This window comes from Abrus precatorius, unplaced genomic scaffold (genome assembly GCF_003935025.1).
Source record: "Abrus precatorius isolate BTA unplaced genomic scaffold, Abrus_2018 Scaffold8, whole genome shotgun sequence".
Lineage (NCBI taxonomy): Eukaryota > Viridiplantae > Streptophyta > Magnoliopsida > Fabales > Fabaceae > Abrus > Abrus precatorius.
Genome location: NW_020874428.1, coordinates 1,316,552 through 1,388,640, shown reverse-complemented (window position 1 = coordinate 1,388,640; position 72,089 = coordinate 1,316,552). Strand labels below are relative to the sequence as shown.

General features: G+C 31.6%; 6 protein-coding genes across 11 annotated transcripts; 4 read left to right on the top strand and 2 right to left on the bottom strand.

The window, feature by feature from the left end:
• Window positions 1–6,553: 6,553 nt before the first annotated feature.
• LOC113848204 (flowering-promoting factor 1-like) lies at window positions 6,554–6,898 on the top strand. Its single transcript, XM_027477609.1, has one exon. The coding sequence runs from the start codon at window positions 6,554–6,556 to the stop codon at window positions 6,896–6,898; it is 345 nt and encodes a 114-aa protein (XP_027333410.1).
• Window positions 6,899–19,778: 12,880 nt separating this feature from the next.
• On the bottom strand, window positions 19,779–23,724 carry LOC113847129 (replication protein A 32 kDa subunit A). Of its 3 annotated transcripts, XM_027476017.1 has the most exons (10): window positions 23,445–23,724; window positions 23,015–23,125; window positions 22,733–22,830; window positions 22,571–22,612; window positions 22,414–22,491; window positions 20,877–20,952; window positions 20,542–20,637; window positions 20,381–20,460; window positions 20,171–20,239; window positions 19,779–20,090 (listed from the first exon to the last, which is right to left on the bottom strand). In XM_027476017.1, exons 1-10 carry the CDS (start codon window positions 23,547–23,549, stop codon window positions 20,015–20,017), a joined length of 831 nt encoding a protein of 276 aa, XP_027331818.1. In that variant the 5' UTR covers window positions 23,550–23,724; the 3' UTR covers window positions 19,779–20,014. The 3 variants fall into 3 exon arrangements, with proteins under 3 accessions (XP_027331818.1, XP_027331817.1, XP_027331819.1); XM_027476016.1 differs by having other exon boundaries at window positions 19,836–20,239; window positions 23,445–23,711; XM_027476018.1 differs by lacking the exon at window positions 22,414–22,491 and having other exon boundaries at window positions 19,836–20,090; window positions 23,445–23,711.
• Window positions 23,725–43,215: 19,491 nt separating this feature from the next.
• On the top strand, window positions 43,216–49,494 carry LOC113847758 (protein ACTIVITY OF BC1 COMPLEX KINASE 1, chloroplastic-like). Its single transcript, XM_027477025.1, has 12 exons — window positions 43,216–43,354; window positions 43,441–43,530; window positions 43,649–43,795; window positions 44,408–44,572; window positions 44,740–44,880; window positions 44,984–45,163; window positions 46,669–46,753; window positions 47,137–47,247; window positions 47,906–48,033; window positions 48,310–48,381; window positions 49,165–49,277; window positions 49,386–49,494. The coding sequence occupies exons 2-12, from the start codon at window positions 43,480–43,482 to the stop codon at window positions 49,492–49,494; spliced, it is 1,302 nt and encodes a 433-aa protein (XP_027332826.1). The 5' UTR covers window positions 43,216–43,354; window positions 43,441–43,479.
• LOC113847127 (protein DMP9-like) lies at window positions 46,439–50,953 on the bottom strand. Its single transcript, XM_027476014.1, has one exon. It carries the CDS (start codon window positions 50,767–50,769, stop codon window positions 50,116–50,118), a length of 654 nt encoding a protein of 217 aa, XP_027331815.1. The 5' UTR covers window positions 50,770–50,953; the 3' UTR covers window positions 46,439–50,115.
• A 565-nt stretch (window positions 50,954–51,518) lies between these two features.
• LOC113848274 (protein ACTIVITY OF BC1 COMPLEX KINASE 1, chloroplastic-like) lies at window positions 51,519–60,186 on the top strand. Of its 3 annotated transcripts, none has more exons than XR_003501811.1 (14): window positions 51,519–51,942; window positions 53,364–53,570; window positions 53,657–53,746; window positions 53,865–54,011; window positions 54,624–54,788; window positions 54,956–55,096; window positions 55,200–55,379; window positions 56,887–57,082; window positions 57,741–57,868; window positions 58,146–58,217; window positions 58,987–59,088; window positions 59,208–59,355; window positions 59,435–59,504; window positions 59,826–60,186. XR_003501811.1 is itself a non-coding variant. In XM_027477729.1 (14 exons), exons 1-14 carry the CDS (start codon window positions 51,676–51,678, stop codon window positions 59,888–59,890), a joined length of 1,977 nt encoding a protein of 658 aa, XP_027333530.1. In that variant the 5' UTR covers window positions 51,520–51,675; the 3' UTR covers window positions 59,891–60,184. The 3 variants fall into 3 exon arrangements, 2 of the variants coding, with proteins under 2 accessions (XP_027333530.1, XP_027333529.1); XM_027477729.1 differs by having other exon boundaries at window positions 51,520–51,942; window positions 58,987–59,099; window positions 59,220–59,355; window positions 59,826–60,184; XM_027477728.1 differs by having other exon boundaries at window positions 51,522–51,942; window positions 58,987–59,099; window positions 59,826–60,114.
• A 4,934-nt stretch (window positions 60,187–65,120) lies between these two features.
• LOC113846917 lies at window positions 65,121–68,858 on the top strand. Of its 2 annotated transcripts, XM_027475671.1 has the most exons (4): window positions 65,121–65,327; window positions 66,252–67,258; window positions 67,987–68,023; window positions 68,364–68,858. In XM_027475671.1, exons 2-3 carry the CDS (start codon window positions 66,384–66,386, stop codon window positions 68,021–68,023), a joined length of 912 nt encoding a protein of 303 aa, XP_027331472.1. In that variant the 5' UTR covers window positions 65,121–65,327; window positions 66,252–66,383; the 3' UTR covers window positions 68,364–68,858. The 2 variants fall into 2 exon arrangements, with proteins under 2 accessions (XP_027331472.1, XP_027331471.1); XM_027475670.1 differs by lacking the exons at window positions 67,987–68,023; window positions 68,364–68,858 and having other exon boundaries at window positions 66,252–67,646.
• Window positions 68,859–72,089: the final 3,231 nt, after the last annotated feature.

The window sequence follows — 72,089 nt, the reverse complement described above, 5'->3', positions numbered from 1 at the left end:
TAAGAGTTTTTAGACTTATGTAAGAAGATCCTTCCTCATATATATATATATATATATATATATTAGTTTTCTTTATTTTTTATAATAAAAGTAAAAATTGTTTCAAAGTATGAAATAAAATAATACAACTTTTTTCTAACAAAAAAGAAATAAACAAGCTCTCACTCTTTCTCCTTTATTTTCTTCCCCAAATAAAACAATTTTTTAGATTTTATTATTTTGACTGTATTTTTTTTTTCGTAATCTAAACAATATAAAATTTTATATCGTCAATTTTTAATTAATTACTTTTTACTTTTAAAATTTAGTAAATTTGGTCTTTTGTTATTTTTTCTACCCAAAAATTTCAAATTCTTATTTTCCACTCATAATCTTTACAAATTACTTAATCAAAATTATTTTATGCTCAAACTCATCAATTAAAATTATTAAATTTCAGACAAATAAAAATAGATCTCAAATTCTTCTTTTGAAATTCTGATATAATATTTTATAAAGTCTTTCAAATTTTATCAAGTTTTATTGAATTTCTTATTTTTTAACTCTTAATGTCAATTCATATTTCAATTTCATCCTAAACCCCTAATATTTAGAGAGATAATAATAATTTAAGAGTTTAAAGTAAAAAAAAGGTAAATGAGAGACTAAATTTATTTAATTCTAAAAAGTAACTTAATTAACTTACAAAAACTTAAAATAACAAAATTACATGTAATTTAAACTAAAAGAACAATAAATGAAATTAATTTGAACTTATTTTATACGTAACACTTTTAAGAAAATATAATATTCTATAAGTTTTGTGTACACTAAAATATCGTTCATTCTATAATTAAAAAAAAAAAGTTAGACGGATAAAAATCACCAAAATATGATTTATCTCTCCAAATATTTTTTTTTTCATATTTTTTAACTTGGTCACTTCTTCAACATTAATTAAATATTTTATATTTTTAATGTAATAATATTAATTAAAATTGAATAATTGTTAATTTAGCAATTTCTTAGATCGGGCTTTATTAATTGGGCAATGCAATTAAAAGAATCTAACTCCACCCGCACACATAATAATCCTACTAGTGAGAGTAAATATTTAAAATAATTCCTGAAATTATTAGACCCTATTTTATTCTAAAAGAATCATCAAATCATTTTAAAAAAATTTCTCTATAAAACATGTCAGTCCTTATATTAAAATACTTCCGTTTAATTTAACAAAATTGCTTATATGTCCAGTTAAGTAGTTGACATAAAATCAACAAATTTTATCTAGTAAAATAATTTTTGAAGTTTTTTTTTAACTCAAATTGATTTCTAAAAATGATATTTAGTATTCATGAATATATAAATTGATTCGAATAATTTTTTCTAAAGATCAATTTGTTTTGAAAAAATTACAAGATCATATTTTATAAGACAGATTTATAGGTACTATTTCGACTAGTTAATAAATAATGTAAGCCATTTTGTCGAGTTAAACAAAAATTTTATAATGAAAAGACTAAATTATCTCACAAAAAATAGTTAAAAGACTATTATTGACTTTTATTCTTTCAAGAACACTAAATTAGTTGGCATATTGTCAAATTCAAGCAAGGATTTAGATGCATCCAGCTGGTGTTGATATTTCTTGAAAGGGATGTTAATGAAAGTTTGAGAAGCCAAAATGTGTAGAGACCTGACTAGTTCAAGGGCTGCATATTAAGCGAAGTAGCTAGCTAGGCTTTCCTATGTGATACATAGCTTTCAAGCTTTTACAGTTTGTGGGTTAGAAAAGAAATGAGAATATATGTGCAACATTCTAGTGGAGGCTACTTTCCCTTTGATGATTCTCATTTTTTATAAAGTTTGTAGGTGCCTCAAGGAATTTAGGGATTGTCCCACCGTGTTTTCTTAATTAAATGAAAAGTTTCTTTCTCTAAAAAGTAATAAGAATTAGAATATAAAGCTTGCTGAGCTGGATTGTCCTCCAAAATTCAGACAACTGTACATATGAAATCATGCTTGGAGGCCCTATTTGGACACGTAACAAAATCAAGTTAGATCAACTCCTCATTGATTGGTTAATGTAGTAACATGAAATTTCTGACTTCTTTATATTTTGGCTGTTAATTAATTAAGAAAAAGTAGAGGGGATGTTAGTTTTTCTATTTCAATTCTGAAGTCACTTATACTATTTTTCTTTTCTAATTTGATCAAATTATTTGCCATATTCATCATTTTCTCTTTTTTTATTTCTATATTTTCTCATTTGGAATGTGTACATCCCAACAAATGTCAAATGATCATTATTCTTTATACTTAATAGACGTTTAGCTCAATTTATTTTAAAGAAATATTTTGTCATCCTTCTGAAAAATCCTTTTGAAAAATAATATTTTCACACACTAGTGCATTTTGAATTAGGGCAAAGGAGTAAGGACCAGTGTCATCTTCACTAAAATTTCCTTCATACACGATGGGGAATCGATGCTGTGCACGTGTCCACATGAGCATAGGTGTGCATTGTGTCTGCTGCATGCTATGAACATAAATAGGGATATATATAGAAGGTAGGTTTGGCACCACCTATAACTTGCCAATTTCATACTAGCCTCTCTTACTAGTCTTTATCAAAGGACTTTATTGCTTGTATAAAGAGGGGCATGCAGCAATGTACACTGACCCATTGGATGCCCAAAGGCATGCACAAGTTTTGCTTTGCCACTCCAATTCATCACTTCAAAGTTAAGGACCACCATTGACACAAGTCAAGTCTATCTATGATGTTGATTGAGCATACATGTGCATTAAACATTCATGTGGATAAACCCAACATCCCCACCTGACACTGCCACCCCCAGATTTTAATATTCAAACCATGACATAATGCATGAGGTTTGCGATTTGAGCAAGAATAATTTATATTACACTCTTGAATATATTTACTAAAAATGAGCATTCATGGAGGATGTGGAGCCATACTTATTTTGATGGATTGCTTAGGGTACATATATGTCTTCCTCTTTCATGTTTTCTTAATTCCTTGCCCTCTTTTAAAAATAATACTTTTAACCAAACAAAATTAACCTTTTTAATCAAGTATCACGTTTTAATTGGATAGTCTTGATAATAAATAAATATATAAAACAAGTGATTTCATTTCATATGTGTTGTCTTCTTTCCACTTTGCTTCTTGAGTTTAAGAATCAATTTTGTTTTTATTTTTGTCCTAAAATCTTGAACTTCTTAATTGTCTCAACCATAAGTTATTTGAGTCTAAATTAAACTTTATTCATAATCTTCAGTATAGCTTATTTGAATGTAAACACTTTTTAAATACATAAAAACGTTAATCCCATCAAAGATCTTTTAGTAAAAAAAATGATACTAAATCTCATCTTAACAAGTCCCTTCTCAAATCTTAATGCTTTTCAAAATACATGCTAACAATAACTAACATTACTAAATCATGGTGATTAGCACACTGTTGGCCCATAATTGATTAGCCTTCGAATAAAGATATTTGTAATGATATATATATACACACACACTAAAAATATATATTATCTGTATATTTCATTTGTCAAAGAATAAAAAAGCCATAGTCAAATATTTGTTTTGATTGTATATAACAACACGTTTTGTAACACTTTTACTTGGTGAATACTTTATATATTTATTAGAAAAATTGTAAAATATTTTATGTAGAACAAACATCCTAGGGCACTGTTTTAGTAGTGTTGTGTAAGTTGACAGATTTTTGAGTTTCAGTGGAGGACCATGAACCCTACAAGGCCCATGTGATGCCACATGGGTAACTAAGCAATTTTAAGCAACAAGAAAGAATTATGTTGCCTTTGGTAGCAAAATTGGGAGGTATAATTATAGGACAATGATAATGATAACTGAGACTCTTGTGGTCCTTAAAAAATTGAGGGGCTTTTTAAAGGCCCAATCATTTCTGAAGTGACTTTCAAATTCAAGGGCTATTTTATATGAAGTTAGAGTAGTGATTGAAAACACTATGGATAATGCAATCATCTACTAATTATGGCTAGCAAATCAGGGACCACACAAGGAAAACCAAAAGTAATAACAAGGTTTAACAAGAAAAAAATAATGAAGGAGAAAAAAAGTTGAAAAGAATTCATGTACATCTTCTTAGTGGCTGATCAATGCCTATGTAATGTTTTTAGCTAATTCTCATCATCTAGGTGAATATTTTTCAAAAAAGAAAAACGAAATACATGCTATTTTGAGTATTTTCTTATCTCTTCTTCGCACGGAATTGATAATTTTAAAATATATTAATCCGAATTCTGGTCACTAAACAAATTAACTAATAAATTAATTTTGACCTTTATTATGAGTGCCTTTTGGCTTTTGTAGTGCTAAAACGATAAAATAATAAAATAAAATAAAGAAGACGTGGAAAATGTTGCACATTAATATATGGTTTGGATGAAGAATCTGGACAGAGAATGTTAGGAAAGGAAACTCCAACCTTTGAAAGAATAATAAAGAGCAGGAACATAGCTAACTATTAGCTGTCATTCATAGATTCTTTACTTCATAGAACAAAAGATCTTCATTAATATTGGATGTGGAGATAAAAGAAGAGGAAAGAAGTATAACAAAAAAAAAAAGTGTAGAACGTGATAAGTTAGAATTTTTTTATTTTTTTTACAAATATTTTTTTAAATATCGTCTTTTCTTCTTCTTCTTTTTTTAAAAAAATTGTATTAAAATGGAAAAAATTAATTTTTTTTTCACAAATCATTCAAAATGAAATTAATGTCATATTTGTAGAATTATTTATAAAAATAAAAGATGTAAACAATCAAATTTTTTCCTTTATTATTTAGATGAGCAATAAAAGGAGATAGAACAAGCAGTCAATTTCATTTTCCCTTATTTGATTGGGAATGAAAAGTAGTGCGCAAGAAAAAAAAAAAGGTAATCATATTAGTTTTTTTTACATTTGTTAATGTAATGATTGATAGGTAGATAAGTGAATATGCCATTTCAACAAGTTTTCCCTTCTCTATATCATTCCTTTATCATCCTCCTAATGAGGGGGGGGGGGGGGAATATGTAAAACACTTTTTTACATTTTTTTCCCACTTTTTTACCTCAATAAACTATAAAGTATAAATGGTAACAAATAATTGATCCATTTTTATATGTTAAATAATAATAATTGACAGTAATAAAAATAATCATAAATTTATACATATGTATGTGTACGTATATAATCTTTACGTAGATTCCTATTGTTAATCTAATTAAGTTCTTTGCTTCAGAAAGAATAATTAATAAGACGTGATTATATATGTAATTGTCCTTGTCGGGCTTCATACGCATTCGTACACACAAAAAGATACATTTGTTCTTGTATTTGGGCATCAAATCGGCTTTACGCAAAGCTTAGGAGATAATTCAATAGCTCCCTACTTAACAATTCAAACTGTTTCATCTTTCTACATAAACTAGAGAATGTGTAAAGTTTATGACAAGGAAGATCCAATGAGTGATGTGCCCCAATTGATGCCCTTCATTTTTCCAAATCGATGCTCTACTAACCTACAGAATAATTGTTAATATATTCAATGTGACCTAACTCTGTATGTGTGTGTATACACACTCTATTTATAATGAGTTCAAATTTTTAATTAATCATACATATTGATTCTTATAATCAATCTATTTGAGTGATGGTGAAATCATTGAGAAAATTAGGCAAATGGAAAAGCATGCATCAATATGTATTAGGAGACAAATTAAAAATCTAACTATATATGTGGACAAGGATTTAGGATATTTAATTAATATATATTGAAAAATAGGTTTTTTCTAAGAGGCAAACCAAACCCAACATATTAGACTACACAAAAGTGCCTAAAATTGGCTTTAAGGAGTCCAATTATTCCCAATGATGAGTACCAAACATGAACAAGAACAGCTGCTCCTTTCAGCTAAACAGTCCCCAACAACATGTAAAGGAATCCTCACTACGTTCACGTGGACTCTCGTGATCTACGTGGGAGCAAATCTTTTCTTCAATTGACTTTGTAATTGTTATAGATACCGTTTCATCAATTTGTTAAATAAATTGGGAATTTCGAATAATAATAATAATAATAATAATAATAATAAAAGGGTATATATATATATTAAAAAAAATAAAACAAAGCATTCATCAAATTAAACCAAAGAGATTCTTCCAAACTGAAACCCCACGGCTAGTTCCTGTGCCCTAGGGTCACCCATATGCAATCACATTTTATTAAAACGTTAGGCCCCACAAATCTAGATTCTGTGCCAAAGCCGAACAAGCCTATATCATAACCCAACTTTTAACTCTTCCACTCCCAAGAGTATTTTCCTCTTGTTTTATTTGGCCTCATCATCTTTTGACACATATATATACCCTCACATCCTTGCATTCCTCAACAACACCAACCAAAGGCAAAAACCTCTTCCAAATCCCCTCTCTCTTGTTATACCTACCCAAAATTTCAAATTTGAACAACCTCAAAATTCTACAAACCCAAATTGAAAGAAAAAAAAAATGTCTGGGGTTTGGGTATTCAAGAATGGTGTGTTTCGATTGGTGGAAAACCCTCAAGCTGAGGCCTCAGATGGAAGGCAAGGAAAGGGAAGTAGCTCAAAGAAAAAGGTGTTGGTTCACTTGCCAACTGGGGAAGTTGTGTCTTCCTATGCTTTTCTTGAGCAAATCTTAACTGGATTAGGGTGGGAGAGGTACTATGATGGAGACCCTGACCTGTACCAATTCCACAAACACTCTTCAATTGACCTAATTTCCCTACCAAAAGATTTCTCCAAGTTCAACTCCATCAATATGTATGATATAGTCATCAAGAACCCCAATGTCTTCCATGTCCGGGATAAGTGAGTCTTCACATAATTTGTTGATGTGCTACTCACTGCCTAGTAGCTCCTCCATTCACCTTTCTTTTTTGTCGGTGTTGTTTTTATTTTATTTTTTTTAATCTCAAATTTTAGTCTATTTTCTTATGTTGGTGTGATCCTACATATATCTAGAGTTTATGGAAACTCTAGATTATATATAAAGTGAGTTTTTATTTTGCTTTCTGTTCATAAGAAATAAGTTAGATGATTGATGGTGTGGGTGCATGACTAGTACATGTGTGCTTGGGGTGCTTATGTAACATATTGGGTTTTGATTTCCAATAACATTTCTGCATTCCATGGATTTCCCATTTCTTAGTTTCCCCTCTATGTTTTGTCTACTATACATACGTACTTGGGAGTTTACTATTTTAAGTGGCTTATATTTATTTATTTTATGAAGTTTTGAGTGGCTTCTATTAATTTAAGTTTTAGAGAGAGAGAAAAAGGAGACTCATCTTATGTTTTTTAAACACTGTGTCACGTGTCATCATTCTAGTACAATATTCGTTCCCTAAGTGTGGAAAGGCCAATTCAGCACAAAGGTTAAGTGTGTGTGATACAAGACATGGTTTGATTGGTTCAGGGAAACAGAAAGAGGATGTGATTTTGATAAGCACTTCTTGTCTCTCTGCCTGTTCCCAACTTCCCATGGATTAACACATCTCAAAAGGTGAGGGACTTAATTCATCACGTGTCTATATATGTTTTCTCAGGAATCAGCACGTCCAAAAAATGTGAGCAATTTTAGGAATTAAATTTTAGAATAATTAATTATTAAGAAAATTATAAAATTAAGCAGCATACATATATATAATAATAATATTTTTTGGTCACTTTGAATATGTATAGGATTCATTACCATATAACAAACAATAAATATATTTTTAAACGTAATTGATGAACCTGTGTTCCATTCTAGCTTTATATATATAGGAAACATAAGCAGTTGCTCCCAAAATTTTCCGATTATAAGAAAAAAAATTAACATTAGATGAGAAAAATATGCTTAATTACTAAATTATTAATTATAAACACACCTCGATCGTTCTATATTCTTTGTCTATGCATGACTATATTGAATATAGGACATAATTTAGCTTACATTAATATGTTAAAACTAAAAAATAAATGCATAAACACATGTGAATTAAATAAGTAGATGTGTGGAAATAGCTTTAGAATTGAAGTTTAAAAAGTTTTCAAGTTGTGTATTTCCCCACTTACATCAAAGGTTGGAAATCTTGGAGGGGAATGAATATTTCTGGCAGAAGAATCTGTTACCCGTCGAATGCGAATGTAAGAAGCAAAAAAGACAAATAACACATTCAATAATTACATGTCTATGTGTAAGTGAAAGACAAGTTTGACTGAACGAAAGAGAATCCCGCAGCCAATGAATATGCCAACAGTTGTTGTACTTTTTTCGACTCAGATTGCATTTACTAGCTGTAAATTATATACTCAATATTTCAAATAAGATCAATTTTAAATCCAATATTTTTTTACTTATTCTAGAATTAGATTTTAGCTAATCAAGTGAAAATTTTATTTTAATAAAAAACACTTAAGATCTTGTATAAAAGTTTGTCCTTATAATAAGACAAGCAAAGTAATTTGTTTCTCATTACTCACCTTTTATTTTATTTTAGAAAAAAAAATAAGGGGAGAGATAAAAATTTAAATTTGAATTAAATAAAAAGTTAAAAAAATAAAGTTTTTCTTTATGTTGATCTCATTTAAACAAACCATTAATTTGATAATATCTTCCATAAGTTTAGCCACACATATATAATAGAACTTGCTAATATGTTTCTCAAGTTTACATGACATAACAAAAAGAGAGTAAATTTTGCATTGTTATTATTCGTATATTGACATAGTATTTAGTAATATTATATTTTTCTGCAAAAATAATATTAAAAATCGAAAAATGGACAGCACGTAATTGTTTTTATTGGGGCATGAATGAATATACGATGTTATGAGTGAGAAGCAAAGGCATGAAAGGAGAGATGGCCTTCACGTGAGGCTGATTGTGAAAGGAGTCACTGTCACAGTCTTCGTTGCCACGTGCTCCCTTCAGAATCTACATTTTATGAAAACGATATCTCACTCATCTTCTAATATCATTTTAATTTAAGGATAATTTCTTTCAATATTCTATTTATTATATAAGTATTTTTAATAAGAATTTTTTTTATTATATCCAGAAGTAAAGGAATATTTCTTATAAAGATAAAATTTGTCTTTCAGAATTCTATTTCTTATATATTATAATCCGACTGAGAATGTCTAAATTTATATAAAATATATATATATATATATATATATATTTTATTATTTTTCATGCCAGTCTTTTCTCCCTCATCATGAATATTAAAATTTCAATCCAAAGCTCTGCCAATTTTCTGTCCTTATGCTTTAAAAAATGAAATTTTACATATTGAGTGATATAGCATATCATTATATCAAAGAAAAAAACGACATAGCTCTTATCAAATAAAAAAATTATCATAATTATACGATTTATTAAGTATATATGATAAAAATTATATTTTTCCTATTCAACATATTTAATAATAAAAGAAAATATAATTTTTTTTTTAAAATTGTGGTCCAAGAAAAAAAAAACGCAGCCTTTATTTTCTTCTTATTCTTCTTTCATATAACTCACTCCCACACTCAGTTCGTTATTCTTGTTCTCTTTTATCACTTCCTCTCTTAAGTTCAAGACCACTTTCTGTTCTTCTTCTCTCTCTTTTTCATTTTTTATTTTATGTTTTGGCAACAAATGAAAGATGGCATGAAATTAAAGTTGCTGAAAACCCTTTTTCTTCCTTTGATTTCTCAATTATGGACGAATTGCAGGTTCTGAATAAGTTTATGTTTGGTGAGTTTTTAGCTCCTCTAACTCTCTCTCTATATACACATTTTTTTATTGAAATTTATAGTAATTTGCTAATTCTAAACTTTAGTTTTAAAAGAAAGTATTTAATAATAAGGATGTCTATTTTAACATTTTTCTTGGAGCATATGTGAGTTATTTCTGGAGTTGTATAAATATTGAGCTCTTTCACTATGCAAAAAGCGTAGCAGCAAATTTTCAAGTGTCTATCTTATTGCAATCAATTTGGTATTGAAATTAAGATGAGAAAGCACACAAATTGTTTTTCCTTTGATATTTGGTTTTTCATTCTCACAGGTTTTCATGTTGTCGCCATGGTTGCAGAATCTGTGTTATCAAGTGCTCTCTCTCTCTCTCTCTCTCTCTCTCTCTCTCTCTCTTTTGGAACTCTTCAAATGTTTTTTTTCCTTCTCAATATATTGATGAGTGTCCTTAGAAAATAGTTAAAAGATGTAACTTTTATTAGAAAAAAGTTAGCAATATACATTTATTATAAATTTTAAAAAAATACCAATTAGTGTTTTAAGAATTTAACGTATATTTTAATAAAATTTTACTTATTGGCAATATTCTAAATTTAAATATATGTTATCATGATCCCATTTCTCTTTGTTAAAATTTTGTTGTAAAATAACATTTTTGCTTATTAATTTCTCATAGTATGTTGTGGAAATTAACTTTGTCTGATAATTTTGCTTTCCATCTGATGTAAATTTCTCATAGTATTTATTTTTTATAATATGATTTGATTGTATCTTTTCTTGGGCTACCATTAATTACTCCATTCGTGTGTTGTTTCCCATGAAGCCATCCCAAAATGTGCCTCCGATTAACCATTTGAGCAGCAAAGATTATTCTTCAAGCATAACATATACGTACTCGTCCAAAACTTTCTTTCATACATGATTTTCTTTAAATTTAATGTGCCTTTTTTTTTTTGTTCATTTGCAATTTGTCTGCAAGGCTTCTTTTGACACATGCCACATATAAGTGGGCTATAAGACTTCTTCATATCTTAAAATTACAGGCATTAATTTCTTATAAAAAAATTAATTAAATTATGCAATTTTGTATATTTACATATCTGGCTATGTACTTTCTATCATTCTTCTTTTATGAAGAAATATTTTGTGTAGCATTCTTACTCCATTTGTTTAATTCATATCTATAAAAACAAAACTCAGGTATAATACTACAATTATTTTTAATATTTATTATATGATCAAAGTTTAATTTTACTTTTATAATATGCATAATAAAAATTTGTATTAAAAGTCAGTACATCAACATTAAAAAATTGTATATATTACTGAGATGAAACTTCAACTCTGATTGAAAAATATCATAACAATACTTGTATTATTGCATATAAGTTTTGTCCTATCTACGATTAGTAATTTCACTTTGCTTATGTGTATTTTACCAATTATATGTCTAATTGATTATTAAGTTCAATAAGCACTTGATTATTTAATCTTAGTTATCGTGACAGATCAAGCAAATATTAATTATACTTCTCTGAAAGTCCTCAATGAAAGTAGTATATGAGGTGATACAATGTAAGCATTATGTTACTTGAAGGCTAAATAAAATCAATTTGTTGTGATATATTATTTCACATAGGACCATGAATCAAAATGTAACTACATTTAACACCCAAGATTCAATTAGAATAATTTCGACCATCTATAATCGTTTATTTATGTTAAGGTAATGAATGATAAAATGCTTTAAAGATTTTCAAATTTTAATTTATAAAGTGTATCTCTTGTGAATCAAAAGCCAACTACAAGAAATCAGCATCCTTCATCTTTAAATTTTCTTCTTTATATAATTATATCCACTAAATGACACCATTGTTAACTTATGAGGTAGCAAGGGATTACATCCATAGGTTGATTAATAATAGATTGGTTATATTTATTTGTAATTCTTTTAACAAACTAATTTGATCAATAACAAGTTAGTTTGGTTTAATTATATATATATACAAATTTTCTCTTACTTGAACAGGGTCTAGTTCAATCTCATGAGTGGAATTTAGAATATATTTTCTGAATTAAGATACATGAAATACAGGATGCAAGTTTGAGATATTCGGAGGCCAAGCTATCTGATAAGTTATGGGACCAACTTTACTCAGTACTTCAAATGGCCCAATAAACTTCAAAAATATTTCAAAGCTCTTCCAACTCTAGTAGTGGGTGAAACTCTAAAAAAAGCACATGGTCACCAACTTGAAATTCTAGAGATTTTCTCCTCCGATCACAATAATACTTTTGTTTATCTTGTGCAACCTTTATTTTCTCTCTAATCAATCTAATTTGCTCATTTTGCTTTTGGACCATGTCTGGTGCATCCAGAACTACTTCATCAGTTTCATACCAACACAAGGGTGTTCTACACTTTCATCCACATAAAGCCTCATATGGTGTCATTCTAATGCTAGCAAGATAACTATCATTAGTAAAGGTAATATGAAATGCAAGTGATGAGAGAGATGCTATATGGGAGACTAAAAGTAAGATGAGAGAGTTGTATCATGATCTCTTTGTAACTTAATAAATTTTGGAGACAAAATTCTTTAAAGGAAGGGAGTTGTAACACCTATTATTTTTAAGTATTAATTAAAGAATTATGTAATATTAAGTGTGATTGGAATAGATTTAGATGGAGTTTGAAATTATTTTAAAAAAATGAACAGTGAAGTCGGTATGAACAGTAACTCTAGCTTGAACAGTAGGGCAGAGTGAACAGTATATATATATATATATATATATATATATATATATATATATATATATATAATACATGGATGTATATTATGTTGCTATATTTAGTTCTGCTATTTCTGTATAGTTTGGGTTGGTTTCGGAAACAATCTATCATGTATTTGATTAGGCTATCTTAGGCAAGTGCATATATGATGTTAGCGTGATACTAGGAAAATCATACAGGAAATTAGTTTCCTGATTGTATATATCTTTGCATATTGGTTCAATGAAAGGCACGACAGACATTCTGACATGGTATCAGAGCCATGGCCGGAAAAGAAACGAATGAAGAAACCGTGAGCACACAGAATAATGAGGGCAAGAAAACTACGTCCCCATATGAGTTACATCCAAAAGATAACCCTGGGAGTCTGATCACCCAGGTGCAATTGAGGGGAGAGAATTATGAAGAATGGACAAGAGCCATAAAAATATCGCTGCAAGCCCGGAGAAAGTGGGGTTTCATAGATGGAACTCATAAGCAACCTTGATGAGGGAGCACCTGAGTTGGAAGATTGGTGGACTGTGCAGTCCATGTTGGTGTCATGGATGTTGAATGCAATAGAACCCACCTTGCGTTCAACAATAACATACGCTGAAACTGCAAAAGAACTGTGGGAAGATATTAGAGATCGATTCTTGATTGTGAACGGACCAAGGATTCAACAACTGAAGGCAGAATTGGCAGATTGCAAGCAATAGGGAATAACCATGGTTCCCTACTATGGAAAACTGAAGACACTCTGGGATGAGCTAGCAAATTATGAGCAAATCCCAAGGTGTTCATGTGGAGGATGCAAATGTGACATTGCATCTAAACTTGAAAAACGTAGGGAGGAAGAAAGAGTCCACCAATTCCTGATGGGCTTGGATGATGTAAGCTACAGGACGGTGCACTCTATAATATTAGCTGGAGATCCTCTGCTTGCAAGGAATAAAGTGTATGCTACTTTAGTACAAGAGCAGAGGATGAAGACGATCAGCAAATCCAAGGAAGAAAAAGGGGGCAATCATGGGTCTTGCGGTGCAAATGGGGTACAAAGCCAGAGGGCGAGGAAACACGAAAGAAAGATCAGAGAATTGTTCTCACTATGGAAAGGTAGGACACGATGCTAAAAACTGCTTCCAAGTTATTAGATATCCTAAATGGTAGGGAGAACGCCCACGGAATGAGGGCAGAACTGGTGGAAGAATCCAACAACGAAATAGAATCTCCACAGGACGCGGTAGAGGAGGTGTGGCTCGTGCTAATGCAGCCCAGACTCTGGGAAACAGTACAGTCAGACATGAGGCAGATAGTGGCAAATGCGATCTTCCTAAACTTACTAGTGAACAATGGCAGATCCTAGTTGAAATGGTGAACAACCGTAAGACAGTTGAGAATGGGAAGATGACTAGTAAGATGAATAATTTGTGGATAATAGACACTGGTGCTTCTAATCATATGACAGGTGATTTAAAGAATCTGTGCCAGGAAAGAACGATCCGAGGATGTCCAATGGGATTGTCTGATGGAGAACGGGTGACTGTGACCAAAGAGGGAACTGTGCTTCTTGATGGGGGACTTAGGCTTGAAAATGTTCTATACGTGCCTAAATTAAATTGCAATCTGGTGTCACAATTGATTGATGAAGCAAATTATATTGTATAATTTACTAATACATTATGTGTGATGCAGGACCGCACTTCGAAGATGATGATTGGAGCGGGTGAGCAGAAAGATGGACTCTATATATATCATGGTATTCAAGCTGAACGGGCGTGTCAGGCTACTGCAGAAAATCAACTTGATATTTGGCACAAACGCATGAATCACCCATCCTTCAAGGTTGTTCAATTGATTCCTAATGCAAGTAGTAGTCGTAGAAATGAAAATTTGAATAAAGCCTGTGAAATATGTGAATGGGCAAAACAAACTAGAGAAAAATTTCCTTTGAGTAATGATTGTACCTCATCTATTTTTAACTTGATACATGGTGATTTATGGGGTCCCTACAGGACACCTCTGTCCTGTGGAGCTTCCTATTTTTTTAACGTTGATAGATGATTATTCAAGAGCTATGTGGATATATTTGTTGAATGAGAAAAGAGAAGTGTCACAAACCATGATCAATTTTTTTACCTTAGTTGAACGCCAATATGAAAAACGCGCTAAGATTGTTTGGAGTGACAATAGGACAAAGTTTACTTGTTTAAAACAATATTTTCTTAACCATGGCATCGTTCACCAGACATCGTGCACCGGTACACTGCAGCAAAATGAAAGGGTGGAACGCAAACATAGGCATATTTTAAATATAGCCAGAGCTTTGAGGTTTCAAGGAAAGCTTCCAATGAGTTTTTGGGGTGAACGTGTCCTAACCGCTAGGTACTTAATAAATTTAACTCCATCCTCGATTCTTAATGGAAAAACTCCATACAAATTAATTCATGGAAAAGCCCCTGCTTATGATCACTTAAAGGTGTTTAGGTCCCTTTGCTTCGCACACAATCGCAATAGCAAAGGAGATAAATTTGATAGTAGGAGTCGTAAGTGTGTGTTTGTTGGGTACCCTTATGGACAAAAAGGATGGAAATTGTTTGACTTGGACAAAAAGGTGTTTTTTGTTTCACGAGATGTCAGATTCGTTGAAACAGAATTTTTGTTTGACACAACCTGCACCAACTCCCCAACAAACCAATTATCTACTACCAATCTTGGCATAAATGAGGAGTATATTATTGAAGACAACTCCAGTAGTAGCGACAAAGGGGGGGTTGCTACTGCACATAATGAACCAAACGGTTCTGAACTTGTAACAGAAACTCGGAGTTGCTCTGATGTTGCTCCATACAGCGATCATGAGCACACAGAAACCAGCAGCGATATTACTCCACAGGTAGGACAGGGACATCGACTCAGGCAACCGTCTGTAGGTTGCATGATTATGTGACAAACACTATGAGAAAGTTAGGTCCTTCTTCCCATTCCTCCGCTACATCACATACTTCAGGTACGTGTTATCTTATAGCTCACAATGTCAATTGTGATAGATTTTCGTATCACCACCGTCAGTTCATTGCAGCAGTTAATGCAGAACAAGAACCTCTCCATTTTTTTGAAGCTGTTCGAGATGTCAGATGGCGGGAAGCCATGGCTAGTGAAATTCAGGCACTTCAAACTAATGGTACGTGGACCATGGCCACCTTGCCTCCGGGAAAGAAAGCTCTTGGTTGCAAATGGATATACAAAATCAAGTACTTGTCCGATGGGACCATCGAACGATTCAAAGCTCGACTGGTCATCTTGGGAAACCACCAAATTGAAGGAGTAGACTATACTGAGACCTTTGCTCCAGTGGCAAAGATGGTTACAGTCCGCACTGTGTTGGCTGTGGCTGCTACGAAAAATTGGGAGCTTCATCAAATGGACGTCCACAATGCTTTCTTACATGGTAATCTTTAATATGTGTACATGACGCCCCCTCCCAGTTTCAAGATGGAACAACAAGAACTGGTATGCAAATTACACAAGTCACTCTATGGCTTGAGGCAAGCACCCAGATGTTGGTTTGCCAAGCTCTCGGTTGCCTTGAAGAAATACGGGTTTCATCAATCCTGCTCTGACTACTCCTTATTCACCTTCTGAGATGCAAGTGTGCATATGGTGGTGTTAGTGTATGTGGATGACCTCATTATCTCTGGTAATGATTCTATAGATATTCACCGATTCAAACTTTATCTAAGCATATGTTTCCATATGAAAGATTTGGGAAGATTGAAGTATTTTCTAAGTGTGGAAGTTGCTCGTTCATCCAAAGGAATTTACTTGTGCTAGAGAAAATACGCCTTGGACATTATCCTTGAAGCGGGGCTGCTTGGGGCAAAACCAACATCAGTTCCACTTGCAGAAAACCATCAGTTGGCATCTGCAACAGGTCCTGTGCTCTCTGATCCTGCTGCCTATTGATGCCTCGTTGGACGACTCATCTACTTGTGCTTCACTAGACCTGAGCTCTCTTACAGTGTCCATACACTGTCACAATTTATGCAGCAACCTCGCAAGGAACATTGGCTAGCTGCTTTACGTGTGGTCCATTACTTGAAGGGGAACCCCGGTCAAGGTATCCTCCTGCACACTGACAGCGACCTGAATCTATATGCTTGGTGTGATTCTGACTAGGCGAGTTGTCCCCTTGATTGACGCTCTCTCACAGGTTGGTTTATCTTTCTTGGTCGATCACCAATTTCATGGATAACTAACAAGCAACACACAGTTTCGCGATCCTCGGCTGAAGCAGAATATCGCTCCATGGCTCACACTATATGTGAACTAAAATGGTTGAAGGACATATTGTCCAACCTTAGAATGGTTCATACTCAACCAATACCCCTTTATTGTGATAGTCAAGCCGTTATTCATATAGCCCAAAATCCGATTTTCCATGAACGAATGAAGCACATTGAAGTAGATTGCCATTTCATTCGAGATGAGGTTCTCAGACACACCAATCAACCTTCATATGTTCCTATCCATGTTCAAACTGCTGATATATTTACCAAGGCCCTAGGGACAAGACAATTCTTATTCTTATTTAGCAAGTTGGGCATCCAAAATTTGCATGCTCCAACTTGAGGGGGGTAATACAGGGATGTATATTATGTTGCTCTATTTAGCTCTGCTATTTCTGTATAGTTTGGATTGTCTCTGTCATGTATTTGATTAGGCTATCTTAGGCAATTGCATATATGGTGTTAGCATGATACTAGGAAAATCATATGGAAAATTAGTTTCCTGATTGTATATATCTTTGCATATTGGTTCAATGAAAGGCACGACAGACATTCTGACAATATATATATATATATATAAATTAGAAGTTTATGTTTGATTTAAGGTTATACTCTTATATTAAAACAAATAATGACTCAGACAAATTTAATAATTTATGCTAAAATATATTAGCCATAAAGACTATTAATTACTTGTCTGTGATAAAACATAATTCCTATCATTGTATTAAACTCTCAGTTTTATAAATTAAATTTTATATAATACCTAAAATTATCATGACTCTTTTTTTTTTCAAGCACTCTATTTTTAAACTTGTATTCTCCCTTTCCTCTATACTTAATACTCTCTCCATAACTTCCATATCTAATTTTCATCCTCCTAAACTCAATTCCTCTCTTTTTCCCCCAATTCTATTTTTCCTCACCCTATACCCAACTCCTATCTTTCTCTTTCCATCTCCATACACACCTCTCCCTATATCTAATTCCTCCACCCTCCTCTCCCCTTACCCTCACCTCCACCTCCATACCTCTTCCCAGCCTCCTTTGCCCCCGACACTTAGCCCCCTCTCTTCCATCCCATGAGAAATATGTAAAATTTGCTTAAGCGAATTAAATTTAGTTAAGTAAATTTTTCATAAAAACTTTTTTGTTATTTTTTCTATTTTCACTTAAATAAATATCTTTTTGCATAAATAAAAATAAAATTGCACGTTCAATTTTTGCAATAATAGAAGAGGGTCAGGATTCATATTTTTCATATTACCTTGTCTATACATGGTGTATTAAAATTTCTCTTATTTGATAATATCCTTAGGTCAACACGCTGAATTTGGATAATTATTTTCTTAAATAAAATGACATCATGTAGTGTATATAAGTAATAAAAAAATTTAAAGGGGTTTGAATTGATTTATTTCGATAACTGTTAAGAGAACTACTTTTATTATGTTGCAAATATTTTTTGTTCAAATAAAATTACTTCTTATAAATAAGCATGTGATCTTAATTTTAAAAATGATAACATTTTATTTTAGTTAAAATGTCATCATATTGCGAGCATAATAAAAGATACAAAGATAATTCAAGTTAGTTGATTTGGATAATATAAAATACAGTTCGCAACTAAAGATTGATTTCATAAGCTTAGTTCAACTTAGATTCAAACATACAAGTCAAATTAAACCTACTTAATTGATTTAATTAGGTTTAATGAATTAATAAGTTGATTCAATCCTAAATGCAAGCAGTATGTATGAAAAATAATAATAAACAAAACAAAATGAAAATATTTATAATACTGGGTTGGTTGATGAACAGAACTACTCTCCAGGCTTTGATGATTGTTAGAATAGTACAACTTTATTTTCCCTTCAACCTCCAAAACATCTTCAAAGTAGACTTCCGGGTTGGGCCCATTCAACTTTGGACAGAAAGCTTCATGATAAATAATCCTTTCAAGGGAAGTTAAAATCATTAAATTCCAAGGGAACACTCACTGGATTTACAACCAAGTTGTGCGTCAATTTTCCAAAGGAAACTCGCAAACTGAGTTATGAACAATTCCAAAGCTGACACCAACTTATTAAGGGATCTTTTTTTTTTCTGCTTAGCTACTGGTTTGGAATTTTGGACTCCTTTTGAATCAAGGATTAAATAAAGAATACAAATATTGGAAAAGTAAATAATAGAGTCAAAATAAAAGAATTATTATTATGAAAAGAATGTAAAATTATTAAAAACAAATAAGAAAATAGAGAAAAGAAAAAAAAATCTCAATTTTATTTTATATCACCTCACCTCAATATAAATAATACTTTTATAAACTTAAATCTATAACCAAAAAATCTCATCTCTTTAAATAAAATTTAAAAAAAAGTTATAAAATTATAATTTACAAAAAATATAAGAAGTTATTAAATAGACATTCATTTATATAATAATTTATAACATTTATTATTTAGTTGAACTAAAATAAAAAAGAAATAAACAATTTTTTTTTACTTATTTTAAATAAAAATAATTAAATTATATTAAAAATAATCAAAAAAATTAATTAATCTAAAAATTTGTTTTTTATTACATTTTTCTTAATAAAAATAATTTTAATTTCTTAATATTTTTATATAAATATTTTTTCAAATAACCATCCTCCAGCCGTAAGTACACCGCCGCTCCCCCTTCCCTCTCCCTTTCACTTCGACAAAATTTGGAAGAATTTTATTTTGACAGTGAAATCAACAAAAAATATACTTTGCTTATCCTTTCCCTCCTTCCATCTATTTCCTTCCCTCCCTCCTTCCTCCCCCAAATCAAATAAAATCATTAGTCCACCAACGACACTTGAAAAAAAAAAAAAAACGTTTCCCAAAATATAAAAATTTTAAAATGTTTCCAAGAAATTTATTAAAAAAACGAAAATATATATTTTTTCGAAGCAACCTAATACCATTTAGCATGCGTTTATAAATCTATAGGCAAAAAAAGCGATTCTTTTGGTTTGAGCATACAATAGATTAAATTCATCCGATAACATATCTACATCTTGAAACTTATAAGCAAAATAGATCAGTACTAATATCATCAGGGATTCATGTACTATCCAGCTTGATCCTCAGCTATATTTCTCAGATCACACAAAATATCAAGCTTGTTTATAATGGTCTTCGTCAATGGTGGAGTATACTAAACCATCATCTCCAAGAGTCTTCAGCGATAACCTGGCATCAGAAACAGCTGAGTTACATCAGAGGCAACTGCTTTGCATACCCATATTAAGACAACTAAAATAAGAACTGACATGATCTTGTCCAATGGAAGCTTGAGCTCTCGAGCTAGTTCATTGACATGTACTCCACGTTCATCTGACCTGCAATTTAAAACCAATTTTGAAAGATTTCAGTATCTTAACTCAATTTTGTGTGCAGAGAATTTAAATAATCCTAAATTTGTCGAAAACATTAAAATGAAGGATAACAATTACAACTAAAATTTTGAATGTATAACTCACATGTCTGAATGCTGTTGTATGTACTCAATAACCAATTTATCACAATCCTTTAGTCCATCCACGCTATATTGTGCATATACCTGGGGCGAGGAAAATAGTATCATATCAATCCAATCAAATTAAACTGTAGCAAGTAGCAATTGTCAAATCAAATCTCTTACTGAATTTGATGATGTTGCCTGAGATCCATTTGATGCATTTCTGACAGGAGTGTTATACGAGTCAGCTGAAGGATGTGCAGAAGAAATTCCCTCCACCTATGTATAATCAAAACGAATCTAAGTCACGTATCTGAGCACATAATGAAAACAAATCTGTCACATATCTGAGCACATAATGAAAACAAATCTGTCACATATCTGAGCACATGTCAGCAGTCAACAAACTTTTATTGATCCTATAAATGGATCACACAATTCTCAATTTATGAAATTCAAAGTAAGTTTATGCACTATCCACAGCCATCAATCAGGTGGAATATGAAAATTTGTTGTACCTTTACTTTGGTGCGGAGATGGTTATGTATGCAATCAATAAAGTGAAAAGGGATCTCATCAAAATTTGTCACTGGCCTGTGAAACACCATAGTTATGAAATAAGGATCATAAAACCATCCAATTTGGTAAATCAAATATAAAACATTTTCTCAAAGCAAGGAAAACACCGTATCCATCAATCTGATAAATCACCAATCATCAAGCAAAACCATTATGCTACCTCCACAAAGGTCACAAGGGCATCCGTCAACAACAATAGAACAATGATTGAATTTCAAATAATTAACATTCAATTTAAAATGAAATTGAATTAGGTCATATTTATCAGACAAAAGAACAGTCATGTAATTAAATATGCCCAATCGCTAACCATCAAAGATTTTGTAAACTTCATGCATAACATAATTACAAAAGGACAGAATAGGATAAAGAAGCAACGTCAAGGAATTATGTAGCTACTTTACTAAAGGTTATAAATGTTTAGCTCAGTTAGCCCCAAAGTTAGGTGAACTTACGAACTAAAACTAAAGATTTTGCTAAAAAAGCATTTAACCTGACATCATGTTAAATAATGCAAACATGAAACATCCATAATAATGCCAAGAAAATCAACACGTCTGACAGGCCCCTGTCAAAATTCAATCACACTGCCTATAGATTAAGGGTAGTAAAAAGGAAACTAAAATTTTGAAAATCTAGATAATTTTAATAATACCCAGAAGCAACAGAAACATAACCAAGAGACACTCAGCGATCACCAACGTCCCGATACATTCAACTTTTTTTCTGGTTTGCTTTGATAGAAGAATTTATGTGTAAATGATAAATAAAATGGGAGAAACTAACACCTAATAAGACCCTCTGATACATCCAAGAATAAAATGCCTACTGCCAAGCACACCCAAGAGAAGATTGGAGTCCAGGAAAAATACCCTAATGCATATCAGCAACAGCTTCCAAGATAAATTAGTAAATCCACACCCAGTATTAGCAACTCAAAACATCCAAAGCTACTATATTGCAAATTGCAATGCTTTGAAATTTGAATTATTAATGGAATCAATAATCAGTGTGACTTTTTATAATGTTTAATTTAACGGTTCTAAGACCCAGGTTGAACTGCTTCAACATCTGTTCCATTAGCCAGTAAGGGGATGTAAGTTGTTGGTCCAATTTGAGTTGGTTCTGACACTATTACCCTAAGATCTACTCAGTTCTTCAGCATCAAACTCCCTTATTAACATTAGATATTTGTCAAAATAATTGGGGATTATTTATATTTGTCACCCTGAGCCCTGAGCTCTGATCAGAACAAGACTCCAAAATCTACAGACACATTCTAAAACTTCAATGTCAAACTCCCTTAGGTGAATGATGTAACAAAATAGTTATCTCTTCTTTATAACTGTGCTTATTATTGTATCCAATTAAAGATTCAGAACGCAGCAAGCTAAAGTACTAAAACTAAAAGTAAATAAACAGTCATTGCACTTGCACAATTGATAAAATATAACAAAAAGGGTTTTGCACACATGCCTGACAGAGAAGGCAACGAGTTGCCTCACACCCTGAAAGCTCTTCAAATGCCCATAAACACGAACATACATACCATTGCTGTCATTGAATGATTTGAGAAAGTGAGAAATATAACAACCACAGACTAATATATTAGCTTCCATAGTTAAGAACTTACATTACTTCTTCCATTTCCTTTGTGTCAAAAGTCTCATTAACCCTAACCAAACAACCAAAAGGAAGTCAACAAGTCATAAATAATAAGCACGTAAGAAAGCACATGCATACATAATTCAATATACAGTTTAATCTGAAATAACATTTGGAAGCCGCTGAGTACCATCTTCGACATTTGATTCGGCCCGTTCCATCATCCAAAGTAAAACTAACATCGGTGTTTCTCTCAGCTATCTCATACACCATTCCAACCAAAGTTACCTGGACCAAAAATAGAAAAATAAAAGTTAAAAGAGATAAAATAATCGTTTTTTTTTTTTAAATTAACAATTATTTCTCCATTAACTATTTTTTTTATAAATTCCAAACCAAAGCATTTCTAATTTTGCTTTATAAACAAACAAGCATGGCATTACAATTTGTTAAACTAGAGCACGAAGCTTACATTGTTCAGATCTACACCGTTGATTACAAAATTCGATTTTTCATCACCAGATTGATAGGCTTCACTTATCTGCTTCACTGTCACCGGCACCAAACCCTGAGTTTCGCGGCTCTTCAACACAACCGAAACACAAGACCAAGTTAGTTGAAAGACTTGAAAGGAAATAAAAAATTTTTAAAAAAAATTCCCTAGTTTGGTTATTACCAACATATTTGATTAAACTTATTTTTGAAAAACAGACTATTATTTTATCTAAAATAAGTTAACCAAAAGTACGTGCCTATCGTCTGTTTACTTCCGAAGAGAGATTCACCCATAACATTTGACGAAATGAATCTCTTCAAACTTAATTTTTTAAAGTAAATAAATCTCTTTCAAAAATTAATCCTAAAAAACCATTAATTTGAAGGGAAAGAGAGAGATTGGATACTTTTGGCGGTGCGGGTGATGAGTCGTTGAGATGGGAAGGCTGAGAGGCCATGAATCCGCCGCCGGAGAAGGCGGAGGTGGCGTCGAATTGGGAGCTCGAGAACATCTGCGAAACCCTAGAGAGAGAGAGAGAGAGAGAGAGAGAGAGTGAATTTGATTAGTGGTTATGCGAAGAATGAATGAATGATTCGGAAATGGGGATCGTTTTTTGTTGTTTCCCGCCAGCAATGCTTCATTTTCCCCGCCGTTTAGGGTTCAACTTTCACTTCCCTTTATCCCTCTTTGATCCCCTTCTTTTAAATATTTTAATAAATTATTATTATTTTCTTTAAGTAAATTAATATAAAAATAGTGTATACGAGAGTGTTTTACTGTAAAATAACAAAAAATAAATAAAAATCCTGATATAAATCCTCTGCCATTTTATTTACATGAATAGACCTATTTTTTTTTTTGCTATTCAAAATTCGGTTATCTGGAAACCAAATTCTGAGATAGCTTTTAGTTTTCTTTTTTAATAAATAAATATTATTATTTAAATTATATTTATATATTATTATTTTGTTAAAATAAATATTTATAATATATTATTTTAATAAATATTTATAAATGTTTTATTAGTTATATATAATAAACTATGTTTTATTATTTAAATTTTATTTTTATTTTTATATTATTTAAAAATAAATAAAAATAATAATAATATTAATTTTAAATGTTTATTAAAATTTATTTGATATATTTAAGATAATAATATTTTTTTTATTATATTATTTAATATAAATTTATTTTTTGAAAATTATATTAATATTATATTCTAAAAATATATTTTTTTTATTTAATATTATATATTTATAAAATAAATAAAGTATTAAATAATAACCAGTTTATTTATTTATTTGATATGTCATTAATATTAATAAATATAATTAAATAATATTATGTAGATATATATATATATATATATATATACATATAATTATATATTGAATATAAATTACAAATACTAAAAATTAAAAAGATGCAATGACATTCATAAAATTAAAAATGACATGAAGAAAATTTTAAAATAATAACAATAATATAAATCAATGGCGGGAACTAGAAGCTTCACCGATATTTGGACATGTCTTCCTTGTGTGATCAGGGGTATGACAATAAGAACAATTTTTTGTCCGACTTTGTTGTTCTCTAATGTCCATCTTTGTTCTTATTCTACTGGACTTGGGTTAACCCTTTGAAGTTCTTTTCAGTTCTGGATTTGTACACAAAGTTGGGCCCGTGTAAGTTGGCCAATAGTCTTCGTGTCTGAGTTCTCCAAATTGACCTTCGTATACCCTAGAAACTTGTTGTAAGATATACACAGGAGATATGTAGATGTCAAAGTTGTAGTGTGTGTGTAAGCATGAAGTAATTATATGCGAGCATGGGATGTGAACTTTTTGAAATTTACCACAATCACACCACATTTCATCTAACCGTACTGTAAATCTTTTTACGGGTCAAATTTTTGTCGGATGTTGCGTTTCTTTGACTAAAAATCTAGTGCTTGTTCTGCCAAAGGTGATGACTCTATGAGTGTTCTCCTTTGACTGTGCATCTTGAATTGCTTTAGTTGCAACTTCTGAGTACATATGTCTAGCATTAATCATTGCATCTACTTCCTTGCTTCTGTCAATAAAGAACTTATTGCAAGCTAATCAGGTAACTCGTCATATTTATTTTCTTATCTTTTACACATCATTTTAAGTAACAAACTTAAATATATTTGTAGTTTTTATAGGCGCCATATCAAGACTTGCAGACATCAATACCTATGGAAGCATATAGAGATGTTCAACTGTGGACTTCATGTACCGTCATCCTTTGTTTTGCAATTGTTGAATGGCACTAAACAGATAGAGTTAAATTACAGTTTCGTCTAATCCTAAAAGTCCCTTCTCCACCGAATAATTTGAATGACCTCCACAAAATTGACATGAGAGGAAGACAGAATGAAAATTGGGTTACAAGACATGCTCAATGGATCGAAATATGGAATAACAGACGTGAGCTAACAATAACAGGTCATCCAATTCAAGGCCCATTGTGTCACACACAAGAATACATGGAATGGTATATTGCTAATTCTATCTATTTTCTATTTGTGCCACAACTACTACAAGATCCAAGGACGAGCGACCAACAACAAAGGACTACCAACACATTTGAAATAGGTACGACTTCCACACCGTCGTACCACAAGACTGCATCAATTCTTCTGAACATTACGCCAGAAGCAAACATAATTAACACAAGACATTCGTTTGCAACAACATCAGAGGATTTTTTTACAAACTTATTTGGAGTTGATTTTACAACTCCATCTTCGGCACAAACTTATATGCAGTCTCTTTACCAACCGAATTTTGCTAATGAACCTAGTAATTCATCAAATGCATTCCAACAACTAAACCTTCATGATGATCTAAATCCTCCACAAGTTTATCCTGAAATCCCAGAGCAACAACCACAACGACGAAACCCACCGCGTCACAGACGTCGCCTTCGTGGTACTGCTGGTCACCATTACGGAAATAGTTAATTATTAATGTTGTTATAAATTTGTTATCATCTTTATTAATGTACTTTGTCTTCATCAATGTTACTTTAATAATATGAAAATGTTAATTTCAAAATATTTGTCTCAACTATAAATAATTAAATTATAATTTAATATTTTATTTACTTTTTAAAAATAAATTTTTTATTCTTAAATAAAACTTATTCAAAATTATAATAGTATAGTTTTAGAGTTTAGGATATTAAAAATTATAATATTAAATAATAACATTTTTAAACAAATAATTTAATTAAAATAAAATTTTTATTTAAAATATCATTTTATCATACTAATATTTAAAAATATTAAGTCAAAATTACATATTTAAATAAATAAATAGAATAATATTTAATATATTTTTTTAATTTTGAAAAATATATTTAGTATTCTTTAAGTAGAAATTATTTAAACATTAACATTATTATAAAAAATAATATACTTATTATTTAAATATTTTAAATAGTTTTTAAAAATTAACTAAAATAATTTAGTTATTATTTAATTAATTTTTAAAAATTTAGTTATTATTTTTTCTAAAAATATTATTTATTATCTTAAATATATCAAATAAATTTTAATAAACATTTAAAATTAATATTATTATTTTTATTTTTTTTAAATAATATAAAAATAAAAACAAAATTCAAATAATAAAATTTATTTTAATATATATAACTAATAAAATATTTATAAATATTTATTAAAATAATATATTATAAATATTTATTTTAATAAAATAATAATATATAAATATAATTTAAATAATAATATTTATTTATTAAAAAAAAACTAAAAGCTATCTCAGAATTCGATTTTCAAGGAACCGAATTCTGAATAGTAAAAAGAAATGTCTATTTATGTAAAAAAAATGACAGAGAGTCTATATCAAGATTTTTATTTTTATTTTTTTGTTATTTTATGGTAAAAAAACTCTGCATACGAAATGTTTGTTTATTTTTTAAAAAATAACAAAGTACAAGTTTAAAAAAAATTAAGCTTCTCGAGTTATCTAAAAGAAGCAAATAAGACAATCTCATTAAAAACTTATTTAAAATACTACCGCAACACTTTTTTTTTGGCTAAAAAGTTTAAGTCAAACATTATCTTTTAACAATATGTTTCAACTATATGATCTATGAGCTAGTTAAAAGTTATTGAATGTTATAAATAATTGAGAAATATCTATGAGATTTCTTTGTCTATAATTGAAAAAATGATTTATTCCAATTGATTGTTTATATCTTTAAATTTTATATTTGAATAAGTTTAAATTTATTTAATATGACTCGTTTAAGCTTAGTCTATAATAATTTTAAGTACGTTAAACTTTTTTTCATATCACATTTTAGTTTAAAATTTAACTTTTATTTTCTTTCTCAACATTAAAAATATTTTTTTCATGAATAACATGTTAAAGTAGGTTATCTGATTATTAACACTGTTGAATAAAGTCATGAAAAAAAAAAGTATTAGTAGAGTTGGATTGAGATAAAACAAATTCAAAACCATTTTAAATCTAATTAAATAAATGAATTGGATTTTAAATTATTTTATTTTATTTTTAAATTAGTTTAAAACTAATTATAAAATTAGATTTAGTTTAAAATAAATTTTAAATTCAAAATTATACAAAAACAAGCTTTACAAATTGTTAGATGCAATGCTTCAATTGAACCATTTTAAGAGCATTAAAGCTAAAACTATTAGCAGTAAACTTTCTACCAAAAAATCGTATAAATAAAGGTATGCGCAGAATTTTTTAACTTACCATTTTCATTTAATGGAAATTGATGACTACGCTGGTGTAGTTAAAATTTGAACCATTTTATTGATAAAATGTTTGTAACTTTGTTTTTCCTAGAGTAAATCTAAAATCTATAAATAGTTTCAAAAGTTCTTTTTTATTAATTAATATCATGTTTGTAGATAACTTCGTAGAGTTGTAGCTACAAGTTTAGATTGGAAAAGTTAGCTAGCTAACAAAAAAGAGAAAAGAGCATACTTAGACAAATTTGATTTCAATAAACAAAATTTGGTATTACAAAATACATTCTTGAATAATTTTAAATAAAAAATAATTTGGGTCTATGTATCCTGTAACATCCTCATTTTTATTCCTTTGTTTTTGAGAAAAATAGGAATTTTGGTGCAAGACTTATCATTCAAGCAAGACAGATATTTTCTGCATTGGACATTCTGGAGCATTCTCGCTCAAGCGAGATAAGATAAAATTGTCCCAATTGTCCTCTTGTCTAGGCGAAAAGGGGTCTCGTCTAGGCAAAGAGTCACCGGAAAAATAGAGAGTTCTCTAGACCTATTATCGTCCAAGCGAGATAGAGCTCGCCTCCATCTCGCCTAGGCAAGAATATCAAAAAAATCATTATCTGATTTTTTGGTTCAAGCGAGGAAGAGCTCGCTCAAGCGAGAATGCACGAGTTTAAAGGGTATTTAAGGGATTCAATATTGAAAATTTTCATTTCTCACCAAAATCACTTATCCTCCTCTATTTTCTCCCTCTTCCTTCCCAGATAAAGCCTTCTATAACTCAAAATATATCTCAGATTTAAGCTTCAACGTCTATTCCTCTCGAATCTAGTAAGTTTCTAGATCTCAACTCTTGAATCTTGTTTCTATTTCTCTACTTTCTCTCGCTGTAATAATGTTTTATCTTGCGATATTAGGAAGAGTTCTTGTCCTTGGGTAGTGTTATCGGTTAAGACGTGGAGCTCCTCTTTAGAAATCATGAAGAACATAGTCTCAGGGATCTATTTCCAAGCAAGGGGAGCTGACCTCAGACCCTAAGTTCTAATTATAAATTTAGCTTGAGAAAAATCGAAATATCTATTTTGCAAGATAAATCTAAAGTGTTTTCTTGAAAAGTAGAGTATAAAAAGAAAATTTATCCTTAAGAGGTTCCATAACTTATTTAACGATGAGTATGAATGAACAGTTTTATGGTGTGAAATGGGTAACGAGAATAATAAGTTGCTGGGAAAAGATAAAAACTCAGCATAGATGATTTTATTAATACCGGAATAATGTGATCTCCAGCAGAATACTTATGAAATGTGCAATTGGTCTGAGTCTGGGGGTATCCGACCCTATTGTATTGGTTTTGTGATGACGTGGTTTCTTATTTTATCATTGTATGTTTGATTGAGAAGTTGAATGTTAGGTGAGATTGATGTAAATGGATTAACTATCCTTAAATGACAAAAGATATTGTGTTACCTATGTGTGAACTAGATGAAGTTTGAATGCACGTATCTTGGACATAAGTAAAGGAAATGAATAACATAAAAAGGGCATTAATGAGAATGATGCGAATATCTGTGAATTGTTGAGATAGTGTAAAATAAAAGAAAATGGAGAAAAGTATGTTATTAGTGAGAATTGGTGAATAAAGAAATATTGATGACAGATGTGTTATGTGAAAAATGTTGAGAAAGTATAAGAAAAGAGAAAAGGGAAGTAACTGATATATGTGTCACAAGGACACTAATTAATGCAATTATAGTGTATGTGTTGTAATAAATTATACATTAATTAGTATAATTGCAACATGTGTATTGGAACAGTATGATTGTGATGTGCCACGTTTGAGTTACTGCATAAATAGTTCACATGTTATAATACACTTGGGGTATAGAGTCCGGAAGCGATTGGGATATCTGAGAAAATGAGGGTGATAAATGCTAGTAGCTTAAGTGTACACGATTAACAACAAAAGCATTTGTAGGCCTCATAATTATTTACTGATCTCCTGACTATACCTTTATCATGAATGCCTAATAACGCACACGTTGTATTTGTGTGCGGCGGCGAACAGCGACTATCTATGCTTGCATAAGTCCATCATAATTGGAAAGAGTATGTTGGCAGCATTTTAGAGGCATGTGAGTACCTATAAATACTCTTATTTGATGAATATTTAGAGTTGAAATGATTAAAGTGACATGATTTGAGAAATTGAATGTCAAAGGTGATAAAGTGAGAATTTGATTATGTTAAATGAATGAGAAATATATATTATTTGATTGGGTGATGAATGATGTATGTGAATGTTTCCTGTTTGATTTAGAATGATTTTATAAATAAATTATAATTGGATGTATATCGTACTAGAAGATATTTTCTATGTTGCTGAGATTATGTTATTATAATGTGAATTAAATAGGCAAGAGACTTACAAATAATTTCAGGTAGAGAAGCAATAAACAAAGATGGAATTGTTCTAGAAACCTACTTGTATGGGATTGTCAGAAAGAGAACTATCACTACAAAAAAAAAAAAGTTGAATTGTGGAGGTTTTTTTGCGGAAGTTATAGAAACTGCCTCAAATTCCTATGGATAGCGGCATTTTTTCAAGCGCCTAATATTATTAAAATTATGGTGGTTTTGTTTTTATTTTTGTAGAGGTTTATAACCTCCTCAAATCAAAACACCTTTCCCTCATTTTTTCCCCTCCATTTCCCTCATTGTTTTTCTTTAAAATTTTCTGAACTCTAAATATTCCTCTACTTCCCTCTAACTTTTATTTTGTGAACCCTAAAGGTCTGATTTTATGCCCTTGTTTTTCCTTCATTCCTTGCAAGCACCTGATTCATGGTTATGGCTTCCACTAGATTTGCAATTCCCTACGTGCTTCATTGATTCACGTGTAATATTTAGAGAATTGATTGAAGCACCTAAAGCATTTGGCTTTGGCATTGACGTTGTGGTTGCAGGGCTTTTGGCATTGTCAATCAAAGAATCTTCTACGTCTCCCTCTCTTGGTATTTACTTCTTTTCTCTTCGAATATATAAGATTCTTCTACCTCTGATCCTCAAATTAATTTTCTCAACTTGTTTCATGTATGTTCCATTTGGGAGAGTAGTCTGTGGAGTTTGGTCCCTCCACAGTCTTATTCCATTAAAGGTTAAGGCTTACTTTGGTCCATCTGTAAAGACTAGTTTTGCTTGTTAGTTTTCCTCTATTTTGATTGCACTCTAATTGTATAAGAAAATGTTTGAGCAAAACTTTAACATTTGCAGTATGTGTTTAAGACGTGAAGAGAGACAACATCATTCCTCAAGAAGAAGAAGAGATCATCGTCAAGTTGCATGCTATTCTCAATAATAGGTGCGACAAACGTCTTTTAATTGCTTATTAAAATAAATAAATAAATAAAAGCCCTTTAATTATTTATTTTACGGTATATATTTTTCCTTTGTTGTTGATGTTCAAAAAGTGGAATTGGTTAATCTTCCCAGCCTTGTTCAACTAATAATTGATACTTATTCAAACATGGGATTCCCAGCCTTTTTTTTTCTTTTTTTATCAAGCTTTATTAGATTAATTTTTCTGTGAATGAAGTGTAGCTAGAATGAAGAAAAGATAAGGAGTGGTATTTGCAATGAATTGACCGTGAACCATGAAGGAATTTGGTGGAGAAGGTTATGGTTCCATCAAGAAAGAGCAAAAAGATGAAGAAATTTTTTTTTTCTCTTGCATGCAATTTCGTCCTCCCTCAATTGACCCTTTAATACTTCATTTTTTGCTTTTTTTTTTTTTACTAAATAAACAAATATTTAAGTGGTTTAAATGGAGACAATTGCTAGTTTTTTTCTAATCACTGAACATGCAAGCAACTGATGCAAGTGAGGTGTTAGTTCCTTAACTTATCACTTGGACAACACCTTAATTTCCTTTCCTCAAATGCAACCATGATTCTACAGATTGGACTATTAATAATTCACTAGTTAACACCTAATAAATGTTGCATAGCAGAAAGTTATAGTAATTTTACAATTGATTGTACATGCCACTCAAAGCTCACGATTTTGGAACTTCAGTCTCTTTTTTTTGTTTTACTACCTTGCTTTATGAAAAGATTTGTATGGTTGTATTAATGCATTGTCGTAAAAAGCAATCTAACAAGTGGTTTGAATTTTTATTTCTAAGTGTTTATAATTGACTTGGCTACAATAAAACAAAGTCATCTATCATCATTATTTTATTATTTTAATTTTATGATAAGAATTGTTCTAACTGCCATATTAGGAAATGAAAGTATGATAATAAAACAAATAAATAAAAAATGTCTATATATGCGTGTTACTCTGTCTTGTTATAACTCTTATTTGTTATATCCATAAAATGTCTATATATGCGTGTGTTTGTGTTAACAGAAATTATTTTGTAGATCTAATGAATCTTTTGCAAAAGATTGTTAAATATTGTACAAATTTATAATTTTAATGATAAAAAAATTTATTATCTTTGCATATGCTATTTTTTAAATGTGAATCAATTACAACTTTTGAAATTTTAGAAAAAGTACTCTAAAAAACTAATCTAAGATAGTCTTTTCGTGTGTATAAATGTTTTATACATGAATCTCAAAGGTAATAACTTCATTTTGTGTCTAAAGCTTGTGCTAAATAAAGTGCTGCCCAGGAGCAACATAAAATTCATGTTTAGAGTTTTTCATACCTTGAGTTCTTTGTGCAACCTTCTTTAGCTCTTACTAATTTTTTGTTGTCTTTTGCAGTTATTGTGATAGAGCTCTTAAAGTTTTAGAACATGAAAACTGGTTGATTCAACTCAAATAGGAGTTGGAAAATTAAGGGATTAGTTTGCTAAGAAGGTACTTGATGGTAACTATAAAATGCATGATTTGTTTTGTCCTATTGAAACTTAAGCATTAGTTAGATGGATTGGCTGCTTTAAATTAAAAGTTAATGATAATGTTCTCTCATCAAAGCTCTTATTCTTGTTTACTTTATTGCATATGTTATAACTTGCCTTGTATGGAACTTAGTCTCTTTCTCAATATTGTGGTTTTTGTGAATGTAATTTTAGTTAAAGTAAAAACTTTGAATAATTTTTAAGTGCTTGTGTCAGCATATTTATGTAAAATTTGTCCTGTTTTGCAGCCATTATATTTGTTCTTTATCTCAAGTTGTGCATCGAGTTAATATTGAATAATGGATAAGTCTTGGATTAATTAGCCACGAAACATAATTAAATACTCAATTGGTTTGAGTAAATTTTTAGATTTTGCATTTAAGAATGCGGTTGTTGGGGATACTATACTATGTCTGTGTCTAAAGTGTGGGTTTGTAAAATGGCAAACTAGATATATAGTAAAGGATCACTTGCGTTGTAAACCATTTCCCAAAAATTATGTAACATGGGATCTTTATAGTGAGAAACATATATTGAAGTCTTCCAAAAATGAAGATGTTGTACATGAGGCATCCCACTCTGTTAATCTAATGGAATTAATTGTCAATGATGCATTTGGGCTCTAAAAGCAACAAGCCACTGATACAGGCACATCACGACCATCGGATGTAGATGATATATTTCATGAGGGGCCTGTAGAGGATCATAGTGACTTTTATGAGTTTCTCAATGATGGAAATTAGACATTGTATGAAGGGAGCAAGCACACAAAGCTATAATTTCTAATAAAATTGTATCATATAAAGGTTTTGTGTAGATTAAGTGACAAGGAAATGACTATGATATTAGATTTGTTGAGAGATAAATTTCATGAAGCAAAGTTACCTCCTTCATTTTATGAGGCCAGGAAAATCATTAACAAGCTTGGTCTTAACTACACCAAGATTGATGCATGTCCAAATGATTGTATGCTTTATTTCAGAGATGATGATACAAACTTGCAAACATGCAAGCATTGTGGTGTTTCGAGATGGAACCCAAAGAAGAAAAAAAAGCAAGCTGCAAAGGTTTTGCATTACTTTCCTTTGAAACCAAGGTTGCAAAGATTGTTTATGTATTGTAAGACTGCTGAGCATATGAGGTGGTGTGATTTATAGAGTAACAAAGATGGGTTGATGAGGCATCCGAGGGATGGGGAGACATGGAAAATATTTGATTTGACATACCCTGAATTTTCTTCAGATCCTTGAAACGTTTGCGTAGGCCTTGCTAGTGATGGTTTCAACCTTTTTGGAACCATGAGTTCTACATATAGCATTTGGCCAATGTTTTTAATTCCATATAATCTTCCTCCTTAGATGTGTATGAAGCACACATCCTTTATCCTATCGATGATAATTCCAGGCAAGCAAATGCCTGGAAATAAAATAGATGTGTATTTGCTACCCTTGGTGAAGGAGTTAAATGAGTTATGGGATACTGGTGTGGAAACCTTTGATTCATCATTAAACCAAACTTTTAAGATGCAAGCTGCTCTTATGTGGACAATCAGTGACTTTCCTGGGTTGGGTATCTTATCTAGTTGGAATACATATACTGATTTGCCTTGCTCAACTTGTAACTTTGATACATAGCCTTGTCATCTTGCTTATAGTAACAAGTTTTATTTTATAGGTCATCGTCGTTTCTTGAGCAGAAATCATAGATTTAGATTGAATTATGTTCGCTTTAATAGGAGCACAGAGGAACAAAATCCACCATTAAAATTATCGGGATTTGACATCTTAAGTCAAGCGGAAAATTTTAATGTTACATTTGGGAAAGCAGTGATATTGGATGGTAGAGGAAAAAGATCTAAACCAGCAACGAAGCAATGGAAAAAAAGAAGTATATTATTTGCACTTCCTTATTGGAAGTCTAACTTGTTGCGTCATAATCTAGATTTTATTCATATAGGAAAAAAAATGTTTGTGATAATATCATATATACTTTGCTCAATAAGAAATCTAAATCAAAGGATAATCTTAATGCCCGAAAAGATTTAAAAGAAATGGGAGTAAGGCATGATCTATGACTAGATGATAAGAGGAAGTATCACCTTGCTTTGTATTCACTAACAGGTGAAACCAAAAAGTTATTTCTTAAAACTTTGAAGAATGTTATAGTATCGAATGACTATTCAAGTAATATTTCAAGATGTGTCAATGAGAAACAAAAGAAGATCTTTGGTTTAAAAAGTATTGACTGCCATATTATTATGGAGCAATTATTGCCATTGGCAATTCATAATTTGCTGCCAAACCATATGATTGCAATCTTGGTAGAATTTTGCTCATTTTTTTAGAGTTCTTTGTGGTAAAAGCTTGAGTATTTTAGACCTTGATAAGATCCAAGATTGCATTATGGTTCCACTTTGTCACTTAGAAATGGTATTCCCTCCATCATTCTTCACAGTTATGGTTCATTTAACCATCCATTTAATAGAGGAAGTGAAGCTTGGATGTCTTGTGCATTACTGATATATGTACCTTGTGGCGAGGTAAAATATTACTACTTTGATTTAAGCTAATTTGTTATATAAATTCTAGTTGTTTTCAGTAATTACCTGTCCATTTTTATAGGGAATTGGATCATTTAAAGTCCGTTGTACGAAACAAGGCACAACCAGAAATGTTATTCCCTCCATCATTCTTCATAGTTATGGTTCATTTAACCGTCCATTTAATAGAGGAAGTGAAGCTTGAATGTCTTGTGCATTACCGATATATGTATCATGTGGAGAGGTAAAATATTACAACTTTGATTTAAGCTAATTTGTTATATAAATTCTAGTTGTTTTCAGTAATTACCTATCTATTTTTATAGGGAATTAGGTCATTTAAAGTCCTTTGTATGAAACAAGCCACAACCAGAAATGTTATTCCCTCCATCATTCTTCACAGTTATGGTTCATTTAATCGTCCATTTAATAGAGGAAGTGAAGCTTGAATGTCTTGTGCATTACCGATATATGTATCATGTGGAGAGATAAAATATTACTACTTTGATTTAAGCTAATTTGTTATATAAATTCTAGTTGTTTTCAGTAATTATCTGTCCATTTTTATAGGGAATTAGGTCATTTAAAGTCTTTTGTACGAAATAAGGCATAACCAGAAGGTTCCATAGCTGAAGCTTACTTAGCTGAAGAGTCTATAACTTTTTGTTCTCGCTATATTGAAGATATAGAGACAAGGTTTAACAGGCCTAGATGTGTGTATGATGACCCAAATGATAATGAGCCATTTGAAATGTCCTCTATCTTCCCTCAATTGGGTAAATCGGTAAGAGCTTCCTCAATGTTCACTTTAACCCATATGCAAAAACTACAAGCTCAACAATATGTGCTTTTGAATTGTGCAATAGTCACACCATTTATAGAGTAAGTACATGGAGTAAATATTAAATGATTCATCGTTATACTATTTGTCATTTACTAGCCATGTGCATTAAGTACAATGAAAATATTTGGTGTAGTGAATTCAAACAATTCATAAAAAGGAGTTCAAGGGAAAGAAGACCTTCAACTACAGATATAGAAAAAAGAGTGTATAGAAAATTTGTTGATTGGTTTGAAAGAAGGGTCAGTAGCCAATTAGTAGTTTTGTTTCTTTGTCATATTTACTTTCAAATTAGAAACATGGCTAAAATAATTTATTTATTTAGATTTTGAATCCAAATTCAATAAATACAATGTCTACTTATCTAAAGTTTCTAGCTCGAGGTCCCTTAGATGATGCAAGAAGATTTACTACTTATAATATCAATGGGTTTAAGTTTCGAACTTTGACTCAAGAAGAATGATTGAAAATGTAAAATAGTGGAGTTTTCTTAACCTCTAACACATCTTGTGTTGCAAGAAGTGCTGATGGAAACTTAAGGCAAGCAGACTTACCATATTATAGAAGGTTGGAAGTTATTATTGAGATTAACTATTATGGTCAGTTTGAGATTGTTCTTTTCAAATGTAAATGGGCTGATACTACTCAAGATAGAGGATATAAAAAAGATCCTTGGAATTTCAATTGTGTTAATTTTGATAGATTGATTCATATGGGTAATCGTGAAGAACATAAGCCCTACATTGAAGCAACTCAAGTACAAATGGTGTATTATGTGGATGATCTAGTCAATGAAAGACGAAGTATTGTTGTACATTTAAAGCCAAGAGATTTGTATGAAATGGGAGAAGATATGGAAGATGAAGTATATGAGAATGAGCCATACCAAGAGTAACAGCTTCAACAATATTTTGGCCTCAATGATGAGTATATATAACTAGCTACAAACTACTTAAATGATGACATAGTTGAGACAAATATCTGAATAGAAAACATAGTTAATAATGTGCTTTATTGAAGGTTAAGGCTTTATTAATGTGACATTATAACATGTTTAAGTTACATTTAACTATTTTTTAATTATCTTACCTTTAATCTTTTTGGTTTTTGTCATGAACATGCAGTTATGCCAAGGGTTAAACATTTTCAGAATCCACTAAAGTCAGCACCTCAACCACAACGTGATGCTTATCCTCCAGCATAAGCTCCAGCACAATCTTCACCAACAATACATTTTACAGAATCCTCACCATCAGTTGAAGCCCCATCACATGCTCCATTAAATCCCTCATCATATTCCTCACCAACACATGAAATTCCACAAGAAGCTCCAATATATGGACATCTTGATTGTGAGTCTACACAATATTGGAGTGTTAAGGCAATAGGTACATGCATTATATCTATTCCTAACTAACTCACATTAAGTTTTATTTCTTGTGTTGAATTGAGTTGTTTTCTCCTTAAAGACTCCCAATGAGTTATAAAGAATGCATCATCAACTTACCTAGTGGGAAACAAGTCATTGTGGAGTTTAATGATTAAGGCTCAGCATACAAAGAAGCACAAGGCTTACTCGCTGGATTTTGTGAAAGATTAACAACTAATTGCAAGTTATGTCCTATCAATTTTGAAAGGTGGTCCGGGAAATTAGGCATACCTAAGCATTATTTTGATGAATGCTTTGCAACAATGATAAAGGTATAAAGATATATGCATATATAACTTTCTATTGGTACTAAATTTCATGAGTACATGCAAATGCATAAATAACTAACTTTATTTTATTTTTAAGCCTCGATTTTCTTTTAGGACTGTTGAAGTCATGGCAAAACGATATTGCAAACTCAGTATTACAAAAAAGTGGGCTACAAATAGGCAAAGCTTATGGAGTGATCAATGACCCATCCAAGACTAGAGATGAAATTATCACTAATATGCCACTAGGTATAGAAAGAGATCAATGGGCACATTTTGTTAATTATTGTTCGAAACCGAAGACATTGGTAAGAGTTTGATTGTTTTGTTAAGCTTATTGCTAGTATCACTAAATATTTGATTACTAAGTGATGTTATAATTATTTTGGTAATAGGAACTATGTAGAAGGAATAAAGAAATTCGAAGCAAGCAAATAATTCCACATACTGGTGGTTCTAAACCTAATTCAAGAAGGAGGCATCAGATGGTAATCATACTAACAAGAAAACTTTTACTATTTTGCAAAGTTAACTATGTAATTGAATTTTTTTCTATATTAGTTGTTGACAACTGGACAGAATACTAGTCGTGAAAAATGTATCTTGTAACTCATAAGAGAAAAAATGGGTCTTACATAAATGATACAGCAAAGGCGTTAGTAGTAAGTATAACTTGTGTATGTTGTTTTCAAAAGTCTTGTATTACAATGTTAACAGTTTAGTAATTAATAGTTTTTGCTTGGTAAAGGAACAAATTGAAATTGGTATGACCCAAAACACTATTGATGAATCTGAAATTTCTCGCAATGATGTTGTTGGTAAAGTGTTTGGGCTTGAACACTCTGGGCGAGTAAGATGCATGGGTATAGGGGCTGCTCCTACTAATACGTTTCAAAATACTGGACTTCGACGTAGTGATTTGAGTCTCTCTTCATCCAATGTTGCTCCATCGTCATCATGTTCTAACCAGTGTAAAGAGAAGTGCACTCATTTGGAATCCCAACTACAAAGCACCTTGGATGCACTTAAGACCTATATGATAATGAAGGAAGGAAAGATTCCTGATGAATTGGTTGACATTTTCCCCTCACTAGTAAAGTATTATAACTTGTCATTTTGTTCAATGTATAGAGGTATGAAACAAGTGTTTCTTTAACTTTGTGATCTCCTTTTCATGTTTATACGAGATTAGCATTATGATGCATTGAGCCAAAGAGAATTGAAGGTTGTGGCATCCATTATAAATTTTTAGGATTAATAATTGAAATCAAATTTTTGTTCTTTTCTTATAATAGATTATTCCTTTCAATCTTTAGCTTTTGATTATGATCTAATAGTGCTTTTGGATTTTAGAAATTTTCAATTATCTCTTTACTATGTTGTGCATTTGCTATGTTTTACCTTTATTCGTTATACATGGTTTAATTTTGGTCATTGATATGACAGATGCAATAATATAGTTATATTTCTTTCCACATTATTAATATTATTTTATTTTTCATATTTCATCTAAATGATGTTGGAAGTGAACTTGATTCGTCATTAAATGCTAGAGGATCATCTCATGGTAACAACTTGAATAACCAAGATAATATTTAGTGTTATTTTTATCTCATGTTCTCATGTACCACTCTAGGTTTTTATAGATTTAGACCTTTCAATAGTATTGTAATCATTACAGTTGATGAATTATATTTAGTTTTGTTATGGAAGTTTAAACTATTTACCATCCTATCAATGAAATTTGGTTATATTACGAGTATATTTGTAAAGTTATTTTTGTATACAGGTTCAATATAATTTAGATACAACATTAAATATGTTGTGTACGTTTTTAAAAAATTGCTATTATAATTATAACAACATTAAACAGCTAAAAAAATTAAAAATAGGCATCTAAAATAGAGTAGGTTAAAAATTGCTGCAAATAAATTGTCACTAAATTGCCTAGGCAAAAACTCCCACAAATAAATAGCAACTGCCACGATTATGAGAGGCTAAAAATCGATGCAAGTTATAGAGTTCAGTCAAAACTGCTGCATAAAGTTTGTGGCGAACTTATCCATGACAATTTTTCAGAAACGCCGCAATCCATTTTGAGAAGGTCAAAAACTGCTGCAAAATGACCATATAACCGCCACAAAATTATAATTTTCTTGTAGTGTATTATGTAGAATTTGATTTATTATGGTATTGTAATAATATTAAGTTTGTTTCTATTTTTAAATTTATTTAATATGTAATTATATTAAGTGATGATTCAAAGGATAAATTTTGAATGAGTTCATTTTATTGATTCAAGTCTTATATAAATATAATCAAAATTCTTTCTAATACCAATATTTTTTGTTCAGTTAAATCACATTTCAATGATATTTTTTTATTAAATTGAATTAAGAAATTATTTAAATAAAGTAGAAATGTTATATATCCAATTTTATTAAATATCTGAATTTTAAATCTAATTTGACTTATATCTATTTTTTTTTCTAACCCTAAATACGAGTGTGAGAAATATTTTAATACTTAACTACACTTCATGTGATGTATTAAACTTGTGGATAAGTGATGCTGAGTTAGACTTTCTTAAATTATATAGATGATAAATTTTTTCTTAACACTTAATGAACTTGATTAAAAATAATGTCAAAACATATCATAAAATGAATCAACCTGCATATAAATTCATTACTTTCTTAAGAATAAGTTTTGATTGCCATTTTATAACTTTGAATAATTTTAGGTCTTTTGAGTCTAATTCACATAAGTCTATTAATTACATCAGATCATGTTAAATATAACTTTAATTGACAATTTTGTATTTAGTTTATTATAAACTAAATTTTTTTTATCTACTCATAATTGGAAAATCAAGACAAGTCCATTGACCTAAATTGATAACTTTATATTTGTTCTATAACAAACCAAATTTAATAATAATAGTTTAAAATGCAAATGATATTAGGAATTGAGAGAATTAAAAAGAGAAAATAAAAGATGTTTATAAAAATGAAGAGATAGAACTTCAAGAGTTTCCAAGAGTTAACACTCTGTAACAGAGAAAGAGACTTTCTCTCAATTACAATTAAAGAATCAAAACTAACTTTTACAAGTAACTTACTTAGGTATTTATACAACAAAGCCTTATACTCACACACGTGATTACTAATTACCTTATGTAACCAATTTTTCTTTCTTCTAACATAAACCTGTCACTTCTCAAGACTCTTAGCCACATCTAAGACTTGTTCTTCTTTTATGGGCCTAGCAAATTATCTTGAAATTATTATCCTAATATATTGAAAGATAAACAAAATAGTATAAAGTTATACTTAGAAGGTTATCAAACTATCGAACATGACTTGTGAAGTCCATTAGCCAAGATTGTGTCTTAAAAGCCATAAAAACTGGCCTTAGGTTGTTATAAGAGCTATCATCCATGTTACGAGCAATTGTATGAAACTAAGAAACTTATCTCCCTCTCCTTGTCTTTAGCTCTTTAGAGTGGATATTCATGATATATCCATATATAATTTATTAATAGCAGCCATCATATATTTGATGTTGATGCATTCTCACGAGAAAAAAACATGGCTATTCCTTGTCCTCCAAACTCCAAATTGTATACAAAGCAATTAAAAAGCTAATTTTGTTGCTTTGATTAACTTGATCATTCCAACTTTGTAATCCTACACCATAAAAAATGTCATTTACAAAACCAGTAGCTTCGCAAACTTGAATAATCTCCTTCCAATCCTGTAGACAAAGGAAACGAATCTCTTCTTGATATTACATATTTGGTAATTAAATATATATGAGCTCTAAGATTTATTTGAGAGAGTTATGATAGATTAACCAAATAAAAATTATTCTATGACACCTCAAGCTTCGAAATCTATATCTCCACCTTTAGCATTCTTAAAACTGTTATGCATCCATGAGCCACTTGTAACCTTCTCGTGTTATACCAACATGATGCTTGCTTTTGTTTAAAATATCACCTAAATTATCTTACAAATGAACAAAAAAATTAATCTAAAAAGTTGCAAATAATATGAAGAAGGTTAATAGCAAGCATGGAAAAATTCCAACCATTGTCATTACGTATATCTCTACCTTCGAGGCCATTGTCATGAATATAAACAACAAGAACTTGCTTACCAAGGGATCCCATCTCAAACCATTCTTCAAATCATTATGATATTTCACTGATCCTGAGCCTCCAATTAAAATAATTGCTTAGGAACACCCTAAGCATTCATGACAACATTCCAAGTCATCAAGGATTATGATTGTCTGCAATTAGATTGTTTATAAGTCCTAGGCCTAATCAAAATTATTGGTTCCTTAGGCATATGTGTTATGTCTGACCAAATTTCTCTATAACTCTAGTATCTTAGTAATTGTTAACGACCAATTTTTAATCTATTTACTCGTTATAACATACATTGGGAAAATATGCCAATTAATTCATTTACATACATACAACATATGTTAGAACTTTTAAGTGAACAAGGGAAACAAAATTTACAACAATTAAGACTTGACGATATGATCTTCTAGATTTGAATACACACTTTCTTAAAAGCAATATTTCGTCCCTTATAAGAGCATAGGGTACTACGAAAATTGCCTTAATGAAGATTGACAACAATAATTCACACTAAAATTACGTTTGTTGTGATCGTTCATCATTTACAGTCCATGAGTTTGTTACATTGCAATTGCTTAAGAAGTGTTCTGTTTTTATGAACAGCCATCAGTTTTTGGGTGCTAGTCAATTTCTTTTATTTATAGCTTTAAGTAATTGGGTTTAGATTTTTAAAGTGCGGGGTTTAATTTAGAAAGTGAAGTGGGGGAATTGATTATCGCTACGGGGAGTAGATTCTTACTATCTATTTATAGAATTCAGGTGATTGTACTTTCTAAATTTTTTTACCATTGATTTTTCTAATATATAAATCAATGATTATCAGCCGTGCACTTTTTTTACCCCTCTGAAGTACACCATTCTTCTCAATACAAATCCGGGTGACGGGTATTGTATTGCCTAATGGAGTGAAGATGTATAAGTAAGTTGTTTTAGGTTATACTTTATGGTATAACATATAAAACTTCATATTATTCTGTATGCTAAGTATGTAACACATGGTAGTGTAAGTTGGGTGAATTGTTGTTGTTAACCGGGTTCATTATCCCTGTTGGTAGAAGGTAGAAGCAATATCCCTGTTGGTAGAAGGGAGGGTTGCTTCTCGCCATGGGAGGGTAGTGAAAACAAATAAATGTCAATCTGCTGGATGATTATTTCTAATTTGAAGCTACTTTTGTTTGACTGTTTTTTTCTTGTTTATTAGGTGAGGAATAAGGTATTAGAATCAAGAGGGGCTATTTTGTCCCTTATGCTGCGGGGAGTGGAGATAGTTTGGCATCTGGGCTTGTACTGGTCTAACTTGGTGTATGATTTCCTGGTTAGAAGGGATGAAGAGGTTGTTCCATATCGTGCTCGGCAGCTTAGGAACCTCTTGTGCGACCTGGGGCCTTCCTTCATCAAAGCTGGTCAAGTGTGTTGTTCAAGTCATATAATCATACAAGTGAGTGTTAGCTTTTGGTTTTCCAGTTGATAACACTGTTTTCTTTCATTTGACAGGTCCTTGCAAACAGGCCAGATATCATTCGAGAAGATTATATGAATGAACTTTGCATTCTTCAAGATGATGTTCCTTCATTTCCCAATCAAGTAAATAATAACTGAAAATCAACATTTTTTTTCATTTTATTTATGCTGAACATTTATCAGAGCATTGTCATCTCACCTAGATATTATAGTTCTGATGTATGACCTGAAATTTTCCTAGATTGCCTTCAGAATCATAGAGGAGGAACTGGGTCAGCCGCTTGAAGCTGTTTTCAGCAGAATCTCATCAGAGACTATAGCAGCTGCAAGTTTAGGTCAAGTTTACCGAGCTACTTTACGTGCCACTGGAGAGGATGTTGCTATCAAGGTTTCATTGTTCTCACCCCCCCTGTGTTATAACTCTTTTAATGTTCAAATATAGCACTTGTTACATGATGTTAAGAAGTCCTGACATGGCAGCAGTATATGTTGCAGTTTCCGTAGCTTAAATAGCTAATAGTTTTTCAAATAATCTTCTTAACTACTTTGCTTACCCTTATGTTTGCAGCATCTGAGCTGTTGGCTTTATATTCATAAGTTCATAACAGTTTAATATCCTGCTGTGACCTGAATACCTTGCTAGAAGGATTGTGTTTGTAGGTCTAAGACTAAGTTTTTTATGTTAAATAATTATTTTGTTGGTTGATTCGTTGATATTTGCTTGTCCATATTGTTCAAAATCAGTTGATTTCATCCCTAAAAAAATTGTCTATGTCTATATTTAATGATATGAAAATTTTGACATTTTCCTCTTTTCCAGTTTCAATTTGTTTTGTTGTGTTGTCTTTCTAATTATTGTTGTCAAATATGATCTAATTTATAGAATTACTTGTTTGTATGGTTTCATAGAATTAAAGCGCCGCAAATGTTTTCTGAAATATAAACAAGATTAAATCGAGATAAAATCCACTTCTAAATGTATACTTTGGTGTACTTGCAGGTTCAAAGGCCTGGGATAGAGCCCATTATATATCGAGATCTTTTCCTATTCCGCACTTTGGCTTCATTTTTAAATGGCATTAGTATACAGAAACTGGGGTGTAATGCAGAGCTAATTGTTGATGAATTTGGTGAAAAGCTTTTGGAAGAGCTTGATTATACCTTGGTAACTTTCAGTGCTGCCTTGTGTTTGTTGTAGACTTGTAGTAGTTTGATGCATGCTTTGAACTTGTCGATGCACCAAATATGAGTGTTTCTTGTCATTTCAAGAATATTTTTCACTGTATATTTGTCAAAGATAAATTTACTGATTTCTATAACTATATATTTCAGGAAGCACGCAATCTTGAAGACTTCATTGAGAATTTTAAAAATGATCCTACTGTCAAAATTCCTCAGGTCTACAAACAATTTTCTGGTTCACGAGTGTTAGTAATGGAATGGATTGATGGTATCAGGTGCACCAATCCACAGGTTTGTTTACTTGGATTGGTGATGATAATGCCATATTGTGCCCATTACGAAGCAACATGGTTTGTTGTGTTGTGGATTAATAGTTTTCCTTCTTGTGAATTAGGCCATCAAGGAAGCTGGTCTTGATGTAGACGGATTTTTAACAATTGGAGTGAGTGCTGCGCTAAGACAACTGTTGGAATTTGGATTATTTCATGGGGACCCTCACCCTGGAAATATTTTTGCCATGCGGGATGGGAGAATTGCATATGTGGACTTTGGCAATGTTGCTGTTCTTAGTCAGGTAATTCTTCATATGCTGAGCACCGGGGGCAATTATTTGTTTTTTTCTCTATGATCATTTATTATTGTTTCTCTATGCTATAAGATAGTGCATATGATGGAATGTTTAGTTGTGTTTTTTCAGTTAGGTTAGGTAGACTAACCATACCTTATTCATCATTCATCTCTGGGAGTGTTTGTCATTGCATCATATAATTAAAGTTATCATGCAACCCATGTGTTGCACTGGACATGTTTTGTTGTAATGATCATCCATACCTTTCTTTAATGTGAGAGAAGAATCTCATATGTTTGATTATACAGGTACTGTGAATATCACGTTAACATTTTGCTTTGCACTTCCACCCTTCCCCACAGATGACCCAAACATGTCTTTATGATTTTTTTTTCTCGTGTTTGAATATTTTCACGTATATAATAATTTAACATTATGTGCTATATTATCTGGTCTTGCAGCAGAGTAAAAATAATTTAAGGTTTAGTTACAGATGATATAATTGCCAAATGTTTTCATCCTGTCCGTGTCCCTTTTTATTGAATTTTATTCTATTAAATAATATGGTGGATTAGGGCTCCCATACATAGCTATATGCCGTATAGTATAAAATCTAACTCCTGTGAGGGCCAGTAATGGATTTATTATATCCCTAAAATAAATGAATGTTTATCAATTTATATCCTGGTTATTGATTTTTAAATTTTCTCATTAGGGTCAAAATTTCCATCACATCAGTGCAGCTGAGTGCCCACTTGTTATCCACTGAGATGAACGCTATTTTACTTTCTTTCTTTTTAATGAATAAAGTAATTATGTTAGAGAAAGAAAAAGATGAAAGTCAAGGGGTTGAATATCATTCCGTGAAGAAAAGAATAGACAAAGAACATAATGCTCAGTCACTGATGAAATACATCAATATGTCCAATAAATCCTGTTGAATACATGACAGTGACACTTCTTTGAAACGATCATTGGTCAGTCACCACAAAAAAAGTAAAATAGACAAATTTACGTAAAAGAAAAATAAGAAATCATTTCTGCTCAAATGTTTATGTAAGAAGAAGATTAGTCAGATGGTTGAGACTTGAGAGTGCTTCAAGTTCAAATGAATTAATGCCATAAGCAAAAGTTGAACCTGATTAAAGATCCCTGGCAACTTCCTGGACATTAGCCACACCCAACTATGTGCATTTAACCTTGGTGTTTGACATGTGTAGTGCATAATATTCATAGACTTTCCTTTTATGAGGGTGTTTTTTTTTTTTTTTTTGACAAGTTAGTGCCTTATGTTTTGGATAAACCAAAAGGGTTTGTGCAGACATGTTTATTATGTCCTACTGAACTGGCACAAATACCCCTATTCTATAAGGATCTATTAGAGAAATTGGAGTATTTTTCTTTTAGGACAACTTCCATTATAATCATGAATATGACATTTTTAGTTTGGTCTACGGAGTTTAAAGTATGCTGTTTGTGGCTGACATGTTTATCTGCTTCCATTTTTTCAGCAAAATAAACAGATTTTAATTGATGCTGTTGTCCATGCTGTGAATGAGGACTATGCTGAGATGGCTAATGACTTCAACAGATTAGGCTTTGATAGGAACTGGGATTATATTGAAATAACAGAACCTACACAGGGGAATTCCCTGAGATTACAAGCAGTAAAGATGGAAAAACAGAATAATGGAACAGAATACAGCAATCTAACTAGCAAGTAATTAGCAAGAGCAATGCTCCTATAGCCTCAGCTATCCCTAATGACCTCCCAGATATTTTCTATCTTTGGCCAAGTGTTCAACCTCTATATAATCCCTCTCTCCCTGCCACTCTCCTTTCCCCCGCCCCCTTGCCACGTATGCTAATTTATTAATCTGTTAGAATCTAGCATAACGGTCTCTCTGCTCATTCTTCCCATTTTACCCCTCTTTCTTTGATATGTCTTGAATGGGGTCCAAATGGCTTAGACCCAACAGGCTTCCTGACACCAGGGACTGATGTCACTCCTATAGTTCCTGCTCTGGAAGCAATTTGGCAGAACTCTGCTGGAAAGGGACTGTCAGATTTTAATTTTCGTAGTGTCACTGGTAGGCTGTTTCCCTTGATTATTAATATAAAAATAGCCATTGCTATGTGACCGTTTGACCTAAACTCTACTGCTGCTTGAAATAAATTTTCTAATTTGGGGTGGAATCTTCTTATCTTGCTCAATCAAGGACTTCAGACTAAGAAGTAACAAGGCGCAATGAATAGTGTATGAATCTAAAAGAGGAAGAAATCCAATCAAATCAAGGAGTCTCAATTACATGTTGTATGACTATGTTGTCCCATCTTACCTGTTATTGACTCATTTTTCCTCAGTGATATTATATGGAGTGTGTCATGAATCTTGATATTTATAGGTGGAAAAACTCTGACCTCACAGTATTATCCTCTCCCTATAATTGCATTGCATGAGCTAACAGACTAGTCAACTCAGTAGTATCTAACTCTCTTCCCCTGTGCCCTTCTTTCCCCTACCAGAATAAATCTTCCAGATCTTGGGCTTTCCGTGGTGAGAGTCCAATATTTGGTCCAGTGCTCTATCAAATTAAAGACTAATTTACTATTTCTTTTTCTTTTTTATTTCTGAAGATATAAATTTAGCTCTTTATCTAATGATTTAGTTTGGTGTCTCAAATTATTGGTAATCTAGTTAATTGTAATTAAATTTTAGGTATTTCATGCCTTTATCATATACTGCAGGAAAGTTTAACCAGTTGGTTTACAATTATCCCATTCGAATCCCAGAAAGGTTTTCTCTTGTAATCCGTTCTTTGTTAACCCATGAAGGCATCTGTTTTACTCTGAAGCCTGACTTCAAATTTCTTGAGGTAAAAGCTCCCATGTTGCTGACTTATCCTGATTTCAAGTTGTTTTGAAGACATACAACTTATTTTGAAAAAGCACTTTTGTTTAATAAGTTGCATTAGAAGAAGGAAAGCTGTATCATAATATGTATCAGAAGAGGAAAACTTCTAAATATTTTCTTAGAACAAATACTTCGTCATGGTAAATGAATTAGTTTGAGCAACTGCCAAACTCAAAATTATCCTTTTTCTGTTATACTTTCTTTGTCAGTATAATATGAATATGAGTATGTCAAATAGGTTGCTTATCCTTATGTGGCAAAGCGACTACTGACAGACCCAAATCCAGCTCTACGTGAAAGCCTCATACAGGTTAGCAATGCTGTTCAAAATGGAAAAGCTTTTATACATATAACAATATTCTGTCTAATTTACAATCCTGAAGCTCATTCTTGGTGATCTTTATTTAAAATTTTTAATCTCTGTCTAGTCATGTGTGTTGGGTAAGAAATTTACAGCAGTAGGTTTCCCTTGTTGAGGAAGAAAATCTGCAAAAGGGTGGGAACTGAAAGATGACCAAGGGGTTTCTTGGTGCCATATTTACACGATTTGTCTTTGGATCTGGATTTAGTGTAGTTGAAAAGGGTGGTGGTGGTGTAGTAGAACACAAAAAATATAGTTTTAAAATGCAAAGTATCACTAAGTAACAGTACTCTGTTTGGCTGTACTAACAGCACCCTTTTCAACAGCGTTGAATCCAATCCGTTTGTGTCCATGGCAGACTTTGCCGGATGATGATTCTGTTATATATATATAGGAATGGAAGCAATAAAATCTCTCTTTTTCCATCTTCTTCTTAAGCATTTTAAATATGTGGGTGCAAAATTCAGTCAGCTATGCTAGAAGCTTGATTTGCAGGAAAGGTCCTATTTTCTCTCTTCCCTCTGCTACCTAGGTCAAAGCACTAAAGTGGTCCTGTACATAAGTGAAATTTTAGTGCAATACCCAAGAATTATCTTAGCAAGTAGAATAAATGGTCCAAAGTATTTTTGTGATTCTTTCTTCCTCTAGGACTCTGAATGCTAATAACTTAATCATACCTGCTGTGTAATTGGAAACATATTGCTTCTCATTTGATATACTTTATTGTTTCAGGTTCTATTCAAAGATGGTCTCTTCCAGTGGAAACGGCTAGAAAACCTTATTGTTCTTGCGAAGGAAAATGTGGCCAAGATGAGCAGCAATCCAGCATTAAAAGTGAAAAACACGTGTGTATTTTAATTAAACAACATTGTGTGACCAAAAAACACAGCATTGCACGTTTGGTTACTTCCTTTGTGTCATCCAGTAATATTCACCAGAGGCTCTCTCTGCAGGCAAAGCCAGAGAAACTGGAAAGTAGAAAGAAAATTGGACCTCACAGACACTATCAAAGATGGAGCTCGCCTTTTCTTTGTTGATGAAGGATACGTATTGTGTTGTTGATGTTTCAAAGAAAAAAATAGTTTTACAAGTACTTTTCACTTTAATATATATTGTATGATTTCGTTAGAATTAAATATCATCATCAATAATAGAACATGAGTTCTATATATATCTAGAAGAATTTTTAAGAAGAAAAAATTAAACATAACTACTTAATAGTTACTAACATAATTATTTGGTGGTTATCATTTGGTAGTTACCATAAAAAATAACTATCTAGTAGTTATTTTTAGAATTAACTTTCTATTTTTTTATTTATAATTAATATCAAACACTATATCCTAATGATATTAATTATACAATTATGGATTAAAATAATGTAAATATTTTAAAATTCTAACGGCATATGCAATCCAAACTTGAACAACAGCTTCTTGATCCTTTGCCATCACATTCAGATGAATAAAAATGAACCTAGTTATTCCATTATTTTCACGCAGACATAAGATAGGACGTGTCTAAGTTATTTTATGGAATAAATAAGAATTTATCATAATTGAACTAATAAATATATATCTAAACTTTATTAATTCATACATTGTTTATCCATAAAATAATTTATACAGATCCATAACTTAAACAAAAAAAAGAAGAAAAGAAAATAGAGACGGGTTTAATTAACTAGGCAGACATGCAACCAATCCCACGCCTAGAAGTGGGAAAGATGAGAAACAAACTGCTACAAACAATACCCACCATCAAAGGGAAACTCTCTCTCACTTGTTCCATGTCCTTCTCATGCCCAGGGAACAAACAACTCGTAACCCTATGATCCGACACAGCAATAGCCACAAACACCATCACCGACATAACAGCATGCACGAAGTCCGTTAACCCAACCTTAAATTTCTCGTCCTTTGGAATTGCCACGTGGAGTCCCGGTTTGAAAACCGACAACCCTTTAGTTGTCACAAAGCCGTAGTAAACGTTTCCATCAGTGCCATGAAAACTATCGGTGAAGTGAAAGAAGAAGCACGAGAATGCACATAGAAGTAATAGGAAGTGGATCATGATGGTTTGAATGTGAGTGCATTGACCGTTTTGGTAGATTGAAGGAAGGACCATTTCAAATGTGAGGAGTGTGCCTGTTGGGAGGAAGTTACCAAGCATTGAAGTCTTTGAGAGGGTTTTTTGAACACCCTTTGCCATCATGGCACGACGCTTCCCCAGTGGTGGAGAAGGTTTGTTGTTGTTCGAGAGGTTTTGCATTTCATCTTGTGGTGGTGGAGTTGCATTGTAGACTTTGATGCCGATTTCTTGTTGAGTTTGATCCATTGATTGATACTTGTAAGTGTATGTATAGTAGAAATGGAGTGAATGAATGAAGGGATTGGTGGTTTTGGGTAAAGAGTTTTATATATAGTGTAGTTTATTTCAGTTTAAAATTGTTTGGGCGGTTACTGGCGGTTAAATAGAGTAATTATTGTGTGGGGATGAACTGACATCATTTTTTGCTACAAACAATCACAAATAAAAAAATAGTTTTTAAATTAAAAAGATATTAAAATTTCTCTCACGTTAAATACTTATTGTCATTAATTTTATATTAAGAGACAATAAGTCAATAATTTATTTTAAAATATAAATATTTTTTAATTTTTAATATATTAAAAAATTATAACCATCAATTTAAAAAGTATGCAATATTTAAATTTATGATATCATAACAAACATTTAAAAAAAGATGAAACTGGGATATTATATTAATATATTAAAAGTAAAAAAAAAATATTTACTCTTAATGTTTTTTATCTTATTTTTAATAACTAAGTTATTATTATTCTACTTCAATTCATGCTATCATTTTTCTTTCTTATTCATTGAAAGAAACCGATTGATCAAATGATTCTGCAAACTTAAAATAATTTATTAACTTCTTCATAAAATTATCCACTAAAAGAAAAAGCAAAAAAAATAAAAATAAAATAGAGGTGGCTATTGGTTGGTTCGGCCACGTGGACCAACATGCAAAGTGCTTGCGGCTTCTCTTCCTGTGGCCACTCGTTCTCTTTCAGTTTCTTATGTCTTCTTTCTCACATGCCTATTTAAATGGAAAACTAATTTTCAAAGCACCCGTTTGGTTCTTCTTCAGTTTTACTCATCTCACGAGTCACTCGCAAAATGCCCCCAATTTCTTCCTCAAGTTAGGGTTTCACGTTTCAACCTTGATTTCTTGCATTCATGGATTCCATCTGCGCCAGCTCTTCGTATACGGTTCCTCACCTTTTCTGCCGCAAAACTCTTCTGCCTCGAACTTCTATTCCTTATTCTTCTTCGGTTCAGCGGAGCAAGAAGACGCGGATTTCGAATTCCGCTGCTACGGGAACTACTGCCTCAAACGGCGCCGTTTCAAGGGCGTTGCAGCAGCAAGTGAGCAACAGTGCGTTGGAGCAGCTCGACATCGAGCGTGGCGTTTGCATCCCTTTCCGCAAGTACTCTCCAGAGATCGTACGCTTTCAATTGCTATCCTTGCGTTTCGATTACTCTGTTTGCGTTTTATGTGCCTCGTTGTCGTTTTAGTCTTGAAGCATATACGACACGCCTGTGATTCAATTTCAGCCTTTTGTTTTTCTGCTACTGGAATTGATTCTGAGTAGTACGTTAGTTAAATTTAGTCCTCGAAATTACCAGGAGACGTTAAATTATGAAATTACGGAAAATGTCATTTTAATCCTTCGAATAGTAAAATTAGAGTGATGTTAAATCTACCTATTATTTCAACCTACACTTTCTCTTAGATAATAAAAGTGACACATTTCTTATCTAAAGAGAGAAAAAGTTAAAAGATAATTAATATTTTTTAAACGACACGTGTCACTTTTTAGGCGGAAATAGTAGAAAGGATATAGAATTTTTCGGAAAATTATTAAAGGATCTTGTTAAGTAGGTTAAGAAAGGGCAACTGAAAATAGTTTTTTGGAAATTATATTGGACTTCATAGAAATTAGGAAGGAGGTGTATTAATAACACTTTCAGACAAAAACTTTTTCAGTTTTAATTTCATAATTAGTGCCCTCTTGCGAATTATTAAACTTGAGTATTTTAGTTTTGATTGTTGTAATATAAGTATCGTTGTTTAGTAACGTCAAGGACTAAAATACTGTCATTCGATTATTTAATAGGAAAAAAAAAAGACATTTTTGTAATTTTAATAATTAAATTTTTCAGGCTTTATTACTCGTTGTGTGTGAAGCTAAAATCGTTCATCATTTACAGTCCAGGAGTTTGTTACATTGCAATTGCTTAAGAAGTGTTCTGTTTTTATGAACAGCCATCAGTTTTTGGGTGCTAGTCAATTTCTTTTCTTTATAGCTTTAAGTAATTGGGTTTAGATTTTTAAAGTGCGGGGTTTAATTTGGAAAGTGAAGTGGGGGAATTGATTATCGCTACGGGGAGTAGATTCTTACTATCTATTTATAGAATTCAGGTGATTGTACTTTCTAAAAAATTTTACCATTGATTTTTCTAATATATAAATCAATGATTATCAGCCGTGCACTTTTTTTACCCCTCTGAAGTACACCATTCTTCTCAATACAAATCCGGGTGACGGGTATTGTATTGCCTAATGGAGTGAAGATGTATAAGTAAGTTGTTTTAGGTTATACTTTATGGTATAACATATAAAACTTCACATTATTCTGTATGCTAAGTATGTAACACATGGTAGTATAAGTTGGGTTAATTGCTGTTGTAAACCGGGTTCATTATCCCTGTTGGTAGAAGGTAGAAGCAATATCCCTGTTGGTAGAAGGGAGGGTTGCTTCTCGCCATGGGAGGGTAGTGAAAACAAATAAATGTCAATCTGCTGGATGATTATTTCTAATTTGAAGCTACTTTTGTTTGACTGTTTTTTTCTTGTTTATTAGGTGAGGAATAAGGTATTAGAATCAAGAGGGGCTATTTTGTCCCTTATGCTGCGGGGAGTGGAGATAGTTTGGAATTTGGGCTTGTACTGGTCTAACTTGGTGTATGATTTCCTGGTTGGAAGGGATGAAGAGGTTGTTCCATATCGTGCTCGGCAGCTTAGGAACCTCTTGTGTGACCTGGGGCCTTCCTTCATCAAAGCTGGTCAAGTGTGTTGTTCAAGTCATATAATCATACAAGAGAGTGTTAGCTTTTGGTTTTCCAGTTGATAACACTGTTTTCTTTCATTTGACAGGTCCTTGCAAACAGGCCAGATATCATTCGAGAAGATTATATGAATGAACTTTGCATTCTTCAAGATGATGTTCCTTCATTTCCCAATCAAGTAAATAATAACTGAAAATCAACATTTTTTTTCATTCTATTTATGCTGAACATTTATCAGAGCATTGTCATCTCACCTAGATATTATTATTCTGATGTATGACCTGAAATTTTCCTAGATTGCCTTCAGAATCATAGAGGAGGAACTGGGTCAGCCGCTTGAAGCTGTTTTCAGCAGAATCTCATCAGAGACTATAGCAGCTGCAAGTTTAGGTCAAGTTTACCGAGCTACTTTACGTGCCACTGGAGAGGATGTTGCTATCAAGGTTTCATTGTTCTCACCCCCCCTGTGTTATAACTCTTTTAATGTTCAAATATAGCACTTGTTACATGATGTTAAGAAGTCCTGACATGGCAGCAGTATATGTTGCAGTTTCCGTAGCTTAAATAGCTAATAGTTTTTCAAATAATCTTCTTAACTACTTTGCTTACCCTTATGTTTGCAGCATCTGAGCTGTTGGCTTTATATTCATAAGTTCATAACAGTTTAATATCCTGCTGTGACCTGAATACCTTGCTAGAAGGATTGTGTTTGTAGGTCTAAGACTAAGTTTTTTATGTTAAATAATTATTTTGTTGGTTGATTCGTTGATATTTGCTTGTCCATATTGTTCAAAATCAGTTGATTTCATCCCTAAAAAAATTGTCTATGTCTATATTTAAAGATATGAAAATTTTGACATTTTCCTCTTTTCCAGTTTCAATTTGTTTTGTTGTGTTGTCTTTCTAATTATTGTTGTCAAATATGATCTAATTTATAGAATTACTTGTTTGTATGGTTTCATAGAATTAAAGCGCCGCAAATGTTTTCTGAAATATAAACAAGATTAAATCGAGATAAAATCCACTTCTAAATGTATACTTTGGTGTACTTGCAGGTTCAAAGGCCTGGGATAGAGCCCATTATATATCGAGATCTTTTCCTATTCCGCACTTTGGCTTCATTTTTAAATGGCATTAGTATACAGAAACTGGGGTGTAATGCAGAGCTAATTGTTGATGAATTTGGTGAAAAGCTTTTGGAAGAGCTTGATTATACCTTGGTAACTTTCAGTGCTGCCTTGTGTTTGTTGTAGACTTGTAGTAGTTTGATGCATGCTTTGAACTTGTCGATGCACCAAATATGAGTGTTTCTTGTCATTTCAAGAATATTTTTCACTGTATATTTGTCAAAGATAAATTTACTGATTTCTATAACTATATATTTCAGGAAGCACGCAATCTTGAAGACTTCATTGAGAATTTTAAAAATGATCCTACTGTCAAAATTCCTCAGGTCTACAAACAATTTTCTGGTTCACGAGTGTTAGTAATGGAATGGATTGATGGTATCAGGTGCACCAATCCACAGGTTTGTTTACTTGGATTGGTGATGATAATGCCATATTGTGCCCATTACGAAGCAACATGGTTTGTTGTGTTGTGGATTAATAGTTTTCCTTCTTGTGAATTAGGCCATCAAGGAAGCTGGTCTTGATGTAGACGGATTTTTAACAATTGGAGTGAGTGCTGCGCTAAGACAACTGTTGGAATTTGGATTATTTCATGGGGACCCTCACCCTGGAAATATTTTTGCCATGCGGGATGGGAGAATTGCATATGTGGACTTTGGCAATGTTGCTGTTCTTAGTCAGGTAATTCTTCATATGCTGAGCACCGGGGGCAATTATTTGTTTTTTTCTCTATGATCATTTATTATTGTTTCTCTATGCTATAAGATAGTGCATATGATGGAATGTTTAGTTGTGTTTTTTCAGTTAGGTTAGGTAGACTAACCATACCTTATTCATCATTCATCTCTGGGAGTGTTTGTCATTGCATCATATAATTAAAGTTATCATGCAACCCATGTGTTGCACTGGACATGTTTTGTTGTAATGATCATCCATACCTTTCTTTAATGTGAGAGAAGAATCTCATATGTTTGATTATACAGGTACTGTGAATATCACGTTAACATTTTGCTTTGCACTTCCACCCTTCCCCACAGATGACCCAAACATGTCTTTATGATTTTTTTTTCTCGTGTTTGAATATTTTCACGTATATAATAATTTAACATTATGTGCTATATTATCTGGTCTTGCAGCAGAGTAAAAATAATTTAAGGTTTAGTTACAGATGATATAATTGCCAAATGTTTTCATCCTGTCCGTGTCCCTTTTTATTGAATTTTATTCTATTAAATAATATGGTGGATTAGGGCTCCCATACATAGCTATATGCCGTATAGTATAAAATCTAACTCCTGTGAGGGCCAGTAATGGATTTATTATATCCCTAAAATAAATGAATGTTTATCAATTTATATCCTGGTTATTGATTTTTAAATTTTCTCATTAGGGTCAAAATTTCCATCACATCAGTGCAGCTGAGTGCCCACTTGTTATCCACTGAGATGAACGCTATTTTACTTTCTTTCTTTTTAATGAATAAAGTAATTATGTTAGAGAAAGAAAAAGATGAAAGTCAAGGGGTTGAATATCATTCCGTGAAGAAAAGAATAGACAAAGAACATAATGCTCAGTCACTGATGAAATACATCAATATGTCCAATAAATCCTGTTGAATACATGACAGTGACACTTCTTTGAAACGATCATTGGTCAGTCACCACAAAAAAAGTAAAATAGACAAATTTACGTAAAAGAAAAATAAGAAATCATTTCTGCTCAAATGTTTATGTAAGAAGAAGATTAGTCAGATGGTTGAGACTTGAGAGTGCTTCAAGTTCAAATGAATTAATGCCATAAGCAAAAGTTGAACCTGATTAAAGATCCCTGGCAACTTCCTGGACATTAGCCACACCCAACTATGTGCATTTAACCTTGGTGTTTGACATGTGTAGTGCATAATATTCATAGACTTTCCTTTTATGAGGGTGTTTTTTTTTTTTTTTTTTTGACAAGTTAGTGCCTTATGTTTTGGATAAACCAAAAGGGTTTGTGCAGACATGTTTATTATGTCCTACTGAACTGGCACAAATACCCCTATTCTATAAGGATCTATTAGAGAAATTGGAGTATTTTTCTTTTAGGACAACTTCCATTATAATCATGAATATGACATTTTTAGTTTGGTCTACGGAGTTTAAAGTATGCTGTTTGTGGCTGACATGTTTATCTGCTTCCATTTTTTCAGCAAAATAAACAGATTTTAATTGATGCCGTTGTCCACGCTGTGAATGAGGACTATGCTGAGATGGCTAATGACTTCACCAGATTAGGCTTCCTGACACCAGGGACTGATGTCACTCCTATAGTTCCTGCTCTGGAAGCAATTTGGCAGAACTCTGCTGGAAAGGGACTGTCAGATTTTAATTTTCGTAGTGTCACTGGTAGGCTGTTTCCCTTGATTATTAATATAAAAATAGCCATTGCTATGTGACCGTTTGACCTAAACTCTACTGCTGCTTGAAATAAATTTTCTAATTTGGGGTGGAATCTTCTTATCTTGTTCAATCAAGGACTTCAGACTAAGAAGTAACAAGGCGCAATGAATAGTGTATGAATCTAAAAGAGGAAGAAATCCAATCAACTCAAGGAGTCTCAATTACATGTTGTATGACTATGTTGTCCCATCTTACCTGTTATTGACTCATTTTTCCTCAGTGATATTATATGGAGGGTGTCATGAATCTTGATATTTATAGGTGGAAAAACTCTGACCTCACAGTATTATCCTCTCCCTATAATTGCATTGCATGAGCTAACAGACTAGTCAACTCAGTAGTATCTAACTCTCTTCCCCTGTGCCCTTCTTTCCCCTACCAGAATAAATCTTCCAGATCTTGGGCTTTCCGTGGTGAGAGTCCAATATTTGGTCCAGTGCTCTATCAAATTAAAGACTAATTTACTATTTCTTTTTCTTTTTTATTTCTGAAGATATAAATTTAGCTCTTTATCTAATGATTTAGTTTGGTGTCTCAAATTATTGGTAATCTAGTTAATTGTAATTAAATTTTAGGTATTTCATGCCTTTATCATATACTGCAGGAAAGTTTAACCAGTTGGTTTACAATTATCCCATTCGAATCCCAGAAAGGTTTTCTCTTGTAATCCGTTCTTTGTTGACCCAAGAAGGCATCTGTTTTACTCTGAAGCCTGACTTCAAATTTCTTGAGGTAAAAGCTCCCATGTTTCTGACTTATCCTGATTTCAAGTTGTTTTGAAGACATACAACTTATTTTGAAAAAGCACTTTTGTTTAATAAGTTGCATTAGGAGAAGGAAAGCTGTATCATAATATGTATCAGAAGAGGAAAACTTCTAAATATTTTCATAGAACAAATACTTCGTCATGGTAAATGAATTAGTTTGAGCAACTGCCAAAACTCAAAATTATCCTTTTTCTGTTATACTTTATTTGTCAGTATAATATGAATATGAGTATGTCAAATAGGTTGCGTATCCTTATGTGGCGAAGCGACTACTGACAGACCCAAATCCAGCTCTACGTGAACGCCTCATACAGGTTAGCAATGCTGTTCAAAATGGAAAAGCTTTTATACATATAACAATATTCTGTCTAATTTACAATCCTGAAGCTCATTCTTGGTGATCTTTATTTAAAATTTTTAATCTCTGTCTAGTCATTTGTGTTGGGTAAGAAATTTACAGCAGTAGGTTTCCCTTGTTGAGGAAGAAAATCTGCAAAAGGGTGGGAAATGAAAGATGACCAAGGGGTTCCTTGGTGCCATATTAACACGATTTGTCTTTGGATCTGGATTTAGTGTAGTTGAAAAGGGTGGTGGTGGTGTAGTAGAACACAAAAAATATAGTTTTAAAATGCAAAGTATCACTAAGTACCAGTACTCTGTTTGGCTGTACTAACAGCACCCTTTTCAACAGCGGTGAATCCAATCCGTTTGTGTCTATGGCAGACTTTGCCGGATGATGATTCTGTTATATATATATAGGAATGGAAGCAATAAAATCTCTCTTTTTCCATCTTCTTCTTAAGCATTTTAAATATGTGGGTGCAAAATTCAGTCAGCTATGCTAGAAGCTTGATTTGCAGGAAAGGTCCTATTTTCTCTCTTCCCTCTGCTACCTAGGTCAAAGCACTAAAGTGGTCCCGTACATAAGTGAAATTTTAGTGCCTCTTAGCAAGTAGAATAAATAGTCCAAAGTATTTTTGTGATTCTTTCTTCCTCTAGGACTCTGAATGCTAATAACTTAATCATACCTGCTGTGTAATTGGAAACATATTGCTTCTCATTTGATATACTTTATTGTTTCAGGTTCTATTCAAAGATGGTCTCTTCCAGTGGAAACGGCTAGAAAACCTTATTGTTCTTGCGAAGGAAAATGTGGCCAAGATGAGCAGCAATCCAGCATTAAAAGTGAAAAACACGTGTGTATTTTAATTAAACAACATTGTGTGACCAAAAAACACAGCATTGCACGTTTGGTTACTTCCTTTGTGTCATCCAGCAATATTCACCAGAGGCTCTCTCTGCAGGCAAAGCCAGAGAAACTGGAAAGTAGAAAGAAAATTGGACCTCACAGACACTATCAAAGATGGAGCTCGCCTTTTCTTTGTTGATGAAGGAATACGTAGACAGCTTCTTCTTGCTTTGACGGAGGACTCAAAGCTTCATATTGAAGAGGTGTGTCTTGATATGACCCTTTCCTCTCCTTTAAAGCCCATAATCTTGCCCTGGAAATTCTAACTTGTGTTTTCTCCAGCTTGTTGACGTGTATAGGCTGGTTGAAGATCAGATAGACATACCCTCAGTGGCTGTAGAAGTAGCTAGAGGTATAGTTCTTTGCCTTGGTCCATTTTGGTTAAACTTTCAGAGAAGTCTTTATAGGAGAAAAAAAAGAACTTATGCTTCTCAATAAATCTCAATTTTATTGAGAAGATCTTTTATTTAATTTCTCTAAAATTTGAAAAAATAAGTTGTGTCTAACTTAAGTGATAAGTTTTATTTATTTTTTAGAATATTTTTTTTCCTGTAAGGACTTTAAAAAAGATTATCTAAATTTTGCCCTTATGAACTTGGAATTTGACTTAAATCAGTTGTTATCTGCCATGACTGCATGACGCAAACAAAATATGAATATTTTTTTGGTGTAGATTTGCCAACGGTTGTGAGGGATCTCCTACTTTCATGGAGTGAGTCAGTATTGTCCGATAGATAGCTAAATCTTTGGACTACCTGCACATAGCAAATACAGATACTGTTTCAGCCAGATGAGTATACGTTACACGTCCTATATTTTCTCTTGATTCCTTATATATAATCAAAAGGTTTATTATTAGGTTTTAAATGACGGTCATCTCTTGTAACTAAAGGAAATCAATACTATAGTTGTGTAAGAATCATTGTTTTGCTCAATATGAAGTTGTAATTTCAAGGGAAAAAGTTCAGAAAATTCAAGTAATCCTTGAACCTCCTTCAACGTTGTCTTTTTTATAAATCTTAACTCATAATTCAGTTATTTAACTTCTGTTGCTGCCGATTGATAGGTTACACTTCTGTATTTATCTTTTGTGTCACGTTGCATCGGTTCATATGTGTAAAACTGAATAGTCTCGTGACTACTAACTTTGTATAATATTATTACATCATAAGCTTCTACTAGTTTTCCGCCTTTATTTCAGTTGAACAGTTGAGCATGTTTATTCACTTGTCTTATTGGGGATTTTTCGGATTAAAGATTTACTCTTCTTAGGATCTGGTTCTTATAAATTCGAGGAAGTTTGATTTTGAGAGAATCGATGCTGAAAATTTTACTTTTGATAAAAAAAAACATGTTTAACAGTTAATTTGTGTTTTAGAATGATATTTTACTGAGTTTAAAAAAATGTTCTTGTTTAAATGTCGAACTAAAATTATCTTTAAAGTATAAGTTATTTTTAAAATAGTAAGTTTTATAAATAGAATTAATTCTTTTCAATAGGTAAATCCAAATCTTTTTTGTGAAAGAATTATTTTCCGAATAAAGTTCTATCTTAAATTTAACAAAAATATGGCTGTTTCTTTAAATTATATTATATTTAAATATGCATTAATTTTAAAAATAATTATTTTTTAAAATTTTTCCCAAAAACCTATTAGAACATAATTTTATCAAAATAGCTTTAAATTAAACATCCAGTTAATTTCATAATTTATAGGAATTGCAGGTAATGTTTTAGTTTTTTAAAATCGTTAAATTTTCAAAAAATAATTGAGAATATTTTCAACAAAATATAGTTTGGGATTGGATAAAGATTAAAGGTACTTTAAATTTGATGCTGTCCTTTTGGAAATACACACTTTTAACTTTAATACTGTCACAATTAGTTCTTAAATTCGCGTGACTCGAATGTTAAATGGCTATGGGGTTTAGTGGGACCGTTGGACGGGTTGATATCCTGGAGATTGAACTTCTTTCCATGGACTACTCCTTGTTCGGAGGACGCGCACTCAATCTCTATTATGCATTTCTGTGGCTGAATAGTTTATGAAGCAGGAAACTTGGAGTACTCATTGACATGGAGCAATTCTTTATTTAATTAAAGAGTTGATGCACAAATTTTGGATACTCCAGTTATGCATTGCTTTCGAGAGAGGAATCAGTGTCCAGATCTTTTTGGCTAAAATGGGTCGAACGCGAAGTTTAGAAATTGAAAAACTGGTTTCTCCTTTGTTAGGGGTGGAATTTCAATTGTTAGTTGATGTAGTTGGTATTCTTTTTTTTTGTTTTTTTGCTGGTCCATTACCAAAAAAAAAAATATTCTCTCCATTGATTTTTATTAAAAATTAACCATTGATTAAAAGTTAATGTTATGGTAAAATAATTTTTTTCTTTTAAATGTGAGTTTAATTATGTTTATTTTTTCTATAAATATGAAATATTTTATTTAAGTCTTTATAGTATATATATTTTTTAAGATTTAGTCTTTAAAAAATTAAAATGTTAGATTTTGATTTTAGTGTTAATTTTTTTGTCTGTTAAGCATTAAAATGATTGACTCAAACTCAGTTTAGTATTTTTGTCATATCATGTTATTTAATTAAATAATATTAAATTTTAATTAAATTTTAACAAAAATTTATAAAAATCTATCATGCTTAATATTTATAAGAATCAAAATTATAATTAAGCCATCTATTAAAGATGAGAAAGATGGGGTTTTGGTTACAGAACTTCCCCTTACTGCAGAGGACCACGGATACTGATGATGGAACTTTTTGTTTATTTTTTCCTTTATCTTGTTTTCACGTTGATGATGGAGCTATTACTAATGGCTTTCAACAAAAACATGATGCATTCTTGCAGCCTGCATTTCTTTTACGCCTGGACTCACTCAGAAATATGCAAGATACGAATGGGTCAATAAAGAAGGAAATACGTATGGGCGACCACTGTTTATTTAATTAGTCCTTTTTAAGTATTTTTAGTGTTATTTTTAAATTAAACTAATATTGCATTTATTTAATAATTTTTATAAAGATAAAAAATTAAATTTTATTGTAATTGTGTTAAGAGTAATATATACACTTTTAAAAATTACAGTAAAATAAAAATTAATATAAATTCTGACAAATTTCATCTTGCATATAAATATCAAACGGTACCTTTCAGTTTTTTTGTAAATAATTTTTTTCTAAAAAAAATAAAAATTTGTATGATTCATAAGTAAACGTAGATTAATACCTCAAAAAAACAGAAAGTAAAACAAATTATGATGAAAGTTGGAGAGCTTGATATTCTCCTATTTGAATCCTTTAAGAGTAGTTTAGTGATGGCTTAGAAAATAAAAGTATTAGTTTGTTAAGGAGTTTGAGTAGCTTGTGTGATATTATAATGGAGGTATGGTAAAAATCTCATTCCAAAATTCAATGGACCACATAATTGAGGAAACATACAAATAAAATAAATAAAGACATATTTCAATTATTTTGAAAAACTGAAAATTGCTGCTAGAACCTGAAAACATGACATTGGAGGCCGAGTTAGCACTAATGCTTCAATTTTTAACCCTTCCCTGTCAACAAGTTCACAGTCAATGCTCTGAAAGTACACACGCATACCAATAGAAGATTTAAATTGGCAACTCAATTATAATTCAATCGAGCCAGCATTGTAATAAAAATAAAGTGTTCATAGTCATCACCAAAATACATTGTGTTCATGATAAACATACTTGTTATGCGTAAGTCCAAGACAAACACCCTCAGTAAAATGGAGTGTCACCACTGGAAAGCTAGTTAAGGATATCGTTCCCTACTATATGTAAATTATTTGAATTTGGCTGTGTTATCTTGAGGATGAGTCGACTTGCTAGGATTTTTAGAGTCTTCTCTTGATGACATTGAATCTTGGCATTGGTTATATCTTTGAACATAATGCCTGCGCCGGAAAAAGAAAAGGTGTAAGCACCCATATTCCAGTTTGTATTCTTGCCCATGAAGCATGGCACAAGTTTTTTACTAAGATCATTTCAGCAGATATCCTATCAAAATGCTCCTGGGTATGGATGTATGATATTCTATTTTGAGCATAGAATCCAAAGAACTGCTGACCCACCATAAGAATTTACTATTATTAAACTCCATAGGTCAATTTGGGATTCGAATCCACACGATGATCCTTTGCACTGCTTGAAGAGGTGGTTTGAATGGAGATCTCCATCTTTGGACCACTAAATAGAGGTCGAAATAAGCCATGGATCCTCATACTGGGTGTTCTTATAGTCTTCTTCCTGTGAGAAATTCACGATACAGAATTCCTCATTTAAGTAAAGAACCTGCACTTCCCCAACAGGTGAGTATTTCTAGTGAGATGTCTTTGTTTTGCTCACCCGATTCTGCCATCGTTTGATCCTCTTCACCACCATCATACTTTTGCCTTTTCCTGTTATCTTAACTTTCATTTTACTTCTCTACAATAGATCTTGTTCTTTTGTCAAAGGAACATCGTGTTCTAATAACCTTTTTCCTCCATCTAACTTTCAAAATCCTTGTTTTTTTAGCATCCTAATCAGTTCTCTTTCTCATCATATGTCAAGTAATTTCTTTTTACATTACATATTTACTTTTAATATAATATAAATTTAATGTAATCATATAATTTATTTTATTTTAATAATATTTATGCATTGCACATAAAATTAAAAGTTAGTTTAAATTTAACATAATTATATTGTCATGTGAATAAACATTTAAATTTTAATATGAGGATAAAAATTAAAATAAAATTAAAAATTGAATTAAAAAACAAAAAATAAATCAGAAAATTATGAAGACTTTTATTATTATTAACTGTACATGAATGTTATTTTAAAATAAGAGAAGAAATTTACAATAAAAAAACTAATTTAGGCAAAAAAAATTTATTAATCACTTCATTCTTTATTGATATATATATATATATATATATATATATATATATATATATATATATATATAATCTTCCTACTAATTCGTTAAATATAAATTAAATAAAAAAATGTGTAAAAATTTAATTCTTACTCTATCTATATATATATATATTAAATAGAAAAATATCTTTTAGCAATAAATTTAAAAATAGTTGTACGTAAATTTTTTAATAATATATGAAATATTTTTTTAATTATAATTATTATATTTTTCAAAGTAAAGAGTAGTTTGCTTTGACTATACAAATTATCTTTGAACAGTTTAATATATAAAAAACTATGAGAGCAGTTGACCTCAGCTATCCTCTGAAAGGTTACCCACCCAATATACCATCGATTGAAACCGTAGTGAGCGGAACCTTTATTTTATGGTCACTAATTATCTGCTGTCTTTAAAAAATTAAACAAAAAAGTTTGACTTTGACTATTCAGTCTCCCAACGAATTTTCATTTTCATAAAAGCTTTATGCTTTTATTGTGCGAAAATTCGTTTGAATAAGATTCAAATCCAAAACAAAAATGGAATCAAGAAATTCAACAAGATTATCCCGTGTAAGATAACGTAAATTAATCCACTTATAACTGTCTTTAATTATGTTTTTTGTTCTTTGATCATTGTGTAATTTTAATTTTCTTATTTTTTATTTAATTAAATTTCTCTACTTTTAAATTTTTTAATTTAATTGTATTTAAACTTCTCATATTATTATTTTTGTTCAAATATTTAAGAAAATTATGACTAATTTGTTAAATAATATAATTTCAAATTTTAAAAGTTAAAAATTTTGATAAGGTTTAAGTTTTTTTTTTCCAAATTTTGAAAACATAGCTAATTATTCTGGTAATGAAACAGAGCATGAATGCAAAAATGGTAATCTAAATCTAACCATAAATTTTAATTAATAATTGTAATTATATTTTATCTTTGAAACTCATTTAAAAATAAATAAATCCAACTTTATTACAACCCTTTATTGTCTTTCCAATTTATAAATTAAAAAAAGAGAGTAGAAATTGTGCAATTGCACTTGGCAAAGAAAGAAGAGAGAGAGAGAGGGGGAGAGAGAGAGAGAGGCGCAACCCACCTTCACTAGTTCTCAAAGTGGCATCATCACCCATTTGCACCAAGATCGCAACAACGACACTTGACACACCAATTCTTCGATACGAGGTTTCTCTGTTCAGTCATCAATTCTCATCTATAAGGTTTGGTAACCTTGCCTTTCCCCTTCTACCCTGTTATTCAATGTACTTTATCACTTTTCTGTCACAAAGTTCGTCTCTCTTTTCTTTCTTCTTTTTTGGGTCTTGCTTCTTTTTTTTTTTTGGGTCGGTTTCAATTCATGTTTCCCTACCTGGGCTTGGTGTTTTAGCAGTTTTTTTTTCTTGCTCTCTAGAGAATAATACCCTTTATTTTGAATTGGTCAACTTTGTCAATTTTTTTTTGCAATACTGAAAATTGGGTTGTCAATTTTTTTTCCTTTTCAATTTTGGGTGTTAAAGTAAGGATTTTTATACGTTTTACTGTGTTCTTTCTGTGTTTTTTTATTTCATTTGAATTGCATGTTTTGTTATTGTAAACTATGTGTTTTAATGTCAATATGGTGGTCATTTTGATTTATTTTTTTGGTTGGTATGTTCTTTTTTATCTGTAAAGGGGTGTTCTTGTTTTTTTCCCCTGAAATTTCAGATTTGGGGGAAGTATTGATTATGGAATTTAACTGGTGAGATTCTTAGATGGCACTGTTTTGTGGCTTTTGGTTTGTCTGTGTATCTGTTTGTTGGTCAATCAATTAGTACTAGGGCATCTTTGATCTTCATCTTCTCCGAATTTTGATTTTGTACTCTTTTTTTTTTTTTTTTTTGAGGAACTTGAAGGGAAATGTATCTGTCTCTTACGATACAATAAGTTCAGTTTCTTGACACTTTAACATGTTTTTTTTGTTGATAATATGGACTCCTTAGTCTTTAAAGACAAAATGCAGTCATGTAAATAGTATTTTTAATGGTTTTGTGAGTTTTCTTGCAGTTGCACGAGTAAATGTTCCAAGTTATATAAATTCCTAACTACCTTTGCAATATGGTTCTTGACTAGCTCCTTTTTATTTCTTTTGTATCTTGTTATATTAGGCCTGTGCTAAAATCCAGGACGCAGTTGCTTGATTAATTTCCAAGACTTCATCTAGCTGTTTTAATTTTGAAGAATAAGAAGAATGCAATTGACTAGTACATTTATTTTTTCGGTTTGAGTGGCTGTATTATATGGTTTTAGGCCTTGTGAGTGTAAACAGCATGGAGGATATTCAATTGGATATTAATTGGGACGATCTCGTCTGTCCTATATGCTTGGACTTTCCTCATAATTGTGTGCTCCTTCAGTGTTCGTCATATGATAAAGGATGTCGTCCTTTTGTTTGTGACACAAATCAATTGCACTCAAATTGTTTGGATCGTTTTAAAAATGCATGTGGCATGCCGTCCTCTCCAGTGTCTGATGCAGTCTCGACTGATAATAGTGAGCCTGTGGCATCAGATGATCAATGCAATCTAACTTGCCCCTTGTGTAGAGGTGAGGTTTCTGGGTGGATTGTTGTTGATAAAGCTCGCTCTCATCTTGATGAGAAGAAGCGTTGTTGTGATGAGGTGGGATGTAAATTCATGGGAAGCTACCTGGAGCTACAAAATCATGCTCAACTTGAACACCCTCATTCACGCCCATCAAAAATTGATCCTGCCCGGCAGCTTGATTGGGAGAATTTTCAGCAGTCCTCTGAGATTATTGATGTTTTGAGCACTATTCATTCAGAAATACCACGGGGGGTGGTTTTGGGTGATTATGTGATTGAATATGGTGATGATGATGCAAGAGATGAGTTTGAGGACTTCCCTGGTGTTGAGGGCAACTGGTGGACCTCTTGTATTCTGTACTTTGACAACTTCAGAAGTTCCAGAAATAGGAGGACAAGAGTTGGTCATGCAAGAAGGGGTAATCGCCGCTTAAGTTATGATAGGTCAAATTCAAATTCTGATGAAGGTTCTGTGGCATCAGTGGAGTATGCAGATTATAGGATAGAAGAGACTGATGATGAGTTTGTTAGTACAAGTGGCTCTTCAAGGGGTAGTAGTGGTTATCGAAGGTGCATAGACTTTCCCTTCTTCATTTGCTTTTACTCTTTCTATATAGTAATATTAATGTCCTTTACATCCCATTCCTTTACCTTCTGGGTTGTTATGGTCTGACAATTTCAGTATATGATTTTGCATGCAGAATTTTTTCACTGTTTCTATGGGTACCATGATAAATAGTTTTCTGGCACTAAAGATGAACTTTTCTAAAGCTATCCCCTCAAACATTTTAAACCAGTTACTTTTTCATTGGTTTAGGACCACCATCATGTATTTATCAGTGTACTTTATAGCTTACAAGAATCATATTCTCTTTTAGTACCTTCTGACGTTAATCATCCCAACATTACAATTTAAGTGAAATGTTGGTTCACTTGCATAACTCAAAGGAGCATATAATTACAGATAATATATTCTGATTTGAATTTGAAACATGATCTCATTATCGTTTTGACCAAATTATTGTGGTTTGTTATGATATTTGAGAAGAAGTTGTAAATTTCGTACTGATTAGCCTTTTTTTGTTATTATTCAATAGTTCTCTACTTGCTTTTGTGTTTTGAGAGAATGATATCCTTTTCTTACTCTTCCTTGTGTTCTTTTTCAATTTGGTTCTAGAGCTACTCTCGATATCAATTAATGATATTTGATGAAGTGTGTAATTTGATGTTTGAATGGTTTGTTTGATTAAGTTATATTTAGATATTCAGTATTTTTATTTCAATAATGTTATTCACAGGTCCCAGAGACGCCGCTCCCGCTTTTATGACAATTAGGTATGTTCTGGCTGCTCAAAACTATCCTTTTTTGTTCTTATTTAAAAGTCCTGATGACTTGAACTTACTGCTAATTGACTCTATGAAGCACAAACACGACCCTTCCCTTTTGACATGTGTCAGGCACTCCTCATCAGGTGTCCGCTTAAAAATTTCATTCTTACCAGCTCGGACACTTATGCCAAAACATCGATATAGATAGACCCTTCACGAACACTATACAAAAAAATAATATTTTTTCAGATAGATTTCCTTCTGGCTTGAAACGTATTTGACCATGGTGCTGAGGGCTTTGACTGCTATTAACTTTAAATTACTTATTGTTTTTCTGAGTTTTCAGGCAGTTTATATGCATTAAAGGGAGGCAATAGTCAAGAGACGTAGAAAACAGTGTGACAGCTTGTCTTTCACCATGCAAAGATTACATTTAGCTCATCTATTGCTTTCGCAGGGAGATGTGGTGATTGGAATTGGTAGACTTAGTAAATTTGACAGCTCCATCTGGTCACATACTCAGTTTCTTTTATGCTTAGCTTTAAAATCACATTTTGTCTTAATCCAAGTAATTGTGCTAGCCATTGGAAGCCTGTTAATTTCCTCATGGGCAACCACTGTGATTTCGCTAGCATTCTGCTGCTTCACTATGGAATAATGATTTTTTCTTTTTATCATACTATCCCTGTACATATAGGATATAACTAATTGATTGTGAAATGTTAGAATAACTCTAAGGATGCAGTTTCTAGTCCCTGAAAATTTATTATATATTTCTCCATTTACTGATAATAGCCCACGGTCTTCATATATGAGCATTTACAAAAAAATTTACATTCGTAACCATGCGCAATTGTACTAGTGATTTGGATTTGGTTCAATTGGTTATACTTGAACTTTATGATAAAATATATAATGCAAATTACGATGGAGTATACAGTTTAATTAAGTGTTGATTCAATAATTTTTTTACAATAAAATTTATTAGAATAAGTTGAAAATAATTTATTTGGATAAGTTGTACTTATAAATTTATTAATACAAGTTAAAAATATAACTTATGAGAGATAAAATATTTCCATAAAGTATTTTTATAATTTGCTTGTAAGTTGTTTTAAATGCCATTAATCATATTGTAGTTGGTGTAATAAAAAGACGATATACTATGATATATTGTTATACAAATTAAGGAGCATTTTTGTTGGTTAAAAACAGAAGGGATGTTAAGGGGATGTATCTACAATATATCCTAATATTTAACTGTGTTATTTCTGAAAAATGCGATGCAATTGTAAGAACTGTGCAAAGAATTATTTCTCTACGTGTTGCATTTGTAGGTGTAGGATATGAAGTACAAAATTTCTCTAAGATTGCTGTTACTTAACCGAGTAATGCTTTTGACGAGAAAAGTTTAGTTTATAAAAATCACATTGTTGCTGAGAACGTAGATTTGGATCGTGTGGGAATGTTATATATTGGTGAATGCTAAAAGGGTTGTGGATTTGGCGTGGCTATGATTTTGTCAAGGTTTTAATGTAAAAATGTGTGTATAAAACATAACGTTGAATAATCGATTGGACATTTTATATATATATCAGAATTTGCTGTTATTTTCATAGTTTGGAAGTTTAAATTGTATTATTTTGTTATTCTTCTTGTGCTTTCGGTAAACCTTCTGCTACTGTGTGTTTTAGCACAAGGAAATGCCTTTTCTGTTCTACGCAGATTAAATAATTTTTTTAAATCTTATATAAAAATAAGTTTTGAATTCCATGTAACTCAATTTTTTTATGATAAATACTATTTAGTATTCTGGTTGGAATTTGACTTCTATGTTTTAAAACTGAAATTGAGTGGTTTTCAAATGATAAAAATATATATGACTCGCGGGACATCGATAGATGAAAGAGAAGCACCTAAATAAATACATTATCGCAGACATTCTTTATAAAGAATTTGACATTTCAATAAAGGTCAAATTATAATTTGTCTATTAAAGTTTAATTTAAGTTTTAATTTAGTCTCTTGTGTCCAAGTTTTCCTTTAACTTTGATCTCTCAACCTTTAGTAATTCAAAAGATATTTCAGTGTTTAATATAAATATGAGTTCATAATAAAACTGATTAACAATTAATGTTTGAAATTTTTTACTCATAACTTTCAACTAACTATTCAGATATTAAATTATTTAATTTATATTGTTAGAATTTGGTGTGTGTATATATATATATATGAACGATTTTGAATAATAATTTTACAGTAAAATATAAAGAAAGTGTAGATAAAAAAATATAAAATATTATTAAATATAGAACTAAAAATTAAAGAAAGACTAAATTAAATAAAAAAAATAAAAAACTAAACTAAAATCTAAAATTATTTACCTCAAATATATCAACTTCTTACTTAATTTACTTACGAGTTTGTTTGGCTGCATTAAAGTGTTTGATAAATAAGCTTATATTTCTATAGCTAATAAACTACGAACTACAATCCATAAATTTGTAGATTTTTTTCTTTGCAATTAAGATAAAAAAATTAGTTTTGATGTTATTTTACAATTATGAGTTACTCTAAGAACTATATGAAATGCATACAGGCTTAAAGATATTAGCTAAGTTTGCTAACAGTCTAAATAGATTAAAAATGACAATTGATAAAAGGTGGGACAGTAATTGTGGCGTTTCCTTTCATGAAAGACTAAACAAAAAGACTTCGATGACAGGACATCGTTTTTATCCCTTGTGACGTATGAAAAGGACATTGCTATCAGCTGTTACTGAGAAATCCGAATATTCAACCAGAGATGCCGACTCAAAGTGCTAAAATGTTTAACGTTTTCAATGAATAAATTAAGTTAATTCCGTTATTTCATCTACTAAAAATTAACTTTACATGTGACATTATATACATCTATATCTTTCGTTCACTTACTGTTTATTTTTTCTATACACGTGCATCTTAAAAATACACTTGAAAGTTACAATAGAACACCTTTAGGTGTCCTATTTCGGATGTACGAGATACATTTTGTTGACCAAAACCAAGCACAAGGCAACATTTCATGCTGAAATGTGGTATGTTAAGTGATCTCATCCGGCTGAAGTACTGTTCCAAGATGGTGATTTATGATAATCTGTTAGCATTGTGGACCTTTTTTAGCTAGGAATAATGCAAAGGGTGTTCCATTTTTAGTGGAATTTGTGGCCAGTGGTGCATTCTTCTTAATGGGACATAGGGTATGGATGTCAAGCATAGAGGGTTTTGCATGTATGATTCTCAAGAAAATATTGGATCTTTGATGTGAAAAAATCCGTTCAACATGGCCTTATGGAACTGCTCATGGCGCATGTTCTTCACCATAATGGAGTGAAAATTAGTTAATCAATTTCCACATACGGCACGAATGGTCTGTTAAGTGATCTTTTGAGGTACTGTTCTTGAGATAGTGGTTTGCAATGGTTCGCATTTGACAGATGCTATAACATGGTAGCAAATGTTCGAGCCAGAAATACTTCAAAGCCCAAATTAAAGAGAATTTTGGACCAATTTGGGTATGGGTGCGTATTGCATACTTTTTAGAGGTTAAATTTCTTATATTTATAGGGATGGGTGTCTTAAATAGATGAGATCCCATCCCTATGACATCATATAAGCGTAAGAGATTTGTCAAGACCACACTATGTTGATATAAACCATACTTCGTGCGGGGGTTAGGTGTACCACCTCATGTCTAGGCATGGTTGATCACAAGATGATACAAGGACAAACCCTTGGTTTAAATTGAGATCATGTAAGCATGGAAGATTTGCCGAGCAGCAAGACCTCTCTATTGATATAAACCATGCTTTGTGCAGGAGTTGGGGGTTCAACCTCGTGTCGAGGTATGGTTGATCACAAGACATACGAGGATGAGCCCTTAGTTTTAGCCTGCGATTCCACATTCCGTCCCATGCTCAGAGATGGGAAAATTTTGACACGTGATGCTGCAAGTTCGTGATAGATCCAAATGTAGTGCCACAGCACGATTAGGGAGATCCTGGTATATTTACATCGGGCAAAGTGGTCATTT

Coding starts and splice junctions, on each gene's coding strand:
- LOC113848204 (XM_027477609.1), top strand. CDS start 6,554: ATGTCTGGGGTTTGGGTATTCAAGAATGGTGTGTTTCGATTGGTGGAA.
- LOC113847129 (XM_027476016.1), bottom strand. CDS start 23,549: ATGTTCTCGAGCTCCCAATTCGACGCCACCTCCGCCTTCTCCGGCGGC. Junction 22,613..22,732: donor CGAATCAAATGTCGAAGATG/GTACTCAGCGGC, acceptor TTGTTTGGTTAG/GGTTAATGAGACTTTTGACA. Junction 20,953..22,413: donor CTCGTTGCCTTCTCTGTCAG/GCATGTGTGCAA, acceptor GGTGTTTCACAG/GCCAGTGACAAATTTTGATG.
- LOC113847758 (XM_027477025.1), top strand. CDS start 43,480: ATGAATGAACTTTGCATTCTTCAAGATGATGTTCCTTCATTTCCCAAT. Junction 44,573..44,739: donor AAGAGCTTGATTATACCTTG/GTAACTTTCAGT, acceptor TATATATTTCAG/GAAGCACGCAATCTTGAAGA. Junction 44,881..44,983: donor TCAGGTGCACCAATCCACAG/GTTTGTTTACTT, acceptor CTTGTGAATTAG/GCCATCAAGGAAGCTGGTCT.
- LOC113847127 (XM_027476014.1), bottom strand. CDS start 50,769: ATGGATCAAACTCAACAAGAAATCGGCATCAAAGTCTACAATGCAACT.
- LOC113848274 (XM_027477728.1), top strand. CDS start 51,676: ATGGATTCCATCTGCGCCAGCTCTTCGTATACGGTTCCTCACCTTTTC. Junction 59,100..59,207: donor GCATTAAAAGTGAAAAACAC/GTGTGTATTTTA, acceptor CTCTCTCTGCAG/GCAAAGCCAGAGAAACTGGA. Junction 59,356..59,434: donor CAAAGCTTCATATTGAAGAG/GTGTGTCTTGAT, acceptor TGTTTTCTCCAG/CTTGTTGACGTGTATAGGCT.
- LOC113846917 (XM_027475670.1), top strand. CDS start 66,384: ATGGTTTTAGGCCTTGTGAGTGTAAACAGCATGGAGGATATTCAATTG.